The sequence below is a fragment of the Xiphophorus hellerii genome, chromosome 3, assembly GCF_003331165.1.
Source record: "Xiphophorus hellerii strain 12219 chromosome 3, Xiphophorus_hellerii-4.1, whole genome shotgun sequence".
NCBI classification, from domain to species: Eukaryota; Metazoa; Chordata; class Actinopteri; order Cyprinodontiformes; family Poeciliidae; genus Xiphophorus; species Xiphophorus hellerii.
The window spans coordinates 20,395,323-20,466,901 of NC_045674.1; the positions used below are offsets into that span (position 1 = coordinate 20,395,323).

The 71,579-nt window shown below is 39.6% G+C and overlaps 3 protein-coding genes across 10 annotated transcripts; 2 read left to right on the plus strand and 1 right to left on the minus strand.

The window, feature by feature from the left end:
• The first annotated feature begins 2,039 nt into the window (after positions 1-2,039).
• Positions 2,040-39,121, plus strand: phactr4b (phosphatase and actin regulator 4b). Of its 8 annotated transcripts, none has more exons than XM_032558305.1 (16): positions 2,041-2,179; positions 12,645-12,749; positions 12,986-13,030; positions 23,156-23,326; positions 23,520-23,600; positions 25,052-25,552; positions 29,150-29,485; positions 31,408-31,539; positions 33,384-33,912; positions 34,908-35,191; positions 35,390-35,588; positions 35,781-35,836; positions 36,144-36,205; positions 36,297-36,434; positions 36,567-36,643; positions 37,523-39,121. In XM_032558305.1, exons 3-16 carry the CDS (start codon positions 13,018-13,020, stop codon positions 37,536-37,538), a joined length of 2,595 nt encoding a protein of 864 aa, XP_032414196.1. In that variant the 5' UTR covers positions 2,041-2,179; positions 12,645-12,749; positions 12,986-13,017; the 3' UTR covers positions 37,539-39,121. The 8 variants fall into 8 exon arrangements, with proteins under 8 accessions (XP_032414193.1, XP_032414196.1, XP_032414200.1 ...); XM_032558306.1 differs by lacking the exon at positions 2,041-2,179 and adding an exon at positions 3,474-3,731; XM_032558308.1 differs by lacking the exon at positions 2,041-2,179 and adding an exon at positions 5,971-6,089.
• Positions 39,122-40,018: 897 nt separating this feature from the next.
• On the plus strand, positions 40,019-46,850 carry rcc1 (regulator of chromosome condensation 1). Its single transcript, XM_032558311.1, has 10 exons — positions 40,019-40,135; positions 40,975-41,071; positions 41,622-41,815; positions 41,921-42,100; positions 42,612-42,708; positions 42,816-42,938; positions 43,040-43,180; positions 43,356-43,475; positions 43,593-43,745; positions 46,120-46,850. Exons 2-10 carry the CDS (start codon positions 40,993-40,995, stop codon positions 46,293-46,295), a joined length of 1,263 nt encoding a protein of 420 aa, XP_032414202.1. The 5' UTR covers positions 40,019-40,135; positions 40,975-40,992; the 3' UTR covers positions 46,296-46,850.
• Positions 46,851-53,113: 6,263 nt separating this feature from the next.
• Positions 53,114-59,557, minus strand: oprd1b (opioid receptor, delta 1b). Its single transcript, XM_032559596.1, has 4 exons — positions 58,833-59,557; positions 56,820-57,175; positions 55,737-56,625; positions 53,114-55,517 (listed from the first exon to the last, which is right to left on the minus strand). Exons 1-3 carry the CDS (start codon positions 59,075-59,077, stop codon positions 56,096-56,098), a joined length of 1,131 nt encoding a protein of 376 aa, XP_032415487.1. The 5' UTR covers positions 59,078-59,557; the 3' UTR covers positions 53,114-55,517; positions 55,737-56,095.
• Between the last annotated feature and the right edge of the window lie 12,022 nt (positions 59,558-71,579).

A 71,579-nucleotide genomic window follows, 5' to 3' on the forward strand; every position in this document is an offset into this window, starting at 1 on the left:
CCAGTAGAGGGCGTTTGGCTACCATAGTCTCAGATTGAACAAATATTGTGAGCAAAATGCTGTTGGACTGATTTACAGCTGTGGTTAGCTAACAAAAGGTTGAAGGAATAACTTAGATTAACTCTTGGTTAAGACATGACAGCTTACATTAATATTTACAACCCCTGTCTGTATTACTCGAGACAAATTCATATTTTTGCATTGTAAGTTAACATTTATTGAGGCAGCAGGTGTGCCACAATCTCAAACTTTTTAATCTCAACTAGTTCTGACTTACAACGCAGATGCAGAGTAGTCATCCCTTAAAGATTTCCTGGAAGACTAACAGTAGTCAGCATCTTCCCTGTTGCATTGCCAAAAACAAGCGAAGGCTGTAAAAAGAGTTTTGCAAGCTGTCTTGTATAATTCAGGTTATCTGAAAGTCCACTAAACAGCAATCAAGATAACGGAGAGGCGAGATAAGCTCATGCTAAGTGCAGTGAAGAGTAAGAATGTTCTGCAGGTGGTTAGAGAACAGCCTCAGTCTGACTGCAAGAGAAATGTCAGGAGAAGAAAGAGTGTGAGGATGATGCAAACAAATGGAAACAAGAAAAGCTCACCATGACTTCATCAATAACAACTAACAGATCAAGGGAAGATCTTTATTATGCAATGTTTGAGAACCTAAAATGCAGGAATGTTGTACACATACAATAAAAAAAAATCTATAAAGGCTGATTGTAGATTAATCTTTTATTGCAGAAACATAACTTTACACTGAAAAGTGAATAAAAAGCCAGTTGAGCTAAACAGATTTACTGGGGAGGAAAAGGTCATGTTAAAACAGAATAGTTTTTAACAAATTCACTGGGTTGGATGCAATCCCCTTAAAATAAATAGGATTTTGTTAAAATAAATGGATTCATATTAAAGATATGATTATTTTTGTTTGATTGTTTGTTTTTGTCTTTTGTTGTCACAATTTTTAGACATTATTGTCCTGTGAAATATGATGACTTTATTTAAGTATTTTCCCATACCAGGTTTGTCAAGAAAACAAACAAAAAAAACAAGACTGACACTTTTTTTTTAGTAATGGATTAAACTGCAAAAAATGCTTAAACGCCAACATTGAGTCAAAGCTTTTGGATTGTCCTTGAGATTCCTCAGGATAGACATCATATAAAATGCACAACATATTATTTGTGATTGTGGGTTTTTTTTTTCTTTTTGTAGATAAAGTTTTTCTTTGACTCATGTTTGAAATATCTATCTATCTATCTATCTATCTATCTATCTATCACAAGGTTCATCTTCTAAAAACAATAAACTTGTCAATAACTTGTTATATGATTACATATCGATAAATAACTATCCATGACTATCATAAAAAGTACATTAAATTAAGAAATTAAATTCAAACAGGTTAATCTTAACTCCACACTTTTTCCTTCCACTCAATTTTACAGTAAAATGCTTGGCTACGCCTTTTGTTGCTTATCCTTCTAACAGATTGTCAATGGCGATGTGCAGGACCGTAATTAAGTATCCTGTCTGCCCTATGAGCCTGCAGATCATAACATTGATCACTTTGTGCGTGTGCGTGGCGGGTTTATATACGAGTTGTACTTTCCGAAATCACAGACGCAAATTAACTTTTTCAAGTATGTTCTAGTTTGTGGAAATGTGCATTCGTTATCTGCGCATCTGAGACTGAGGAGCTTTGAAGGATGGTTTCAAAAGCAGAAGCAGTCAAATAACGGAGTTCATTGTGGAAAACAGGAGAGGAGCTAGTAAACATTCTTTCTCCCCACGCGATGAGCTGGGTATAACGGTATGCTCCCCCAGCCCCTCGGCCCCGGCCTCCCCCCGGATCAATGCACTGCAATGCCTGGTGGGTACTGAAGTCCTCCCAGCACAAAGTGGGGGTCGCGTTTGCACTGCGGCCCGATCAGCTGCAGGTTCCACGGAAAACTACCAGTACCGAGATGCCCGAGCAGGGATGGTTTCCGGGAAGAGCCTGAAATGTTTGGACCGGGTGTTGGAAGAAGAGACGGGGGAACGGGAAGGGGTGGGGGGAGAAAGTGTGAGGTAAATGACCGAAGTGCTATTTTTAAATCGGCTGTAACTATTTTCAGAGAGGAGGAGAGAGGGGAACCTGGAGGGGGATGAATGAACCCTGGAGGAGCAAACATGCCGGGTGAGTTTGGTTTTCCTCCGCAGACAATGACCTCCCACAAGTTGCGATGCTCCAAGTTGGCCGATAGGCAGCAAGAGTAGGGTTCGCGTCTGCAATGCGATGCTTGCAGATCCTGGGTGCCAGAGAATACCGGTGCTTTCTGGCTTTCATTGTCACTGATGCGCAACAAAGGGATGCGTGTGTGTGATCTGCAGGATGTTGGCGGGTGTGTGTCGATAAATGCAGCCTCAGGGACTTTGTTTGTGGCACTCATCATTTTTAAAACGCACAGGCCTAGCATGTGAGCAGTGCAGGGAAAGAGGGCTCTGTTTCCGAGCTCTGGTTGTTGGTTGGATTGACATGCGTCGTGCAGACGCTGGTTTAAAAGGCGGCGTTTGTGAATAAGAGAATGCGTTAAACAAGTTGGTATCATGTTTTTGAGCAAACGCCCGCTTTTGTTTTAGTGTATTTTACCGGAAGTTGATGTATTCTTCGTACTGGCTGACTTCACCGCAGTGTTCAGTCGAGTCCAGTTTCAGCTTCGAGCTGTGCCTTTCTACCAGCCCTACGCTGCCTGTGTGCGCCTCTACGCAGCGTTTTACGGCCACGGAGACAATGGTGCATTCAAGTACACCTCGTTCACTAAGCTATTCATAGGAAAGTAACAACACTGTTCAACTTCTATAACTACAATATTTCACCACAGTGTAAGTGAGCACTTTAAGTTATATTGTTAAACATTTTTAAGTCATTTTAATGTTTTTTATGGTCTAAAATTGGACAAAAAACAAACGCTGTCTCATGTTTATTTATTGTTTTAATAGTGTCTTGAAATTAACCATACAGTACTATGGACAGCAACATCTCCAGTTAACACAAAGACAGATTGCTAACGAGCACTACATGTAAATCTAATTAAATTAGCATTTTGTTGAAAATGATTCATTTCAGTAATTCAGTTTGAGGAGCAAATCTTTTGAAGTCAGAGCATCAAAAGAACCTAAACAGTGTCACACAATGACCTTTTCCAGTGCCTGGAAAACGCAAAGACAACAGACATAGACTAAATTCACTCAAATAGATTCTACTGAGAATATAGCAAAAGTAAAGAAAAACTAAGTTTACGACAATAATACCATCTTACATATAAAGTACCTTCAAACTGTCACTCATAATATCCATTTATCATGAAGTGTTTCATAAGACTTTGATGACATTTGATTATTGAATTTATTTAATTGTTGGTAAAGATTGCCCAGTGTACGAGCTGTTCCTGAACGAACCACAGAGTTAAACCGCGCCCGTAAAACGCTGTGTAGAAGCGCCGCTAATTGGGGAAACTCATTATGACGAGGGAACACAACTCGACACAACACCTGCCTGTTTTACCTCTGAGCTGCATCTTCAGTCCACCGGCGCAGGATCACAGAGCATCCACACACACACACACACACACACACACACTCTCTCTCTCTCTCTCTCTCTTTCTCTCTCTCATACACACACACGGCTCCGGGAGTCACTGCCGCTGGATCTGATGCCTTTCACGCGTTACACCGAGTCCGTATCTCAGGTAATTTGCTGCGTGGCTCCGGAGATGGGAATGGGTCTATATGGAGATTGAAAAAGGGCCACAAAGGACATAGATTTCTGGGGTAAAGATTTTTCTAAAGAAAAAAATATGCATTTGTTTCTGTATCTAAATTACGCTTCTCTTACTGATATTGAAGTGTTCTTAAAGGGTTGCATCCTGTCAAAAAGCTCGTCGATGATGGACCAGAATTTCATACCTTTATCAAGGGCGTTAATAGAAATTGCTCAGAATCTCACCGTAAATTATTAGAATCACATCGCCAATTCACAAGCGATAAATTCCTCAGAGAAAGCAAAGCAACCGTGTCACTATTGGCACTTTTGCGTTTCTGTGCGTCCATTTCTGGGTGAAACAAGTAGTTCGGTGACATGTGAGACCTCTGTGATCCAGGTCTCCTGTGTAGCAGCAGCAGCAGCAGCAGCATGCATTTCCTCCTCTTTCCTCTACCTAAAGCCTAATAGCTCTCCAACTTAATTTGCTCTCCCAAGAAAAATAAAAAGCTGCCTTGTGATGCAGCTCTTCCCACTTCCCATTGAAAGTCCTCTCTTTAATGGGCCATTAAGAGCCAACCACGATGGTTAAGCTGTCAGCTGGGTTTGATTGATTCTGTCAGGCCGCAGATGAGGCTGATCGGTGCTGGAGATTCCTCCAGAAGCTCTCAGCTAAACGTCTCCAGTCCACCCCCACTCCTGCTCTCTTTCTTCAGAGAGCTGTCACTGGGCAGGGAACGGGAACGGACTGCAAAGTACAGTACGCACATAAATAGTTGGGTTTTATTGCACAATTTGCTCAGCAATGGGCACACGTGTTATGTTCAGCCTGTTGGATGCAGTCCGGCTGCAGAAGATGCCCCTGCCTAATAATGGTTTTAATGGCCAAGTCACAGCGAATCCTGGAAGCACAAACTGGAAAGTAAGAATGGAGGGGGAAAAAATGTGATTTATTTGCAACTTATCTGTGACATTTATTGTTATTTTGAAGTTGATATACACATTAACACCAAAACAAGAATAAATAGCATAAATAACGTTAATACAACTACAATAATCAATATGCTTGATTATTTTAGCAGTAGAGAGGCACTGATCAGACTCTTCCTCAGCAAATACTGATTGCAGGTTTTTTGAGTTTTGACATTTCTGATATAGTTTTCCCCAAAGGACTACAATGCAAAGGGGGAAAACGCTCCAGCATCATTCAAGAAACATACTTTTAAATTCAACTGAAAATGAAATAATTACAAAATGATTTCCATTTCTGCACCTGTCCCATGTGAGGCTCTTCAGGCCGTCCACTGTGGCTCTGATTAACTTTGCACAAAAATGGCACAGAAAGGAGCAGGGTTGGAAAATGCATGAGTGAGAAAAAGACTCAGTTTGGTTTTTTTGCATGTTTTTTAATATCTGCAAAATGTTCAAAATTTGAATCACATCAATGGCATAATGAAAAATATTTGCTATTCGACAGCAAACTACGTACTATATCTTTTCTCTTCTTTTATGGAAAGACCCGTTTAAGAAAAAGTTCATTTGTTGTGTTCTAAAACCTAAAAATCGAGATAAAATTAACCATAAAAGAAAGTAATCGTTGGTATGTACTAATTACACTTGAATTGTTTTGCGCCTGTAGGTAAATTAGCTAGAGGCAACGCAAAAGTGGTTGTTTGTATTGTAAAGCTTCCTGACCCTTGACCTAACCTGACCTTAGTGAGTTTTTATAATCTCAAGGGCAGCAATGTGTTTGTAGATGAAAAGTGGTTCAAATTCTTAGTTTACTGCAATTAATCAATAGAAAAATAAAAATTTGTTAGTATTTGACCCACTTATCAAGGATCAGAGCCGATTATTTGAAAACTGACCCATTGCCATCTACAGCTGATTGCTCGGCGCATCTTAAGCAGCAGGAGAGTCTGTTGTTTCATTTCTGTTTTAAATTTAAAAAGTTTGACTGTCACACATTTTCTCGAGTAAATGCCACAACTCGGTGGTACTTAAGTATTGCGGCAGTCTCACATAAACCCGGGCCCGGTTGAGATGCGTTTCTGCTTCGCCGCCCTGCAACACACCGGTCGGAGGGACACTGTGGAGGAAAAGTTTAGCAAAGGCGAGAAGCGTTTTGGGCTCCTTGTAAAAGTGGGCCACTAGTCCCTGTGGTGAGCGGCGCTTTTCTGGGGCAGGCTCTGTGGTGACGCTCGCCCAGCACGGATTGGGAACAGACGGCCTTGTCCGTCCATTTTGAAGCCAGGTGAGGAAACTGCTGCTGGATGTATTCATGCAGCTCTGACTTGATGCCGAGCGCTGTCCCGCCTTTAGGAGACCTTTTGCTCACCTTTCTCAGGTAACTTTGACTGTTGTTAAATTAGTTTTGCGTTACTTCTGAGAGGGATTTACATCAGGGAACACATGGAGGTCTTCAAGTGTGAACTTAATGCGTGTTTTCATCTGGCTTGGTGTTCAGTTATTTATTTATTTTTTTTTCTTTTGCCTGAGCCCTGGAGTTAGGAGCAAACTGCTATTTAAAGATGGCATATAACCTAGCCAGCTGCTGCCGTTTCCACTCCCCACATAATTGAATCAGAACTAGTAAGACTCACCAGTGAGGGTGTGTGCACTGCGCAGAAGATTACACAGTCCAAACCTCTGCGTGGTGTGAAGCGGCTACACTTTCACATACCTGGTTGCTGGAGAGGAAGGAAAAAAAGGCAGAATCCCTGCTCGGATCGTCTGCGCCGAAACGGTAGAGGATGTGAATGCATATAATGTAAGTTTTTAAAAGCGAGACCCTTCACTCTATTCTGCTGGAGTGTAGTCAATAATAGCATGGGTAGTGACTGATGATGTTTGGACAAGATTCTCTCTGTTAGAATAATTAAGCCTTAATTAGGAGCTGGTGTCATTAGCTGGCGATGTCTTCTTCGATCTGTTAGTCCTGGCCTAATAAAGGACTTGCTGTGAAGTTAAAAGTCCTTAAAATGAGTTTTGTAAGGCGAAACAGTTTGGATAGTCCCGTGACTTTGATATAGAAGTAACCTGCGTGATGGAGGGTAGTCTGACGGTTCGCCACTCAGAGGGGAAGTAAGCTATCAACATCCCTTTTTCCTTCTGTTTCTGACTGTGAGTGTGGCAGAAAGTGTAAGTGAATCGCTAATATTTAATTAGACTGTGACTGGCTTTTTTTTTTTTGTCTGTGTTCAGCCTTACATGCAGTGAGCTTGCAGTGATTTTGCTTATTTAATGTATCAAAGGAGAGCGAATTGTTCAGAAAACTTGCCTTATATTTGTAGTTCTATTCCCTCACTGTCTTTAATCCGCTTTTACTGTCAGACTCCAGGGATATTTTTTGTTCTTGCTGTGAAACATTCACCACTCTCCTCGATTATTTTGAGTCATCCAGCCAAGGCTGTGGCAGGCGATGGGCGGGAGTGTAAAAAGAAAAAAAAAAAGCAATTTTAGCCCACAAAAGCATCTGCTTGTTACCAGCTTCCTTTGTGGTAAAAAAGAATATCGGCTTTTCATCCTAATACCCAAATCATGCTATTGCATATCTGCATGGCATTTCAGTGGCATCGAAAAATCCATCCATCCTTCCGTAGATACAGCACAGTGTGTATGTGGTAATTGCTGCAGGATTGCAGATGGCGATTTTGATCTGACATGGAAAAGCGGCATTATCTCTGACTGCACTGTGCAGATGTGCTGATGAAGGTTCACTCAGCTCGGCATGCTGAGTGCTTGAAGCAGCGCCAACTCAGTGCAGCCTGGTCAGCTGTCACCTGACAATTAGTTGGACACTTTGGTCCCCAGGTAGTCAATTGCTAACCTGCACCAGTTACCGTAATGAAGCTTAACGAAGGTTTTATGAATTACAAAATTTCTTAATAGCCTATTTCATTGATTTAAAGTTTTTTCAATTACATATATCAGAAAAAAACATTTCCGACTGTACAGAGCATTTAGGAACACACTGCGGCGCCTTCACCCACATGTGGTTCCTTTTTTTTCTGAAGACAACATGAGAAAGTCATTGTGTAGAAACTAAAGAAAAACCTCAAATAACTGTTATTAGGGTAACACTTTTTTGAATTACAATTTATAAAGTGTGAGTGTTATGTCTGTTTAGCAGCTGACGTATGATAGCTACCAAAGCAGAGAACTCAACTGCTTAATAAGCAAAGAGTTTTTTTTTAATTTACAAAGAGAATGGTTTTAACAACTATTCTATAATTTTACTTGAGTCTATGTATTGAAATCAAAATAATGATTATTTCCCTTTTTAATGTAATAATCACAGTATTAATTTATTTAGCAGGAAAATCTGCTCTTTTTCTGTCTAACAAAAACAAATACAAAACCTTGTTAATCATCATGTTCAACAAGTTTCTGTAAATGGAGTGAAGCTATAATATTTTTAGTCCAGGCTACCATGAGAATCCTGTACCTGCCCATGTTTAGTTTGCTTATCCTTAATTAAAAGAAGACTCAAAACATAAAGTGAAACATCTGCCATGACGCATCAAAACACTAAACTCTACACACATCATCCCAATACAAACTATACTAAAGCGTGGCTTCATAGACTTGACAAACATTAACAAATGTTTTTAATTTAATTCATATATTTAGGAACACATAAAATGTTTCTCAGACTGACCGGGTTCATTTTTAAGTTTAAGAAAGTATGACGTGTCAGAGTTTGTGGTTTTGTGGCTTTTTGCTCTTGAGGTGAGATTTAAACAACCTTTAAATGTGGTAAAGACCAGATTGTTTAACTGTTAAATCCCCAGCATAAGTAGAGGTGGTCCCTTCACTTACAGTATGTTCTGACTGTATGTTTGAGCTCTACCTCAGCCTGTTTATTAGGTTTATTATAATTGTTTTATCAGTGCATGTGTTTTCAGGACGCAGGCCTATTTGATTGTTTGCAAGTTTGGCTTCTTCTTTTAATAAGGAAGTCTGCCTTTGACCCTGCCAGTAAGTTGACCTTAGAGGAATAGAGAATACTGAAATCCAGAGTTGTGATCTTGAGCTTTGGATTATCACAGACAGTCACATTCATTTGGCAGATGCAGGGGTCGTCTGTGGTGGGACGCGGAGCATTGATTGCTGTAATAGCTTTATCAAATGGCCTCATGTGCTATCAGGCTAGAAGCAGAGTCTAAGGGGACTTTTGTCTCATCTGTGCACTGAAAATAAAACTATCCCACAAGGCAACATGGCTGCAATTTGGTTAGACCAGTAATTTGCTCAAATGTAGGATAATATAGAGCACCATCAGACCCCCAGGAAGAAACTTTACAGTGAACGTCTGCTGCAATGTTGGCAGAGATTCTGAAGGAATTTCATATATTGACTTTGAGGTTTGGATCTGGATCTAATGCACAATATGCATAAATACTTGAGTATTTACTAGTATTTACTAATATACTACATACCGTTAAACCTAGTGTATATACAAGTATATTTGTGTATTATATGATACAAATGGTATGATTTATAAATACAATGCACATTTATTGGCACCCCTTGTGAAACATATTCATATTTTTGCTGTCTCAACAAAAACTTTTTAAAAAATGATTTCTAAATTTAATTTCAGTGCAGTTACCCAATATGAAAACTATGAATGGTCAATATATAAGCATGGTATATATAAATAATTATTTCGTTTCTAGTGGAACGATCCTTTAACATTTCTATAAAATACACATAATCAAACCTTTAGACATATTTTTTTTAAAAGTAGATTTATTTTGGAAGATTGAAGTAATCCATGACTTTATTTTCTTTCTGCTATGTGTGATACTTCACCTTTGTCCGTTTCTGAGAACATGTCAGTCAAATAAAGCAGATATCTGTTTGACCTTCACAAATAAATGTCGGGGTGTTAAAGCTACTCACCAAGGTTTGGCCCCTTTCTCTTAGCCACATGTGAAAATTGGATGGACCAGACAACATGCCGGATGGGTAAGGCTGATTTATTTATTTTTTTTCATAAGCCAGCAAATGGTTGCAAAAAGTTTAAGAGAACTGGAGCTGTAATAAATGGTTTACAGGTTAACCAAGTCATAGCACACAGTGAGCAGGAGGCAAAATAATCTCAATTTAATGTGAGATTTTGTGACTGCAGTGAAAATCACATCTTTACCAGAGGTGCCAATAATTGTGGAGGATACAGTATTTTCCATTCCACATCTCCTTTTATTAGACATGGGAACAAACAGCTGCTGTTCAACTGTTGCATCCAGTGTCCATCGATGCTGTTTACGCCGCCATGTTCTACGTACAACAAAGTGAATTTGACCCTTTTTTAACTCAGCTGAAATTGTTATATGAAATGACAGTTCTTGTCCTTTTCCGATGTTTTACCCCTGTTGCAGAATGCAGTCATGGTTTCTGTTTAAGCAATCGTTTCTGATCCAGTCATCCATCCATCGTCTATACGCGCTTATCCTTACAGGGCTGCGGGACAGCTGGTGCCTAGCTCTGGGCAAGAGGAGAGGTAGATCCTGGACGGGTCGCCAGTTGAATATTTTATGTGTTAATTTATTATTTAAGAAATCGCAAAAAGTGAATAAAGTAAGCGACTGTCAGAAATTTCTTACCCATTTCTCAGCCCAACTGTGTCTGTGGTTTTACAGTATTTGTATTGACTACTGGTTATAACAATCTACCTGACCAGATAAAACTTTTCATTATCCCTTATTGTCTCAAAATAAACAGTAAATATGAGTGATTGCAACAGCAAAGGTGAATTGTGATTTTCTGTGAAGAAATAAGGAAATCTGTACGAGTCATATTATTCTGAAAAAAGTCTATCGATTAGAGACGATGTGGAATTACAGCAGGGAGAAAGTAGATGATGGAGAGTAGTCTACCTGGTTATTTCAGTCTGTTTAACAAGGATGAGATCTTGACAGTCAGTCTGGCTCCATGTTGTCCACTCTGCAGCCTTTTTTCCCAAAGACAAATTTCATGCAAAGGGAGCACTTTTCAAAAGTCTCTTGGCAAACTTAAAGACGTAATGGAGTTATTTGTGGCCACCTTTCATCATTATTTCAAATAGCAGTAGAGGAAAATATGTTACTAGCATATTTTATTGGTGATTAGAGCACCTGGCGTTACCAAGTGGAAAGAAATCAGGCTCTAGGTGTATTCTCTAGAGATCGTGGACCTTTATCTTAACTCTGAGATTTCCAAATAGATTTAAACATTTTCAAATTCAAAATGTTCCAGGACAGAAAGAGATCGAAAGCTCAGAGACGTGAATCTCTGCTGTAATGCTTTCAGACGTCCTGAAACATGGTGACGCCAGCAATTTGCTCCTTCGCCAGTTAATGAAAAGTCTGCGAAGCAGGTCCAAATACACAAACAGACAAGGCCTATTGTTACCTGAAACAGTCAGAGAAGAACGGACTCATTGTGTAGTTTTTATTATTGTTTTCAATTAACAGTTTTAGTATGCCTCACAAATACATGGAATGAATCAACTTTTATTGTTTTCTACCTGCTTTTCCAGCTCAGAAATCCAAAATGTTCAGTTTGTCAACGTTTTCTGTTGTGGATAAGTGACACTCCATGTAAGAGTTGGTCTGAAGTTATAAAGTACCCACTTGGCCGCTAAAAGTGTTTAATGACTGAATAGTGTAATGTTCTCACTTGTGAATAGTGGAATTAAACCTAAAAACAGAAATCTGAGTGTGAGCCAGAAAACTGCTTTCTCACTGTCATTAGTGTGATGCAACAGAACAGGAGCAGCTTTCTGCGATGGACTATCTCCTATAATCTGTGTGAACTAAATGTTCCTGCAGACTGAGCTGCTGAGGATCGTTCACACGTTGTGAAATTTTGACATGTTGTTCCATTAAGCTGCTGCTACTATGTCTTTAACACACTTCTATACATTTTTGGGTCTGAAAGATAATACAGTGAAATGATGTGACTGTCGCAACACGCCAGCATGGTGTCAGGGAAGGTCTCCCTGCTAGAAAGTGTTTCCTAAATGCTAATTTTATTGTACATTCATTTATAATTTGCATATTTGTTCATATAGAACCTTTTAACTATATAAAAGGTTCTATATATTTTCAAAAATAGCAATCGTTTTCAGATGCTTTATTGTTGTATAGTCCTATCTGTCCAGACATTGTCGATACACACGTATTCTTAGTGAAATGAAAAACATTGAAACCAAATCTCCAGTTAGTTTTATGAAGTTAGTTTTGTAGAGAAAACAATCAAATTAAATTGTTGTAAGAAACTAGATAAAATCCCAATGCGGCATGCAACTCCTCATAATGCTTACAAGTCTTTACGTTTCCTCAAACATGTAGACATTTTTGGCAAAAAGATTTATTAATTTATGTCATGTTATAAGCATTCTGAATGAGTATTCTTCTTTTGTATCCCAAAGTAGATTATTATTGAGATATACTTCTAATTACCATAGAAAGCCTTAAATTCAAAAGGTCTTTGATAGTAATCCTACCAAACAATTCCAAAATTACAATATTTAATACTATCTTGTTAAATTTTGAGTTTTGTCCCTGGAACTATAATCACTTCAGGGTTTAAAGAAAGATGAAATTACATGCACCCACGAAATAACTTCACAGTAACAAGCTTGATACAGATTATGGACACCTTATGCAATTACAAATGGAAAAACACGTCTAGCAAAAACAAAACTTTACAAATTTACACTCTAAATATGTGATCACATTGTTCTGTGCTTTTTGTTTTTTGTTCAATATCCAGAAAGCTTTTTGTGTGATTTATTCATTCATTTGTTTACCTTTAGGGTTAGGATTTGCCTTTGCAGGGACAATTTCCTTTAGATCCTTACTTGGCTATATTTTGATGTCTTGACTAACTTTGATCTTTTCTTTCCTTGCAGATGAGTTAGGATGGGTGGAGCTGTCATCATTATCATGTGGGAAAAATGAAAAAAATGCAACGACTCTGCCTTACTTCCCCAGCAGCGCCCATGACATTCTACATTGTATGTCCTAACTTGTTTTTACTAACAAAAACTCTTCGATGAACATATATAAAGTTAAATTTGAGACCACTGTCGTATATTTATTTTCATATACATAATGTGTTAGGGAAAAATGGCATTGAATGCACAGATATTTTAATCCAAGATAATAAATCGGGGTTGCTGAAAATGTAACTGACTGGAAGCCTCAGCTCACGTCTGAAGTTGTTGCTGATTTTCCAACATTTGTTTTTCAGGAACCGGTGATTGGCGTGCCTCATCCGCTGTAATGGAAAATCGCGGTGAGTATCAACTGGCTGCTTGTGGTCGGTTAAGTGCAGTGGTGATGCTGTGGAGGAAAAAAAAAGCTGTGGATCCACAGTGCTTACGGGTTTGCCGAACTTTTCCAAGAGCCACTCGGAATCAGAGGGACACTTCCTCATGACATCAGAGCCAGAATGACGATTGGTTTCTCCTTTATCAGGATATGTCTTTAGGCGCTGGAAATATTTTGGAATAAAATAATTTTTTCATGTGTCTGTTTTAGGCACTTTGCTATTCAAATGGTTTTCGCTGATTCTTCCTTTTCTGGTAACTGTAGCAGCATTGCAGGGAAAGGAAGTGCTTAGCCTGATTATTTGCAGTGGTTGCTTTTAATTCACACCTTGGTTCCTTTTCGCTAAAAATAACTCACCCAAAAAGGTTTAACATTGCCAAGTGTGCCTGTGTCCTGTAATGAGCGGCGGTTTTCAGTCAGGGCATCCTGTGGTTACATTTCACAATAAAAGTGTTTGTGTTAAATGCAGTGAACCATTTTAGTTTGATAGTAGGGGAAGTAAAGTTGCCTGGAGTCTCACTTAAATGAGTTTTCCTTTTGTATATTTAGAGTTATACATTTAAATGTTTAAATGAACTGTCATGAAAAGTTTTCTTGATGAAGCGGTTTGGCTTCAATTCAGTTCTTGTTCTTTAAATTTCTTTCTGTGATCCTCGGCTTCATGAATATCACAATGTGTTCTGAGCTGCCTGTTTCTTTATTAAATTGGATATATTATAAGATTGAAGTTCTATGAAATGACATATTTCACTTTGTAACGTGCTGCATTTCACAAGGAAATGGTTTTCTGAATTTTAAGTGCTCTAAGTTACTGTTCAGAGATCCCTCTTTGTGCACCAAATTACAGGCTTTAGTTTTTTTGTGCATCTGAAGGTATTACAATATAGATTAATCTTTCATAATATGACCACAGTGAAGTGAATAACGCTGATTATCTCTTCATCGCCCTAGATGTAAGTGGGTGGAATATGTTTTACAGCAGGTACCTATTTGGTTCTAAAATGTGTAAGAAGCCAAAAAGTCAGTACCTATCCTAAGTGATCTAAGCATGAACTGGAGACAAGCGCCATTGATGCAGATGAGGGGTGAAAACCGGCGATGTGGGCGAATCTTACAGATGAGCTACAGAAGCTGAAATTGCTGAAGAACCTGGCTGTTGCAGCATTATGAAAGACTGTGCTCAGATCTGATGAATTATGTTTTTTTCTTACATCATAGATGGCCATGTGCTTGTGCTTTACCATCTTGGAAAATACACGGCATTAGGATTTTGGGAAGGAAGGAAGCAGACAAAGGCAGTGTGATGTTAGAAGTCTTTCTCGTGGGAAGCCTTCGATCCTTCTGTCCACCTGAATGTTACTTTGACATGTAACACCCACCTAAGCATCGTTGCAGACCGTATACATCATTTTAACAAAACTTTATTTTCAGACAGCTGTTGCCGTCTTAAAGTAGGATAATTCACAGCAAAGCTAAAATTTTACTAGTTTAAAGACGGTTACTAGTTTACAGTAATGAGTCTCAGGTGTTAATTTAGCCTCCAAATTCTCCAGTTCTCAGTCCAATTCAGCATCTTTCAACAAGTTGTTCCATGAATGCCCCACCTTACAGCTTACAGGATCTAAATAATCTGCTGCTAGCATCTTGATGCCAGACACCGCATTACAGGGATCATGTGGTTAAGGACTGCTTTGCTGCACAAGTAGGACCAACAAGTGATCATGATGTTACGCCTTGTTTTGACTCCCTTTCGTGTCGTTATGACAAACTAAATCTTTTCAAGCTGTGTTTTTGCAGAAGAGGCCAGTGATGAACTGATGAAGCAGTTCTATTCTTTTTCTGACCCGTCACTAGCTCTGATGGTGACGGTTTGGTGACTGCGTGCTCCTACGTCCATCACTTCCTCGCCTTTGTGAAAATGCCTGGCCCAGTCTGTTATCCAGGTCAGGCCAACACCGGGTTCTGGGCTCATTCGGATTGGCTCAGTTCTCCCTGGATGCTGGCCCGGTGTGGAGGGTGTATGTGGGGCACAGGGAGAAAGGAGAGGGGCGCTGCTGAACACATTAGCTCTCAGCTTGAGAAGAAAACCTCAGGTCTGTTCAGGCAGAATGACACAGCTCGGTGAACTGGACCCATCTGAGAGGCAGCTGGATGAGATTTTCTGAAGTCAGGCGGACCTCAAAACGAATCAAAGCCCTGATTCAGAAAGTCCAGCTCCTGCTCCTCATTTTATCTGGTTCATGTTTTCTTCCTCCTTCCTTTTTATTTATTTTTTTTTTGCGTTTGCCCCAAGCCAGAATTCTTTTCTTGGCAAATGTGCTTCAGTCATGTTAATTCCCTCAGGCCTGTTAGAAATGTGCTAAGACTTGGAGAATTGTATAAAATAGTGTCTGGAGGCAGGAGGAGTGCTGGACAGCATAATAAAGTCACTCTACAAGTTCTGAACAAAAGCAATAATCAGATTCATAAGCATTCATACCCCTGAATTTTTCTTTGCATTTTGTCACATCTAAACCACAAACTTAAATGTGTTTTTATTGGTTTTGGAAAGAAAATGATTTGTGGTTTTAATTTTTTGAACAAATAGAAATTTGATAGTTTGATGTGTATTTTTTTTAAATACACATTTTGTTTTCAACCTGACTGAGTCATCATTTTGTATAACCACCTCCTGTTGTAATTACAGATGCAAGTCTTTATGGTTGTTTCTATCAGCTTTGCACATTTAGATTTTTTTTTCTTTATTTTTTTTTTACCATTCTTCTTTCCAAAGTAATTTACCCTGCGTCAGATGGGTGGAGCAGCATTTTTTAGGACATTACCACAGATTATCATCTAGATTTTGTCTGGACTTTTCGCCAGATCATTCTAACAACACATATTATTTGACATAAATGTTTTCATTGCAGCTCCAGCTGCATGTTAGAACCATTTTGCTGATTAAAAGTAACCTTCAACTTGGTTTTCTTACAGTATTGCCCTGTGAGTAGCTACTTTCATATTCTCCTCAGTTTCCTGACATTTTGCGTGTAGTCCAAATTATTCATTTTGGTCTCAATTAGTACCTTCTTCACATGTTTTCTGCATCTCCTGTATGACTTGTTGCAATCTACCAACAATCTCTCTCTAATGACTTTCTTTCAACCGTGACTTTCCTCTTGTCACTCTTCCATAAAGGTCAGATTTGTGGCGTGCCGATAGTGTAGTTGTCCTGCGAGTAGATTGTCCCACCTGAGCTGTGGTTCTTTGCAGCTCCTCCTGAGTTTTCATTGGCTTCTTGGCTGCTTCTCTGTTTGTTCTTCTCCCTTCCAGGTTTGTTTGTTAGAGAGCTACTAGTAAATCCTATAGTTAACCAGTTGCACCATTCCTCCATTTTTTATGAGCGATTGAGCGGCGCTCTGTGATATGTTCAAAGCTTCTGATGTTATTTTGTAACCCAACGAAGCTTTAAACTTCTTCAGAGCTCTTTTCCCTTGGATCCCTGCTCTGCTCCCTGGTCCTCCTGATGCTGTTTGTTCATTAATGTTCTTGAATGAACCTCGGAGGCCTTCACAGAACAGCTACATTGATGCTTTTGGTTTGAAATGTACAGTGGTGGCCTTATTTAGTCTTATTTAGGCGTATCTAAGTAATGCCTGCCACATTTTGCTGATTTTTACTTGCAAATTACCTGACTTCCATTCTTTACCTTCAATAAACAGCAATTGTGTTTTTTGTTGCTCTATCATATAAAATAGCTGTAAAATGCAACAGTGCTCGTTGTTATTTCACGATAGAAAAAACCCAGAAATATGGATATTTTGGTAAGACACTGTTTAGATGCCTATTGTATGTAAATGCAGATTAGTTGCTTTTTAGGGTGTCTTCAAGTAAGTAGAAAAAAAACATTGAGCCTCAACTATTTCATTCAAATAGATTGTGATCTAAGCTTTGTGGTTTAACTCAAGTATTTCTATGTTGGCTCTGAAGTTTTTGTTTTTCATGTGTCTTCTGGTTCATTCAAACTTCTTTATTGTATATCTGCAACAGAATCGAAACAATGCACCGTGTACTACCGCGGTACACACGCCAAATTAAAAACACAACCTGTCTTTCTCCCAGGAATGGCAGGCATCCTTCAGTGATTGCTGATCTATGCTGTGAGCCAAGCAGGGAGGGTCCTTGAGTGTGGGGGAGAGGGAGTCCAGCTCCTAGAGGGAGGGAAAGTCTTAAGGAGTTTGGAAGAAGGAAGGACGGGGGAAAGGACCGAAGTGAAAGACATAGAGTAAAAGTGGGTGAAAGAGACTGTGCTGTTTTTGAAGGAGCAGGAAGGCAGGTGCAGCGGCTGATCTGTCTAGAGTGGTGGCCTCGGTGCTGGGTGCAGAACAGGTAGAGGCCCCTCGGGGGCTGGATCATGGGACAAAGCCTTCGTGTGGAGATCCCAACTCAGGACCCACAGCAGCAGAACTCTGGCGGTGAGTTTCTGATGTTACTCTGGCTCTCTTTGTCAAAGTACAGGATTTACTCCCCCTCCTACACACACATGCAGAGTTTAAATCTGTTCCCTTATTTGATGGTGCTTTCAAAGACTTTAAACATCTTGGAGAGAAGGGGGTTGAATATTGTGTAATCAACTTTGCATAGCCTGCTCTCTTTCTCTCTCTCTCTCTCTCTCTTTCTCTTTCTGTTCCTATCCTTCACTTTCACCACCACAAGGAATGCTAGCTCATGGGATCATGTGCATGAATCTCAGCTGTGTTTTTACACACTCATGCACGTGCTGGCCATTTATCTTCCTGTTAGAGGGCACAGGAAATTGTTTGCACTGTGAATTTCAAACAGATTCTTTTTCTCTTGTATCATTTTGAATTCAACGCACTTTTCACCTCCTGTCTTATCAAGAGTCCAGTTTGTTTTTCTACTTCTTTCTACTCTGGCATTCCATAAAGCATTAAAACCTGTTGATCCAAAACAGGATTCTGGACCTATTTAAATCCCAGTGTTTTGAAAACTGTAAACTACTTTACTGCTGAGCCTTTTGCTCGTATGTTTAACCCTGGTCTACAGACTAATGTCATTCTTAACAGGTGGAAAGCTGGCCTGATTCGACACTGGTTCTGCAAAATTGAATAATTATGTCTCTCAAAATTTCTCCTGCTTCTGTGATGTTCAGTATTAATGAATTCACCTATTTGAGGACGTTTTGTTGCAAAACTTAACTCTAAATTATTTGCGGATTTTTCCGTAGAGCATGCCTAAAGTACTGAATATAAATTGCACTTGGAAGCTGAAATAAATAGACCAGCGTTTGGAAAGCTCCTAATCCATGAACGCCATTTATTTTCCTTGGCACAGTTTCTACTGTGTTTGAGATAATGAAATGGGTAGTTGTAAGCATTTTTAGATGGGGGGGTTCAAAAGTGTTTGCTGATTTCAGCTAATTGTGGGAGGTTGTGAACCGTAACCCTCGTGACTACTGGGGTATTTCAGCGTTTCCAGAATGCTAAATCCAAGCAATACCTGGTTGGCTCAAGGTTTTCAGGGGTCATACACAGAGATGATTTCTGTAGCGCTACAATAGCAGCCCTGAGAGTTTACATGAAGTTATTAACACTTAGGACAGGAAGTAATATTTTTTGCTGTAAAACTAACAGGTGACATGAGTTTGAGTGATGACGCTTTGGGTTGGTTTAAATGTTAGTTTTCATATAGGTAGGAGTCTGAAAATGTCTAAAATAATTTTTTCTGAACTTAGTACAACTGCGTTTTCTTATTATGTACCTTTATCTCGCTAATCTTAAGATTAATCTTAAACTGGACTATGTATCTGTATTTAGTTTATTTTAATCTTAACAGTAAACTTTTAGATTGTAACTTGAAATACTTCTTTGGGTTAAATTAAGGCAAAGTTGGTAAGATAAAATGTTTGTTTTACCAACTGTATTGTGCATATAACTAATATACTGTTCTCTTGTTTGTGTCTTGCTGTTAAGTCGTGAATTAATTTCCACAAGAATCAGTCACCGTGATTACAACCACTGTGCTCAATTGAGAAGATTAAATTTGATAATCTGCCCTGCCAAGGATAAGAGTTCTCGTAAGGTTCGGGGTATTTCCCAACTAGAGGACTCTCTGAGTGGATGTGGGTGTCTTATGCAAGCTTTTCATACAGACTCGGTAAAAAACAGGCTCCTTCAGCCGCGCGGTCAGCTGTCCAGGGTAATGCGGCCTTTCGAGAAGATGCTTGACAGAGCATTAGGATGGCATGTCAGAGGAACCGCCCACACATGCTTGGACTCCCACATGTTTTCTGACCAGTCTGCCTCATCTCGTCAGAGCCTCTGAATATAGAACCGACTATATTATCATTCATTAAAGTAAACTTTATTTATGTTTCTCTCCTCTTTTTTCTTGGCTTCACCAGACTTACTGGTAGCTTTCTTCTGCAATCTCTCGCTTGGACTGTGTTGAGTTTAAGGGAAGAGGCTGTCTTTGTTCTCGGGCAGGAAATGGCACTCCACCCTGATTGTGTGACTGCGTTTCCAGTACCCCCCGCCACCACCACCACCAATCACGCCTGTACTTTTTCTCTCTTTGTAGCACTTTTTATCCCGTCTACTACCATTTCCAAACTCACAGGAACAGACAGCTGCAGTTCCTACAAGACTCTGAATCACTTCTCACTGCAACAGAAACAAGTTGAAGTTTGTTTTTTTCTGCGAAGGAATCATTTTGTGTTGGTCCAAAGGATAATTTTAGTTTTGCGGCGTTGGATTGACACATTTCAACGAGCATTGTCAGAGATCTTGTTTTCAAACGGAAGCCTGCTGGATGGGCTGAAGCCTCCACAATCGTCATCTGCGCCGCGTGTGCGCAGGCCCGGCACAGTCAGAGCTCTCATCCTGCTCCACTGGCTCAGCTGAGCCTCTGTATCAGAGGCGTTTTCTGACAGAACAGTCTGCTCTGTGTGAGAAACACCATCCAAGCTGGATCACAGAGAAGCCGTCCTTAGCAATGCTTAAGTTGGACGTTATGGCAGCTGCTCTGAATCCTCGCATTCTTGTCTCGCCGAGATAAGCGGATTTCCCTGGAACCTGGATCTTCTCTGCTTTAATTTTTCCACGGGAACATGCTCATCTGGATTCTCCTTCTTTTAGATTTGATTTCTGAGACACACACAGGAGGGCTGGACATCTTGGATTTCTGAATGTTGCCCGCTTCCCCATGGCATGTTGCTTCAGGTCCCGTCACCGTGGAAGCTGGACTCTTAACAGCCCCCTTCCAGGTATCTTAGGATCCGGTTTTAGAAAGGCTGCACTGATTTCTGGATTTCTACAAGTTCTGAGCTACAGATTCTCATTCTGACCAATTCCGTACGTTCTGCTGGCTGATGCTTCCAAAGGACGGAAATAGTGGGACTATGCCGTTATTGAATCTAAAAAATCATAATAAAAAAATCTAATTTTGCCTGATGACCACTGATCAGATAAAAGAAAAACAAAATGGCTGTTAATCTGTGTTTAGGTTATGTGGACTCTCTTGAAGGAGTTTGTGCATGCATGGGTGTCTTATGTGTTTTTCTGTGATGAACAAGGAATCTGTCAGGGAAAATGTTCTACACCATTTGCTATTTTATTACACTTTCAGAAATATAGAACAAACGTTGACTAAGTTTACTAGTAAAATTGAAGTACTTATTGTGTGGAATATGCATTTTTGTCTTCCGCTTTTTATAGAGTAATTCAAATGTAACAAGCTGGTATTAGGTGGTTAATCAATCCACTGTTTGCTCAGGGGAAATGTATTAGCTTTCATTGCAGCCAGCTGGCCAGCAGAGGCCAGCTACAGGTCCTCTATAGGGACAGGAAACTCTTGGCACTCCTGCCACTTTGTCTGGCACCTCGTTAAAAGGGCCTTAAACTACTTTAATGATTTGGAGAAACATTTCTGAGACAAGAGCTTTTTAAAAGCTGGTTATATCTTCGTAACGGTAACCTTTACTTTAAGCACTGATGAAAAGTGCTGAAGGAGTCGATCCCTTGACTCTAAAATGGGACTCGGTCCTGTGTCAGCAGTTGTTCATCATATCACCGTGTTTCTGAGGATGATACTAAAACTCTGAATGAGGGCTGGGAGATATTCCTAGACAACCCTGACCCACTGTGTTTGAAATCTAGATTTGCTTGTCAGAAAAGATTAATGTTGTTATTCCGCTTCTGTGGTTTTTAGTCATTTACTAAATAACTTGCATTAGTATTTTGCGAAAGCGTATTGTTGTGGGAATCAGACTGCAAGGCGCTTCCGACGCCAAGGCATCCTGTGTGTGCATCTCGCTGGGAGTTTTAAGCTCGACTCTCTTCTCTTTCCAGTGGTAAATATTTTGTCTGCTGAATGCGGCAGCTGCAGCTTTCTTCACAAACCTGATGTTCGAAGCTCTCTCTGAGCTCAGCACTCTGTCAATGGAGCTGCCAGTCATGCATCCCAGAATATTTAGCCATTACTGCAGAATGCCATTTGATGGAGTGCTCCCAGCCTCATTGACATCCCATAGTAATCAGCGGTTCCTTAAAACAGCTCTTGTTTCCTTAATGCTAGCTGTATCATGTGTGCTTTGACTGGCAGTGTTTTCCTGCTGCCTATGGCCGCTTCCAGCATGCTTCTGCACTGAGACAGCGAATGTTGAAGGGCTGATAAAGCACGAGGCTCCATCTAGCTAAGGAATGTGAGCACTTGACGGTGAAAAAGGCTGTCTAAAAGCCAACGCCAGAGCCCTCCTGTTAACGGTAGCTCTGTGGAGGAGTCCTCGATCTCTCAGCATCACCCTGCCAAAGCACACTCAGTGCCCGAGAAGTAACAGCGAAACATAATACCAGCCTTGATGAGGCAGCTTGATTTTTACAAAGGCACTGGAGCTTGGTTCAGATAGGAAACCAGAAACATGACATCCAGCAGTTAGAGGAGGTTTGATCAGTCGTCTGCGGTAAAGCTTTGAGCTGCTGCTAGCGACGTTAACCAACTCTGATTTCTCATATTTAGGATACAAGAAGAACCATACTGAAAATAATCTAGATTTATTTCTCATTTAATATATGAATAAAGGCATCTTCACCCTGCTGTGTGTGAGAGAGCAGTCAATGTGAAACCGGGTTTTTATAATTTAAAAAAAACACAGCATTGCAGCATTGAAGGTTTGAACTTAACTTTTAGTTTTTGATGTTGTTGGTTATCATGGCTACCATTCCAGCTGCTGTCAATGTATGGGGACTGATCTAATAGTATTTATAAGAAGATTTTGTAAGAATTATTTACAAAATAAATAAGAACTGTGAGGTAGTGGGCAGCAGTGAATCAGTAGCTGGTAGCTCATTTTGCTTTTTTACAGCAAGGAATCGCACCAACCCCAGTTAATGGTGTTTCAGTTTCACGTTCAGAAACCAGTGGAATATTCTGATTTGTATGCTAATGACTAGTTTTAATTATGGACATTTTGATAACCACTAAGTGATGAAGGCCATCACTGTATCTCTGGGATTTCTAAGAGGCTGCCAACATTTTTAAAACCAACATGTTTCAGGACAAACAGCTGCTGGAAGATAGAAACGATAAAACAGAGCAACTTTGCTGTACTCCGCTCACCCTTCCAGTTGTCTACTAGACACCTCGCTTTCTATGAGCCTGGTTGAACCACAGACATACGATGCAGAAAATACAGTTTCTTGTTAAGTAGCTTCTTATCCCTCTGCTTCCTCTGACTTCATTTTTAAGAAACTTACCGGTATTGAAAATCAGTGGAACGGATTGTGGCCTGCAGCAAAATAGCTTCGAGAAGGGTGCGTGTGTGTGTGTGAAAATTCTACTTTGAGTCTTTGACTCTCCACACTGAAGACTCCTTGAATTTGTCTCTATCCTTTGTGATGCGTTTATTGATTGGAAATAAACTGGATTTCTGAGTTTCCGACCGCCAAGTCTATTTTTCAGCAGACTCCGGTCACTTGGATTTTTCTGCGCATCTCTTCTTGTTGATGAAGCTCTTTCTCTGATATTGCAGCTCTCTTGTTCTGTGTTGCGGTGTGTCTTAAAATGTAACACTTTTCCCATTTCTTGCTTTCAGATGACGAAACGGAGCAGCACCACAGCACAATGGTGGGAGAGGGGGGCAGCACAGGGGACACTACCCCTCCCCCAAAGCGTAAAGGCAAGTTTTCTACCATTGGCAAGATCTTCAAACCCTGGAAGTGGCGGAAGAAGAAAAGCAGCGAAAAGTTCAAAGAAACATCCGAAGGTTTGTGTCACTTATTTTGTTTGGACTCCGAGTGGTCTCCACCCGACCTTTTCTTACTGATCATATCGCTTACAACCCAATAAGTGTGTGCGTTTCTCCCTTAATGCTAGCATGTTCTTCAGTTTTCCTGAAGTTTTTCCGCAAAAACATCAGGAGATGAAAACTTGCTTTGAATTGTGTCTGTTGATGGCAGAACTGGAGAGAAAGATGTCGACTAGACGTACCCGACAGGAGCTCATAGAGCAGGGCCTGCTGAAGGAAGTCCCAGATAATGGTAAGAAGTCCTCTGTGATTCATTTGATCTCTTTGAACAGCAGTATCTGTCTCTGACAGAAGCTGCCCTGAGGATATCACATCGACACAGACACTGTGGTTAGGTCACCCGTACATTGTGGCAGAAACGGCATCCATCAAGTAACTGAAATGCATTTTAGGACAAGGAAATTTACTCTCTGTTTGTCATAGTAATGTAATATAAGTTTAAAATTACATGCCACTCTCCAGAGCTCTGGAAAAGTGGAACGGATTGTGGCCTGCAGCAAAATAGCTTCGAGAAGGGTGTGTGTGTGTGCGGGTGCGTGTGTGTAAGCTTTCTGCCAGCCCCGCCAGCTCAGAAGCCCATTTATTAAACCTACAGCTGCTTCTGCATCACAACAAATACTGAATATCTCTTTAGTGGCTGTTTTTTTCCCCCACACTCTTACTTGCTACTCTCAAATAACTACAGATCAGAAGCATAAAATATGTATGTGGGGTCCCCTATGTAGTTATTAGGAACACTACAAATGTGTAAAATCTTCCAAATAAATTCAGGATTTATTTTAGATTAATTTTTTTAAAGAAAAAGCACAATCTTTTATTTGAGGACATTTACTCATTTACAAATTTGAACAAGAATAAGTGGCTGTCATTTCCCCACTTTTCTATAGCAGTGACACATTTTTAGCTAACTAGGTAGCCATGTTGTTTGACACAATACCTGTACTGAGCTATTTATTTGACATGGAGACATGATAACTTTTCCTAACTTGTTGCCATCAGTTAGGCAACTAAAACTGCTAACTAAATTAGCAGTTTACCCTAAAAGTGATGCGCAGTTCTCCTCTAAGATGCAACCCGTCTCTGTTCTTTGCTACTAAGAGCAAAATCCAAACAGCTAACCTTGTCTTTAGTGAGGAAAACATTTCAGGTGACTTCCCTTCTTCAAGATGAAACGACTCACCGTATTTAGTCCACAAGGTAAAGATGAGGTTTTAGCATATGGTTAAATAATATTTACCTAGCTGCCATATAGAATGAGCAGGATGGTAACTGCAGGAAACAGTTGCATCATGGTGTCACCAAGTTTCCATAACAACTATGAAATGCTCTCTAGTGCCAATCAGCTGTTTGCAAACATGCCAGATTAAAAAAAAGCCTTTTCCGTCCTACTATCAGAAAAATGCAAACAGTTGGAGTTTGCTAAATGTTACCAGGAGTTTAATTTATAACAGCGTAGTTTGGTCAGAGCTGGACAAAACAGTCACATAGAAAAAAAGACGATGCTGGTGGGGAAACTTGGTGCATTGCTGCCTAAAATGATAGTTATCTAAATCATTGAGACTTGGACAGCTGTGAAGATCATTGTTCATCTTTTCTCCATGTTACATACTGTCTTTGGTTTGGAAGGTCAGTTCCTATTTTTAACCTGTTCCTTGTCTTGTGTTTCACGACCAACCTTTTCAGATGGAGAGGCGCAAAATGTGAAACAGTCCTACGTTAAAAACGGCCACACACTTCCAGTCAGTGGGGGAGGAGGAGTCATCAGCAGTGGGAGGAGCCCAGGTAACCAGGTCAAACTCCCTGGAGAGTCAGACTTTAGGATGCACCCTGGGAGGCTCGCCCAGCCGGAGGACCACAGGGGCCGCTCTCCCTCAGACAGAGACCGCCGCGGAGCTTTGTGCTCCAGGGGCACCGGACTGCATGAGGAGGTGTGGAGAAGCGGGGGTGTGGGGGCACATGTGCATGGGGAGGGTGAATGGAAATCCAACTTGGCCTGGCAGGGACAGAGCCACGCTCAGAAGGATGAAGGCAGGCGCGGGGGCAGACTTCACCCCAACGATGGGCAGAGAAGGCCGGGGCTGCAGAAGGCCCCATCAGAGGACGGCAGGAGGCGGCCGGCAGAAGCAGAGTGGAAGCCGACGCTTCCTCGACATGCCTCTGCAGAGGAGGGAAGGACCCGCAGAGGTAAGGCTCCTCCGACTCTGAAGATCTGCAGTCAGAACATGAGCTGTTGTTGTGAAAGTCAAAGATAATGCTCACATTTCCCCACCTGACCTTGCTGATATGTTGTTGAAGGCGTTTCTTCAGTTCTGTATCTTTTCCCTCCATCTTGCTGTCACTCCTCGGCGCACAATGCGGTCCTCCCAGATATAGACAGCCTCCTGTCGGCTCCCAGGAGGCTTGCTCCAGCTATGCTTCTTATTCAGGAACATGAGAGAACAGATCGTCCTCCCTTCTCTTCTCCTCATTAATCTGTCATGATCACTACAGCCATTGTTGCTCCTAAATGCTCACGCTGTTAGCTCTCCAAAAAGACAAAACCAACTGATTCCTCCCAAAAACAGACATGGAATATAATAGTAGTTGTTCTTCTTTTGTTGAGGGACAACAATCAGTAACCATTGTCATTTTGTTACTGATTGAGCATTGCTTTTGGAACTGGACTTTGGCTGGGCCATTCTAACACACGAATAGGCTTTGCTCTAAATTATTGCACTTTAGCTTTGGCTGTATGTTTAGGATGAAGGTCATGCTGGAAGCTAAACTTCTACCCTAGTCTCAAGTAATTGAAGCCTCTAAATGGTTTTCTTCTGGGATTGCCTTGTTTTTATCTCCACTTGCCATCAGTTTTGACAAGCTTCCCTTAAGAAAAGAAAAGATGGTGTGTTGACCAGAGCAATGTCCACTACTTGTTTGCTGTGACCCTTATTTGTTTCAAACTGTAAACTCGATGTATTATTAGCCTTTCCCAATGGTCATATTTGTGGAGTTAAAAACTGGTGGCTGTCCATTTGAGGGACTGAACCTCTGTGGATCTTTCTACCTGGAGGACGTCCAAGTCTTGGATGGATTAAGTAGCGCTTTGCAAAAATTGTCAGACCTTGGGTTATTTTTTGATATCCTAACTCTCCTCTCGGCTGCGTTCCTTGGTCTTCGCGATGCTTTTTGTTCAATAATGTTCTTTAAGAAACTTCTGAGCCTTTCACCAAACAGCTGTATTTATACTGAGATTAAATTACACACAGGTCGACTCCATTCACTAATTAGGTTACTTGTCAAAGCAGGTGACTGCACCAGATTCTATTTAGGAGTATCCGATTAAACGAGGCTGAATGCAGAGGAATGTGAGTTTTTTCAGATTATTATTTGTACTATATAAACCGTACGGCTTTGTGCTGGTCCGTCACATAAAGTCTTAGTAAAAGATGTCGATGTTTGCCTTTGTAACAAGGCAAAATGTAAAAATGTTCAAGAAGTGAAAAGTCTTTTGCATGACGCTGTGTAGGACTGATACATGTGGTGTCTCTGGGACATAAGAAGGAATTGTTAATGATAAACAGATGAAAAAAATTAGAAATAATGTGAAGAATTACAGATAAAGGTGTCGAAATTAAATCTGTTGGATGTGAAAGATTTTTGCACACCTTCATGTGCCTCTTCCAGCCTGTTCTTAAATCTCACCTTGTATTTTCCTTTTCTGTCTCTCTCTCTCTCCGACGACCCTTTCTCTCCCTCTCCTACTCTCTTTCTATCTTTATCACATATCCTGCTTTCTGTCCTCGTTTTCTCTCTCTCTCTCTGCCTCCACTGTACTTCTTTTCTACTTCCTGCTTTCCTCTGCATGATTTCCTCTTTGGCTCGGTGACGTCGCGTTGATAGAAGTTCGTCTGTTCATAAACAGCTTTGTACTTTGGAGCTGCGACTTTGAGGAACGGTGTGGGAGCAGCAGTAGCAGCAGAGGGGTGGTCAGAGGGAGGTGGGCTTTTTTTGGCCGTAATTGCAGCTGCCCACACTGTTTACCTTCACAGCTGATCCCAGATAATGCCGTTCTCAAACAAGAGCTGCCACAGACAGTGCTTCGAGTGGTGCAGCGGCAGAGAGTTGCTCACTCAGTCTCTTAGCTGAAGCATTCAGAGCTTTGCAGCAAGGTCTTTTATAATCTTCTGCTTTTAATACATTTCCTGCCAGTGGCTCATATAATGGTTCATTTCTGCCCAGGGATGAATTATTGACATAGTAATTGCAACTAGGAAATAATCTTTTTTTAGTTCATTTCACGCCAGTATTATGCCACAAGCTTAACGTAACCTAAGTACTATGTTATACAATATAAGAAAAAAAATACAAGCTATACACTTGAATTGAATTTAGCTACTTTTAACATTTCCAGAGAAAAGGTTCTAACAGCAATCAAGTGAAACCTCATTTCACCATTTAGCTTTCTGAGATGATTTGGACATTGAAAAGGAACTGCATTATATCACATGTACCCTTTGGAGGCATCATAACAAAATAATAATAAAGCCTCATCCCAAATGTTTACCCTGATTATTATCCTCCATTTTATTTTGAATTGAATATAATTATCAAAAAGAGGAGTATGGCTTCCAACAGAGTATAACGAAACCTATAAACTAATTGGGATGAGGGTTTTTTGTTTTAGTAAGATAACTGTTAGCATGTAACAGTGTCGCCTCTTTTCTCTTTTTAAAAACTTAAGAAGACATTTTGCAACCACAGAAGGTGCCCCCTGCTGGACAGATGAAGAAGTGCTGGGAGTCAGTGGAGTTCTTACTGCTTGATCAATTTTGTTTGTTTTGGGGGGTTTTTAATCTACGGTAGTAATAACTTGACTGAACTCAGCAACGTTAGTGCTAAAATGTACTGTACAAAAATATTGTTGGAAAGTTCACATGTAGCAGGAAGGCACCATTCATTGCATAATATTACAATCATAGAAAGAAATGTAAAGAGACACATTATTTAAAAGTTGAAATCAATGTTCAGTTGAAAATGAAAATCTGTTTTAAAATGTATCGTGAATCATAAAAAAGACAAGGTTGGAAGATCTAACTAAAGATTTAATAATGAATGGTCCTTGCACCAGGCTTCACTCAAGATGAGAAATACGGTCACATTTAACAACTCATGACCTGCCCTATGATATTCTATGCACAACTGTGAAACAGCCTTTAGTTTAAATGACTGAGAAGCTCAGAAGCCGATGTTAGCTTTAGCACTATTTGCACCTTTTGGGCTGTTCCTGCAGTAATGTTTCTTTTTTTGACTGTCACACAATTCTTGTTAATTTTCACTATAGATGCTGCCACACAAACAATTTACAAGTAGTGGATGCTTCTTCAAACCACAGTCCACACTGGCATCTCGAGAACTTTTTCCTTTCTTCTAAATAAGAGCCTCAAAAACATCAAAAATGTGTCGAGATAAAATCATTCAATTCAAAGAATATTGGCTTACATTTGCCTCACCAGTGTAAGCAGAGTGAGATGAGAAGTAGCATGGGGTTTTGATATTAAAAAAGAAATAATCATGCGTAGCTGGCTACTATATACTAAATCAAAAGAAGAAAATCTTGAATTATATTAAAAGGTAAACTTCTGGATAGGTGTGGTTACATATCATCATGAAGTTGGATAATATCAGAGGTCCGCTTATAACTCAGGACCAGTTTGTTTGATATTCTTAAACTCAGTTGCAGTGTTGTAGTTTTTCCACTCGATTTAGCCTTATTAAATAAAGCTTCTCTGGTATTCTCTGTAGAGTCAGACAGCCATTTTGTACCTGAAGTGGAGGCGCTGCAGGACACTCTTCGTGAACCTCTGCCGCCTAAGCAGTCGGTCATGCCTCCGAAGTGGCTGATGAGTTCCACCCCTGAGCCTGGAAACGAGGGCCCACCTCGGACCCCGTCCAACCACTCCGCGACCCTTTACTCCTCTCCCTCCGCTGGAACTTCCAAACCCGTTCGATCCGTGTCTTCTGCGGGAACCAGCACGCATCAGCCTACACCTTCCACCCTGATGCCCTCCTCTCAGGGCACTAAGCAGCCTCCTCTGCCTCCACCCAAGCCTGTAAACAGGAACAACGCAGCCATGCTGGGTAAGTGCTGCAAAATAAGCAGATCTTAGTCACAGAAATGCACAGACTTCTTAATGAGTACTCACTTTGCAAGCAGTTTTCTACAGGAAATGACAGCGGAGAGTTTTGGCCTTGAGAAATTCCACTCACTCACATTCAGACATTGCACTAATGATGTTATTTGAACAGCTTGAGAAGCTTTTCCCCAGCTAGTTATTTATCATGCCTGGACTCCTTCAGTGTCAACATTTTATGCATTTTACACTGCGAAGATAACAGAGGCTCTAGTGGCTGTGCTTCAGTACAGACAGTGTAGTTGTTGTTTACAGTGAGGTTTTCCTCTCATCTGGGATCTTGTTTTTATTCCCTCTAGGCTAAGACTCTCCATTATGATTCGCTCTTGTCTTAACAGCACATCTGTTGATATTGTAGTGTCGTAATAAATGAGTACTTCATGTTCTTGAAGTCAGCAAAACAAGCCATCCATGTTGGTAATGAAGTGCATGGTTTGCTTTAAAGAGACAGTCGGGTTTGGACCGTTCTCTGTAGACCTATGAGACACAACATGTCTTGCTCATCAAAAAGCAGGAGAAGTGCTTCCTTATTTTCCCTTCCAGTCAAAAGGAGTCATGAATTATGCCAAAATCATCACTGACATAATCAAGCAAATGTAATAAAACTGAAAGATAATCTGATGAAATACTAAACACATATTTCAAATTGTGATTTTAGTCATTAGACAATAAAAAACCTACCTAAACCATGTGGAAAACGTATTTTTACCCGCTAAATTTAAAAACTGGTTGTGTCACCCCCTGTTGGCAAAAACTGCTGACAAAACAATAACTGATAGTAAGCCTTTTAAATCATTTTGGAGGAATTTTGGTCGACTTTTTTTTGTTGTAACAATTCAATAAAATTGGAAAATCTTTGGAGCATTCATCTGAAGGTCATGCAGCGTCTTTATCTGATTTAAGCAAAGACTTTATAAAACCTCCCTTTTTTTATTTAGCTATTCAGAGGTCTGCTTTGAGCTTAAGGTCACAAGCTTATAGAAGAAATTTGTCCTTCAGGATTTTCTATTTCTATTTAACATCAGTTATGTGAAGCCATCCAGTTCCCAAAGCACTAAAACTGCGTATTGGACTCTATATATATATGATGTTATTTTTCTGAAATGATATATAAGTTTGACACCTTCCACTTTAGTCTTATCAGTCAACAAAATATCGTTCTAAAATTCTTGGGAATCATCAAGATATTTGGGGCTTTTGTTGTCAAACATGAGATAGACTGTTATGTTTGTTTTATTCAAAGTTGGGGGTTTTATGCCCTGAGCCCTTCCATGGTTACCATTTTTGCCCAGTCTTTTTCTTATTGTCGTCTCGTGACCCCTGACCTTATCTGAGCCCGAGCTTTAGATGTTGTTTTGGTTTCTTTTTTGCCTCCTGTGTGAGTTGTTGATGTGAACTTGGAGTAATTTAGAAAAACGTTCACGATGCTCCTGGGATGGTTCATCACTGATCAATGTTTTCTCCATTAGTGGATAATGTCTTTCAGTAGATTGTAAGTGTACTTGTAACCCCAGAAGGGCAGTTTTTGAAAAATATTGTAATTTAGAAACTGATTTTTGTCTTTGCTTTTCCATTGTATATTCCTAATATACCTTTTTCAGATGATCTGAAATGTCTACATGTGATTTAAAAAGCACAAAAAATGAAGAGAGGCTAATCATTTTTTGCCTTTACGATTTTTAAAAGTGTAAAACTAAAGCACAGTAACCTACAGTTTGGCTGCACATGTTTAATTAACGACCTTTAAGGATTCCCATCTGCTGCGTCACAGCAATATAACTCCCTAACGAAGCGCTTCGACAGCCCCGCCACGTAGCTTCATTTATGTAACAAACACTCGCTGAAAGGCCTCCGTCTCCTCCCTATTAGTATCCGCCCTGCAGGGGGGAGAAAACGCTCAGCTTCCTCTCTACTGGTCCTGCTGGAAGCGAGAATGCGACTACGATGTCTACCTGTCTCTGCCCGTCTACCTGTGCCGGCGGGCCGGAGGCCTGCGCTCAGGTAAAGAGGAGACGCTTCTGTCACCAGGACGCCGCCAGTCCAGAGTCTTCCTTCTTCATCGTGTCACGTCCCCTCTTTGCTGCCAACATGTTTTTTCTGCTGCTCTGCCTTTTAACCTCTTGATTGCCATTGAATTCCTTTCTTTGGATGCACTAAATAAGAGTCGCATGCTTACGATAAGTCGATACTGAGCCCTGCTTTGTGTTTAAATGAGGGAGCTTCTGTGTGAGTGCGGTTGACCTGTTTTCAGAGGCTATACGTGTGAATGAGGACAAGCCTTCAGCAGGTTTCAGCTGTTGACTGCACCGCATCAAATGTTTTTGCATAATATAATATCATGTGTTATAATCCACCCATGTTATACACAGAGGAAATGGAAAAAATTATGGAGGGATGGGAATGTAGAGTGGAGACAATGTAATGGACTTCAGGTAGAGGAGAAGATGTTTTCCACTACAGCACAGTCAACTGCATGTTGTAACTTTGTCTCCTCTGTTCTTTCACTTTGACTCCATACAACAACTATGCTTTCCCAGCTGTTCTGAAGAGTTTCGAGAGCTTTACAGTGCCACGCAAAGTTGTTTTTTGTAACATTAAAACCACAAAATTCAATGCATTTTAGAGAGATTTTATGTGGTAGACACATAAAACAATTGACATTTGAGATGTGGAAGAAAACGGATAGCTGGTTTTCAGTTTTTTTATTTTTTTACAAATAAACATCAGATAGGTGTGGCCTTTGTACACATGTTCTCCTAAGTAACTCCTCTAAATAAAGCAGCCTTTAAAATCACCTAATGAGTAAATTTAGTTGTTTTGGGTTTGATTTAATCTCAAAGTCCAGCCTTTCTGTACAGGCCTCGGGGGATTGCTAGAGAACATTGGTGAGCCAATAGCATACAGACTGAGAAACACAGCAGGACAGATCAGAGAAAAAACTGTGAAGTTAAAATCAAGGTTAGTTTATAAAAAAATATCCAAAGCTTTGAAAATCTTGAGGTTTCAAAAATGGAAAAGTGCAAAACCTTTCAAGAAATAGCCTTCAAACTAAAGTGAGCAACACTCCACATGAACCTGAACACGCAATCGCCAGGATGACATGATAGTGATGCCAGACTGTGTGGCTGCACACCGAAACTGCTTAGACCTGATTCCAAGATGTATGGAGCCAAATAAAAGAAATCCTGGTCTGTTAGAGGCAACAAAAGACTTCAAACTGAAGTTTAGATCAAACCACATTCATGTTAGAATGATCCGGATTTCAAAACCACACAGCATTTTCTTCTGTTTCACAATTTTATGCTACTTTAAGTTGGTCTGTCACATAAAATGGAAAGAATACATTCAAGTTTGTGGCTGTGGTGTGACAAAATGTGAAGAACTTCAAGGACAATACATACTTTTGCAAGGCACTGTAGCAACCACATAGCTGTGCATGCAAACAGCTGAAGCTTTGTGTTTAAGAGCCTCTGTTGCACAGTATGAGGCAAATTATATGAGCTTTGATGGATTGTTTAAGGTCTGGCTGCAAAGAGCATGTATGCATCTCGTTTGTCTCTCTGGCCTGGGGCACATGCTGCACTCTGCTCTACCCAGGCAGCGTGTGCATCTCTGGCACACACTGCATATGTGCTCTGATGCTCAGTCACACATGTAATAAAAGTGCTTGTTCTTGTGCATAAAATGACTGCATATGTGTGACTGACATTTGTGCACACATGTCACGGGGCAAACTGCACTGAAAAAGGAAAACTTGCTAGCAGCTCGCCATTATGCATATTCCCCCAGTTGTCTCTCTATGTTTGAACAGTTCGATTATTAGTTTTGTTTTTTGTCACTTGCAGGCGACTTCAATCAAGCCACAGGGGGTGCGAGTCTTCATCCGGCTAAGCCCTCCCCTCCAATGCCTCCCAAGAGGACAACCCCGGTCACTAAGCGCAACACGGAGGACTCTACTCCGAGCCATCCCGTCATTCCGTCCCCGCACTCTGTGGAGGACCACGGCATCCTCCCCGTGGGCTTCCAGCTGCCCCCTCCTCCTCCTTCCCCACCCCTGCCGACCCACATACCGCCCTCTCCGCCCCGCCAGCACATGCACACCCACCACCTCCACCATCAGCACTCCTATCCGCACCCACTTCCCCAACCCATACCGATGCTGTTTGACCCACCGAGCCCAACCGTGGAGTCGCCCCAGCGCCCCGCCCCCGTCCCGCTGCACATCATGATCCAGCGAGCGCTGTCCAGTCCTGGCCCGGCGCAGCCTCATCCAGACGGGGCGCAGCGGGCACATGCGCTACTTTTCGAAACCCCTCCTGAGTATCAAGCGGATCGCGGCCGACCTCTCCCTGTCAGCATTCAGCCTCTAAAGCTGTGAGTTTTTCAGCACTTTACATGACATATCCTCATGTCTCGTGCTACACTGGAAGTGCACAGTTCAGCAATTCGCAATGTTCGAAATATTAAAATTGAAACAGACTGTTTTGGAGACAGAATGTGGTATGTTGTTTAGCAGCAGCATCAATTAGCAAACATCTGGTGGGACTACTAGTCTGCTGAGCTCATCATGCAAACTACTTCTCTGCTAAGAGCAGCTAACAGCATAATGAGAAGCATTGTTGTGACGTCCTGCTGAAGGCAAAGTGTCAGAAGGAGTAGGAGCTTCTTAAAGAGACAGGCACAATTTCATTCCGTCAACTTACAAAGTAAAATTTCTTCTAAGTTATTTGATATATTGAGCATTTTTAAAACAACTGAAGCTAACATAGTTACTTGATTATGCTACAAAATATATATGCCTGGAAAAAGCATAATTCCTCCCCTTTAAGAACTGTAAAATAGGTCTTAGCAGTGACAGTAGGCTGGAAAACAGATACTAACCCCGTTGTCGCTACGTGCTAATGGTTAGCCAGTTGCAGTATTCTCCCAGTGCATTCAAACTATTTATATCTTGTCTGTCAGGATGTTACTGTTCCTTCTGGATAACAAAAATGCTGTCATAAAAATTATTTAAAAGTGTGTAGTGTTTCTTTAATCTTTATTTATGAATGTTGCTAACCTGACCATCAGTCTTTATTAGTCCACTCCACCAACAACAACAAACTACTTCCTTTCTTACTTCAAAATAAGTCTCAGACATAGACTCATGCCTTCATATTTTACACAGACTAAAGAGCGCGTCACAGTTCAGACTTCAGTTTAATGACAAATATCGGTACGCTTTAAAATCATGATATTTGTTTCTCTGCTCATGTCACAACTAGAGTTGCACTGATCAAAATTTTGATGTAGAAAAGTTATTAGAAGTTATTAAAGACAAGTTCAGCATTTGTGTAATTATCCACTCAGAAATGTTTCCTTCCTGTCAGATCTGAAGATGACTACTCAGAGGAAGAAGAAGAAGAAGAAGATGATGAGGAAGAGGAGGAGTACGACGGTGAAATCCCCCAGCCGGAGCTGGAGCCACGGAGTCGCCGCTGCCTGGTCGGGGATGCTGGTGTTTGTGTCCTTCCTGGGGAAAACAGTAGTGAGGAGGAGGAGGAAGATGAGGAAGACGACGAGCGAGGACAGCATGACAGGGAGGACAGTGATTCAGATGATCAGGTGGCCCATAAAGAGGAAGATTCTGATGAAGAGGATGAGCCCCCACTCAGTAAGCTCAGTTTCTATCGATAGAAAAATAATTTAAGTGATTATTTTACAAAGTTCCTGCGCAGTTCGGAGAAATTTGAAATTGGATTTTGAACCCCGTCTGTTTTTTTCTTCTTTTTTTTTTTGCTATGTGAAGCTATGCAGTAGTCTGATACTCCATCACAGCCTTTGTCTCTTTTTCTCCATTTCTTTCATGCAGGTGCCCTGGCCAGCAGGGTCAAGAGGAAGGACACTCTGGCTCTGAAGCTGAGCAGCCGTCCCTGCGCCCCGGACAGGGACAGGTTCACACAGGAGAGAAGCGGCAGAGAGGACCAGCCTCCGGGTCAGACGGGCCTGACCTGGCAGAGCAGGGAGCAGTGGGAGGCCATTCGTACACAGATTGGCACTGCACTCACACGGTAAATTCACTGTCATCGTTTTTTGTTGTTGTTTTTTGTGACTTAAACAGACAATGTCAGATCTGATTTTCTAAAAAAAAAAAGATATGGAAATAGATTCTTAGATCATTGCCCTACTTATTTCCTGACTAAAAAGTGGATAAAACACTGTGAAAATACTGATTTCTTTTTGTTTGTTTTTTATGTATTCAGGCGGCTCAGCCAGAGACCGACTGCTGAGGAGCTTGAGCAAAGGAATATCCTTCAGCGTCAGTATCAACCGTCTCTCCCTTTCACTTTAAATTAGCAGCAGTAACTATGTTAGTATTTACTCATCTCTCAGTGCTGTGATGGTTTTACCTCTGAATTATTTGTTTCAGTGAAGCCAAATTGTACCGCATGTTCCAGCGTATTCAACAAAGCTGTCTCCTGTATAGATGTTTTGCTTTCAAAAGGTTTCTCAATTCAGTTGAGAGATCTAATTTTGGAAACTTCTTTCTTCTCTGTCTTTCCTGCACATCAAGCAAAGCTTTCACATTCAAGTCTAAAATAAGCTCTGTCCCTGTTCTTTTTTAGCCAAAAATCAAGCTGATAGGCAAGCGGAGGTCAGGGAGATCAAACGGCGTCTGACCAGAAAGGTGAACAAGCACGTCAACAACAAACACCCAGGTGTCATATTTTGCTTTTGATGGGTATGGATCAGTAACAAAAATCATTATTCTGTCGTAGCTGAGTCAAAGGCCCACAGTCGCAGAGCTGCAGGCGAGAAAGATCCTGCGTTTCCACGAGTATGTGGAAGTCACAGAGGCCCAGGACTACGACAGGAGGGCGGACAAGCCATGGACCAAGCTGACTCCTGCAGACAAGGTATTGCTTATTACAAAGCTAAAACAGAGATTGCTTTATGTGACACCTAATTGATCATGTTCATGAAACTATGTGTGACATTCAATATTTTTCTTCTAAAGTTTGCTGTTTTAACATTACCTGTTTTTGTAGGCCGCCATTCGAAAGGAGCTCAACGACTATAAAAGCACTGAAATGGAAGTTCATGAAGAGAGTAGAATTTACACAAGGTACAATTATGGGTTAAATATTACCTTTATAACACTGGTGTTTCTCAGTAAATCTGAATACCATAGGATATATGATTGATTGATTGCATAGAGTGATGCACAATTATGCTACAACCAGGGAGAGTTTTTTGTGCACTACATATATCACCATATATGGCTAAAAAGTTTAATTTGATCTAATTTGACCGTCTTTAACATATTGCTCTTTCCTCTACATTGCGTCTGCAAGCTGGACTTTCTTTCAACAATTACTTTTCTCTTATCTTTCCTCCATGAAAACCAGACTTGTGGGGTTCAGAAATGTTAGTTATCTTGTTAACAGATTCTCCTACCTGAGCGGTGGATCTCTTCAGCTCCTCCAGAGTTACTATAGTCCTCTTGGCTGCTTCTCAGATTAATGCTCTCCTTGTCAGTCTGTCAATTTAAGTTGACATCGGTGTCTTGGCATACTCCTTTTGGTGATGTGATAGATGTGATGTGAGATATCAACAGCTTAGGATGTAACTCTGCTTAAAACTACTCCACAACTTTCTTCCTGACTTTTGCCAATTTATTCAGGAATATTTGAGTAACTGGAGCTGAAGACAGATGCATTCCACAGTATTATTTTTTTTTATTTGTAAACAATGTAGAAAAGTTAATTTTCCTCCTACATCAAAATCATAATCTATATTGCGTCTATCAAAAAATCTCAACAAATACCTAGAAGTTTGTGGTTAATGTGACAAAAGAGTAAATTTTAAGGGGTGTAAATATTTAGTGATTATTTAGACTTAGTAATAAAATCATTCTAATTTACTTCTCAAGCAATATGCGCCATCAGTAAAAACATATATTAGGGTGATGAATTTATTTAAACTGGATCTCTGTTTTGTGTAGGTTTCATCGGCCTTAGCGTCCACGCTCGCGGATAGTGAAGCACTTAGGATTTCTGTGAACAGAGGCGGCTCCGTGCGCAGATGGCCCCTTTTTTCCCACCATATCCAGACTTTGCTGTACTGTGTAATCAGGGAAGAGCCTGGAAGTGACTCACAACAAGAATGCCCGCCGCTTGCCTTCCATCACCCTCTCACCACATCGCTTTCTGCCTGACCCGAGGCGGTGGCAGGCAAGGTCCAGATGCAGTATTTCTCCTAGATGACGTGGGGCTGAGGGGAGTGTGAGAGACCCAACGTGCCAACGAGGGAGTGAGGCGGCAGAGAAGCTACACCACAGCCAGCGCTTACTCTCACTCTGCTGCCTGCGTGTGGCACCCTTCAGAGACTTGGATCTAGTTAAAACCTTTAACGCGGCCTCATTCTGTGTTGCCTTTTTCTTCTCTTTGTTGTATATGGAAACACTAACTCATCTTGTTAATGTAATAGCTTACAATAAAAACAGTAATAACAATGAGGACCTGTCATACTTCACACGGTAATAATAGATAACAGAGACTGAAGCACCAGAATGTGAAGATTTGGACATTTTCCGCTTTAGGACTTGGCATCTCTGGGATTTTGTGTTTTCTATTAGTTATGTACAGACTGCTGTTGTTATATCTTAGAATGCAAGTGGGGAAAGATGTTATGATAAAATACTCTGTAATGCACAAGACATTTTATTTTGTAATTGTAATCACATGAGTAGTGAGAGCTTATATTTGAGCTGGGGTTTTTTTTTACTATTATTTGGCTTTGCCTGTATTTGTGGTTGTGATGTAAGGTGGCCAATTTAGCGTCAATCTAGCTGCAGGAAAAAAAAAACAGTGCAGGTCAGGGAGGCCATCTACGTGTTCATGCGTGCCAACATAAGCAATGCCTGAAGGACTAAAGGAAACTGATTTTTGCAATCCTCTGCATGAGCCAACCGGACGTCCAGTGCCATTGGATCTGGACGATCTCTCTTCATTTATACTTTTTTTTATGACTGTTTGTACTTCCCTTTAACGATTGAGCAAGCAATGCATTCTGTAGCCGTTTTAAATAAGGTCATTCTCATAGTGTGTGTAATAAGAGTTTAAATATAAGTTGCTGTGAGCGTAGATCAGGGATTTATACAACAACAACAAAAAAGTCTGAAAATGAATAACCGGTTAACAGGGAGTCAATTTTGGTTGGAGAATTTTGAAGCTGCAGGTGTGTTTTGATGTACTTTTGTCTGGCCAATAGCTTACAGGGTTCTCTATGCTGTGTACAGGTTCATATAGGTTTAACTGATGCTTCTGTATATCTTGTCTTCCTTTTATTTGGAAATAAATTTTAAATATAAAGGTATTATAGGTTGCTATTTTTTTAAGTACAAAACATTAGTTTGTGATTAAATGCTACAAGAATGGGAACATGAAATACTTTCTTTTCCTGTAAAAAACAACAAAACAATGATAAGTTCAGTTTTAATTGGATGTTGAATTATATGAGCCGATGAGTTTTCTTTTTAACTGTAAATAGTCACATCTGGATCTGAATAAATAATGCTATTATTCTCTGAGCCTCATCTGAAGTGAACCTGTGCCTGGCTCTTTATTTTTTTTTTCCTACTCAATATGACTGTCTAACAGCGCCCCCTGCAGTCGAGGGGTTTTGTAAGGATGTGCAAAAAGCCTTAAAAGAAAGTGATCTTTTATTAGATATAAACCCACTAATGTCATCTTAAATGTGAGTAAATTTATTTAGGTGTGGAAATATTGCATTACGAAATAATTACCTACTGTCACCTTTGTTTCACTCCACCCTCCTAGATTGTTTGTCTGCCATTAAATAAATTCACTTCCATTAACATCATTCGATATGCTGCTGCAGTGGCAAAATAAGTCTTTTTACACATCCTTACTATTCTATTGTATGTGTGGTTGGCATTGTATTTTAATGGGTTGTTATTTTGTTTATTTTCAAAGAAAATTGAGAAAAGATTACAAATTAGGTTTTAATCACTTTAAGGTTATGGATGGATCATTTTAAAGCTCTGGGGAGTTTGTCATAATTAGTATTCTTAATATTATTTTTATATGACTTGAATTAGCATATTGCAATGTCCAGAGCAGGCAAAGCAACATCCACACTTTTCTTTATTAATGTAATCATCTCTGTGAAATTGTTTCTGAGTAGTAGGGCACTTTTCGTGCTTACTTATCTTCACTTGGCTACGACTGTGCCCACTGCTTGTTTAATTCGTGGGGACGACTCACTATCTGGAGATGTTAAGTCGTGCCTACGAATTAAACACGTCGTTCCCACGACTTCTTTTTTTTTGTATGTCACCAGACATGTGGTGATCAAAACTGAAAATAAAAAATATAAATAGACAAGCAGCGGTTTCGTGTCACTGTAATTACTTGCGTATGAAACTCGGTATTTGTGCGACAGTTCAATTCGTCACTGTCTCTTTAAGAAAACGTGCTCTCTCTCTCAAGGTTCCAAAGAACGTGACGTCTTACGTACATCTCGCGTGTGGAAACCGGGAACAGGCTGTGAACGTTCACCTCTGCCCAAAGTACAAACTGTTGCAAGTTTTAAGGTTAGTAAAATATTTACCCAATTCTTGTGATGCTGTAGCTAACAACAGACAAATAAAGCAGTCGTTACTAATGTGCGCATTTGTGAGTTACCACAGTTTGTAACGGTTGTTCATTCATTACCAAGTGTCACGCTAACGGTTAGCTAGCTTGCGTTGGCTTCTGAATACTCAGCCCAGCTTCATATTTATTTTGAAGCAAATGTCTCACTTTTATATAGAAGCATTAACGACTGCTTTATTTGTTACTTTAACGGGTGGAATCTCTATATACACGTCGTGTATATTTATTGTTCGGGGATACATTTATGTAAGGCTAACTATAGCACACATGTGGAAGGTGTTGGGTCACGCAACTGAATTTAAACTGTTTGCTAAATGGCGACATAGACTGGCAAATGGTCATAAATGCACGTCATTTTGTGCGGATGTAATGAAGCCCAGGAGAGAGTTGCACTACAGTGGTTCACCATGCATGCTCACGTTGAATGTTGCTTTTCGTCTGGTAGCAGAGGTGGAGAAAGTACAGCTGTTTCCAGTGTAAAACGATCCCCTCACAGCTGCTAAGCCCCATCAGCCACCGGTCAATGAAATAAAGACTGCTTGTACTGTTGTCAGTCAGCAGGTCATGTCCTGCCACACGTCTCATTAAGTCATAAACTTTTGAGCATTATAGGTGATTAAAGCCATTATATTGCTGTTGTTCAGACCAACCACACTTCTGTCTCACGCAACCTTGCTTTTAAGAGATTTTTTTTATTAAACGAATTTTTTTTTTTTGCCTGAAACTAAAATGAAAGTCCTGTCTAATGCTGTTTTCACTGTACCACTGTTTTCTGTAGCGTGAATGCATTGCAGCCATGTCTGCCAAAAAGGCAAACAACAAGAGGAAGACTGCAGCCAGTGGTGAAGATGTGGAACAGGCCAAGAAAATGAAAGGTAAATCATAAACTTCAGAACTATGCTGGTTTCCTGTGAGTTCTTAGAAAAGGTGGGAAATGACCACGAGACTACATTCAAGCATGCGTTGTATTCTGCATTTCCCGCAAAATTTTTAAGGGTTATAACATACAAAATGTCACAAGGCCACCAAGACTGAAACTAGGCGCTTCTGGCATTTTTTATACATTATCACATGCTGGATTGGACTCTCTGACACAACCTGTCACTGTAAAATTTCTGAGTCAAAAGCGTTATTTTTTTTTTCATTACTTCAAGAAAAACATCCTTTTCAACCACACAAAATGTATTTTCTTTTGTTACTCTGAAAACTTCTTTTTGTTCGTTTGAGTTATTTGCAAAACAATTAAAAATGTGTACTACTACTACTAACAACTGGGTGTTGATCATTGTATTTACTCAAGTTTCGTTTCTCTTAAGCAGCATCTTCTAACAAAGCTATCCAGTCTCGTGACGTCTGAGTCCATTTTCTGTAAGGAAATTAATAATGATTTATAATTCAGTTCATGTCTTTGTATTTGTGTGTTAGTTGTGGTTTCACACAGGAGTCACTGTAAAGAGGTGGGCCAGGTTCTGGTTTTGGGCCAAGGTGATGTTGGACAGCTGGGCTTAGGTGAGAACATCACTGAGAGGAGGAAGCCAGCCCTGGTGTCTCTACCAGAGAAGATGGTGCAGGTGGTGGCCGGAGGCATGCACACAGTGTGTCTGGGTGAAACTGGTCATGTGAGTCAACTTTTGTCTCCTCCTTAATTCCTCCTTCTGTAAAAGGAGGAATTAAAAAGTCTGAATTTCTCAAGTGATGATCTTTATTTTTTGGGCTGTTTTTAGGTCTACACGTTTGGCTGTAACGATGAGGGAGCTCTGGGTCGGCACACGTCAGAGGAAGGGTCCGAAACGGTTCCTGGGAAGGTGATGCTGAATGAGAAGGTGGTCCAGGTGTCTGCAGGGGACAGCCACACTGCTGCGCTCACAGAGGATGGATCGGTGTACATCTGCGGCTCATTCAGGGTTAATCTTTTAGTTTTTTTTCTGCTTAGATCAACTTCTCATATGTTTGGAAATATTTGTGTGTTGCAAACTTCCTCCTTGTATGATGTCACAAGTCAAAATATATCGCAGTGGAAAAGTAAACAAGATTTGTGTGATAGACAGCAGCGTTAGATAAAAACAATGGGAGTTTTCATTTTCTGCTTGTTTGATCTTTTTGAAAATGTAATAAAGATAAAGTGCTGATATTTGATCATTGGTAACCAATGCATTGCTTAAAAAAGCTTAATCAACTTACTTGGTTATATTTGACATAAATCATTTTAAGTATCTCTGTGTTGCTGAATTTTTTTTAAATTTTAATGTCAACATTTTTTTAACCTATGCTTTAGCCTTTAATTTTTTTTGTCCGCTCTCGTTTGTGGCCCATCTTTTAGGTTGTATGTTTTGCTTCCGCTCCTCTATTTTTTCCTCCTGCTATGTTTTTTGAAAAGTGCCTAACTTGTGTCTGTTTGATCTGTTTTATTTCCAGGACAACAATGGTGTTATTGGTCTTCTGGAGCCCATGAAAACATGTCCCGTTCCTGTGAAAATTCCCCTTACAGAACCTGTTGTGAAAATTGCCTCAGGTATGAAATACTTTGCTTCATTGTCAAGTTGTTTCATGCTTTCTCTGTGTTAGCCAGCAGGGGTTTTTTGGGTTTTTTTTTTTAATCAGCTGTGTGTGCATTAATAGGTAACGATCATATAGTGTTGCTGACGCTGGATGGAAACCTTTTCACGTTGGGCACAGCGGAGCAGGGGCAGCTGGGGAGAGTACCAGAACATTTTTCAAACAGAGGAGGCAGGAAAGGCCTTGGTGGGTAACTTCATGTCCTCCACTTGTTAAAAAAATCATCAAAGGCAAAATCTTGGTATGTCTTTCATTTGTTTTTTGTGAACTGTGTCTCGGCCTTTTAGAACGACTGCTGGTCCCGCAGATGGTGAAACTTAATAGGAAAGTTCGCTTCACGGACGCCTTCTGTGGAGCGTATTTTACCTTTGCTGTTTCTAAAGAAGGATACGTTTATGGATTTGGTCTCTCAAACTACCATCAGCTGGGTAAGAGTGGCTGTTGGCTCGATATTTGGAGAGATTATCAATCTATTAATGCTGGCCTCATTTCTTTCCATTCATCTGTCTGCACCGCTTGTTGAGTTAATTCAGTTTGGCAGTAAAAGGTGTCGGAACACGTCTCCATAATAAATGCGTATGTTTTTCTACACAATCTGTCCAGGCACTCAAAACACCTCGATGTGTTTTGCCCCAGTAAAACTAACGTGCTTCAGGAACTCCACCACTGCCTGGGTGGATTTCTCTGGAGGACAACATCACACACTCTGCCTCGATGCTGAAGGTTGGCAGACCACACATGACTGTCTATGAATACCATTAATATGTAGAGACAGTATTAATGTTAAATAAAATAGAAACGGGAGGCAAACCAGATCTTTTTTGCCCTTTGTGCTTTAAGGGCAGGTTTATAGTCTGGGCAGAGCCGAGTACGGCCGCCTCGGTCTTGGTGAAGGAGCTGAAGAGAAGAGTGAGCCGACTCCTGTGGAGGGCATAGAGCCGGCGAAAGGAGTGTCATGTGGAGCTTCTGTCAGCTACGCAGTTACCAGAGAAGGTGAGAAACAAACTGGATTTGGTTTTTGAGTTTCACATGAGTATATGGTTTAAAGTTTTCTGAATCAAATTTATCTTAACAAATACAGCTTCAATTTTTTCCTTGATGTCTGATCTAATATGAACAAAGATTGGCCGTAGCAGAAGGAGGTTCAGCATGTAGAATAAACATGAAGAAATTGTTTAGGATCCAACAGAAAATGAAAGCAATATAAATAAGATTATCTCAATCAAGTCTAGGCCTGTCACGATAGCAAATTTTGCTGAGCGATTAATTGTCTCAAAAAATTATTGCGATAAACGATAATATTGTCTGAAGATCTTTTTACACTGATTTATTGAAATGACGTAATAATGCATGTGATTTCCTGCCAAAGATAGATGCACTTTATTTTCAAAAGAACACTAAACACTTGAGCTGATAAACAAAATAAACAAAACAACCAAAAACAAAATGGATTCTCAGTCTCCATTAACAAAAAATGTACTTGATAAAAACTAAACAACATAAAGCCAAAGTGGAAATAAATACTGCATTCAACCAAAAGAGTGCAGATTATGAAGCCTGTATATTATGTTGCCCTTCAGTAATAATTAGATTTAAATAGAGAAGATGGGCACATCGACTACCTGATGCAATAGTTCACACTGCATGATTTTTTGCTCCTATTTTTCCCCTTACAACAATCTTAGAACGTTGGTCTTTCTAAGATTGTGTGGTGTGTTGGGGTAGATCCTCGTTGCTCCGATCCAAATCAGGGGTTTTTCCCGACTGGGAGCTTTAACTCCACCTGTTGAATGTGACAGGTAGCCAATCAGAAAGCCCGGATTCTCCTCCGTGTTTTCTGAGGGGAAATTACCTCGGGGAATCCCAAACAGCTGACACAGCAACCAGAAGTCCAGCCGACTTGGAAACAACATTAATGTTTATTCAACATGCAAAGAATATAGAAATGACAAGAGGAGGAGTTGGAGCGAAATTGCTACCGCAGTTGATAAACCCGGTAACTTTTCAGCTGTTCTTCGTTAACGTGACGTAAATAGGTTATAATGATTTTCATTCAGTCAGGACTTTAGCTGACACTAGCCACATGCATTGCAGGTAGATTGTAGTAAAGCATTGATTAATTCCTGGTTTTAAAATTAGTTCACTGGACTTGTAGCCATTATTTTGTGCCCATTGTTGGACACCACACGGCAGGAACGAACCCGATCGAACCGTTATACCTAGGATTTCTGTCGGCTAATGTGTCGTCTGTCAGGTTTTAAAAATGGGCCGACAATCGGCCGACAGCTCTAAGATCGTAGTGTGCGCTGGGCTTTACACTAAGGAAATGAGGAAGGGAGGGTCAGTGGAGAGCACCGGAGTTGAGCCTTTTTTCATTCTGTGTCATCAACAGAAAGAGAAAAAGGCCGGAAGACACGATAATGCCGATAATTGAAATGACGTCGATAGTTTTAATTTATCGTACGATTAATCGATTTATCGTTTATCGCGACAGGCCTAATCAAGTCACAACTATAATCTAATTTTATATGTACACAGAGTGCACATATTTACATATTTACACTCCGAAAATAGTCAGTTTTCAGTTTTGATGCATTTAAAAGGACATTCCAGCATTTCTGGTCACCAGCTGTTGTAGCCATTCTAAATAATGATAGGCAGATATGGGCCTACAGTTTAATTATGTCATTTTTTTTGTATTTATGACGAAAACAAAACTGGCAAGTAAAGCTATTTTAAAAATCAGTCATAGACAGTTCACAGAAGCAACTCTTCCAGGTTTGTTGCCAGCTTCTAGTTGCTGTCAGACTTTGAAAACAAAATGATTGTGTTGTTATGACATTACTCATAAACAGCTGCAGTGTGTTTGTGCTTCATGTCTCTTACCTTGATATTTCTTTGTGTTTGTGAACTTTATATTTTTGTTTAATCTATCATTTTGCTCTGCTTTAGTCCTTGACGCTGTGTTAAATAATTGTAGAAGTTTTGAATTTTTTAAAAGTTACTAAAACGTCTCTGTGGAAGTCATTTTCCAGGCTGTTCAACTTTCTTTGTTCAAATAAACCAGTGGATCTTCTGCAGTGCTGCTTTGTTTTCCTGAGACGAGAGTAAACAATTGAGAGTGAAACAACATCAATGTTTTTCTGAAGTTATGAATTGTAAAATCATCTAACATATAAATGTAATGACCTAAATGGCCAAAATTCCTTGTTTAACACTTAAATTTCGGTCAAATGCAGTTTTGTTGCACTTTTAAAAATTAATGAGCCGATTTTATTATTCTGTGCTCGACTACAAGTTCAAATTTTCTAGTTGAGTTCTCACCTCTCGTTTTGTTCTCCCCCCCTCCAACACACACTCACTTTAGGATCTGTGTATGCCTGGGGCATGGGAACCAACCTGCAGCTCGGCACGGGAGAGGAGGAAGACGAGTGGAGCCCAGTGAAGATGACAGGGAAGCAACTGGAAAATCGTGAAGTTCTTCTGGCCTCCAGTGGAGGGCAGCACACTGCCCTCCTGGTTAAAGATAAACAGGAGAGCTGATGTGCCTCTGACACCAGGATGGGGATAGTTTTGGTAATTATTGCTGTGGGGGGCCATGTGCAGGATGCTCAGATTGAATATTGAGAATTTTTTCGGCTGTCCGTGCTGAAGGAGAGCAACGTCCAGGATGCAGAGGAGGTGAGGCCTGGCCTTTTAGCAGAACTGCTTTGTTCTTAATGTGGATGAAATGTTCATACGACTTACATGGTAGATCATGTAAAATGAGAGACTATTTTTTTAAATGCTTTTGTTTTTTTTGTTCCTTTTGAATTTTTCATTTAGTCATTTTGTATGACTGAAAGTATTTAGTGCATTGATGAAAGCAACTGTTTGAGAAGGAAGTGAGAAGCTGTTTGACATTTCTAAAGGCTAGTCTTTTAAAGGATTTTCTTTAAGCAATAATCCGGTTTAGACGGGACATTCATATTCTACGTGTTCAAGATGTTTAACTACTGTTTGTTTTATTCAGTGCACAAACACACAATTGTTGTGACTGTTTGAAAATGTAATAACATTCTGGGTCCTGCAAAAAATAAAGGTGATTATTTTTTAAGATCTGTTTTTGATTTGCAGCAAGTTATTTTTTCATTAAGCCAGTCTGTAAATTACACATACCAGTACTTCATATTTTAAAGTTGTGGCTTCAAGTTTTAGGACTTTAATAAATCGCTTTTAGCCTTGAAGAGATTCTTTTTTTTATGTTGTAAGCAAATTTACAAAATTCCACTTTAAATAGAAAGCGGAGCTCCTCGACCACACTTACCAAAAACTCAGTCTGAATTTTATGAAAAAGCAAGCAAAATCACCAAAACTGCAAATGGATGAATTGGTTGGTACTTCTTCTGTCCTGTGGATCTGGTTGCATTTCAGTGTGAGGGCAGCTTTACCAATGTGCTTTGGGGAGAAACCACACGAGGTATCATAGAAGTTATAGAAAGAAAATGGAAAATGTTTGGAGAGCACAACAGTCAGAGAAATGAGAAAATTAGAATAGATGTCCACAGCACTCAAGAGCCATAACAGCAAATGTAACCCAGACTTTCCCAGCTACTGATTTGAGTTTACTGGTTTAACCAAAGCGAAAGGGCGAGTCATCGGACTATAGAGAGTCTGATGACTGTAGTTTGTCATCTCCACTGATGTGGCTTGGGAGAAGAAAACTCAGGATCGAGGGGAGGTTCGAACTCGAGAGACGAGAGATCCATCTGTCACTCCATCCCTTAAAGTTGCATTGGGGAAAAGAAAAGTGCATGAAGAGCGAGAGATCAAATTGACATCGTTAGAGCTGTGGAAAGAGTTGAAGGATTGAAATGGATAACACTGACAATAATCTGCTTGATATCACATTGAGACTTACTGTGTTTTTTGCTCTGAATGCTTTGAGGACTGAAGTGGGTTTAATGAGTCTTATTAAAGGTTAATTGGAACACAAGTGGGATAAAGAGTGACAGAGAAAGAGGATGACAACAGTGAGTGGGAGGAAGAGGAGCAGGGATAAGTGGGGAACAATAATAAAAAATGTTATGAATGGATGAACTAGTCAAGTTATTCTGCAGCACATTGGAAATTTTGCTTGAAAGGCAGAGTGATCACAGAACATTTCTGAATTTTCTATCATAACCACGCTGATTAAAAATATATGTAGCCTTATTCAGGCAGGTCAACACCACTCTCTAATCTTTTAGTTGAGATTCAACTAAAAGATTTAAAGCGCTAAAAACAGCTGACAGTGCACCAGTTTAGCAATCAGGCAAATGACACACAGGATACCACCGATAACATACAGAGGAACAGCTACAGAAATATGGAAGTAAAAATGATTGGAGATCCCGGAACATAATCGATCATCCCTGGAGAGTTATGTAGTGTGCCCTTTCCTGATCCGACAGAGGGAACTGCTGGGTCTTAAAAATTAATTGTAAATAGAATATTTAGATCCTTTATTTTTTATTAACAACCCCTTTTCTCTAAACTTTCCACATGCACTTCAATTTTCCGTTAGAACACGCCTACATCACTGCTTGCCAGGGCCATTACTGTCAGCTGGACACTGTCCTGTTGAGCCTCTAAAGAGAAATATGTAAATTGTGTTCCCTTAATGCTCAGGAGTTTGCATCTCATTCACTTTATGCCAATCATGAATGCAAATAGCCACATTCCAGACAAACGCTGTCATGAATTTAAATGAACAGAGAGGATGTAAATGATGCCACGTTCATCTGTGTGTAATTTGTGAAGCTGAGATGCATGTGTCCTCATTGGTCTCATCTTCCTCTCATCTGAACAAATGGACTGAGGATTCTCTGTTGGACTAGAGTCATTGTGGCAAAAGGCTGATCAGAGACTGTTGACATGTTAATGTAGAGTTTATAAGCACTTAGCTGATCTAAGTGCATCACTTGTTTTGTTGCACGTTCTCTGATTTGGAAAAAATGTCAGACATTATAAGAGGTCAGATTGCATTAAAGATCTTAATGTTTGCACAGTCTGAGTTTGAACAAGATTGTATTGATTTCTGATGCTTCGCTTCCTTGCATAACATGCTGTAATTTCCTCTTTATATGGATTGTTTAAAGACCTTAGCAACTCTTAAAACACATCTCGCATGTTTTCTGCAAATATTTTTACTGCAGGATTTTCTTTTTGGAATGCAATTCTAGTTAATTAACTTTCTGTTTGAATGGCAGAACATTTTATTTTATTTTATTTTTTTTTCGGAGCTGAAAGTAAAAGCCTTTTTTAAAAACACAGGTTTTGACCGATTTAAACTGTGAAGGTTAACAGGTGTCAAGGTTGAATGATTTCATAAGCTTTTAAAATGCAGAAACATTCAGTGACAGACAATGGTGTAGAAAAAAGAAAGACTCAAAATTTCCCAGCACAAAGACAGACATTTGTGCTGAATGGAAGCAATGGAATCCTGTGATTAGTTCCTTTCATTCACACACACACCGAAAGTGGATTTGTCATCACGAGTGTGGGCTCTAATCTTCTTCTTGTTAAGCTAATCGCAGGAGAGACCAAGACGTCTACGGCGCCTGCACTGCTGCTTCTTCGCTCCTAATAACAGATAAAGCCACATTAATCACAGCAGCTAGCTGATCCATTACAGGATGTGACTCCAGGCTGCAGGTGTGGAGCGTCCTCTTCACGGGCAGCCTGTGCATTCACGATGTGTTCAATAAAATAGTGCAATATTGCACCTGTTCCCATCACTTAGCAGTTCTTTGTGTGTAACTTGGCAGCTCTTGAATTGCCCGGCTGGTTTCTTAATTAACATGCCATTAAGAATTAGATTGAATGCAGTGTCTTAAGAAGGTTTCAATTAAGAAACCCAGGATTATTTCATAGAATAAATCATTTGGAAAATGTATTTGGTATTGAGAGGCCTGGATAGAGTTTTCTTACACCAGAATGACAAGCCTTCATGTATATTATTGGATTTAATGGATTTGGAACATAAAAACAAAGTGACACACGATTGTAAAGTGAAAGGGAAAGAGTGAATGGTTTTCTATGAGTGAAAAGCTAAAATGTGAGGCATGCGTTTTTAATCCTGCCCACTTACTCTGATACCCCTACATGAAATACAGTGTAACCAGTTTCCTTCAAAATTCCCCTAATAATTAGAAAAAGAGGCAGAGATGAAAAGCAGGTATCTCTATCTATTCAATTACACCTGGATTGTTTCAGGTACTGTAAGTCTCCACCAGCCTTGCACATCTAGAGATATATATTTTTCTGCCAATTGTTCCTTGGAAAATAGCTCAAGATCAGTCAGATTGACTGGAGAACATTTCCTCACATCAAATTTTGCCACAAAGTCGCATTTGGATTTGACTGGGCCATTCTATATGCTCTGATCTCAAGTCTTTACTAGATATCGACAGTTTTTATGTATTGTTCCTTTTAATGCCTTTGCTGAAGAAAAGCTTCTTACTGGTATTTATTTAGGGGTATGAGAGCACAGGGGGCTCAATGCAAATTTTACTCCAAGACAATTTGTCACTGTTTTGGAGTTCATAAATGTATAATTTTTGTTCCACTTTATAACTTTGCTCTACTTTTTGTCAGCCTATCACAGCTGTCTTCCTGTTTGAGGTTGTAAAGCGACAACATGTGAAAAGCTATAATAGCACGAATACGTTTGCAAAGCTATATATACATTCTGTGTGATATTTAAGCCACGCAGGAGAGAAATGGTTGACAGAAACCAACAGTTTGACACAAACCCTGCTGCTCCTAAACCACTTGTTGAGCCACTCCTCGTTTTTCTATCACTGCTGTGATGAAATGACCGATGCGGGTGTGAGTGAGTGTTTATGTTTGTACCAGCAAACATTTCACCCACGCATCTTTTTTTCCATCAACCACGTAGGCTGGACTACTCTTGACAGTGCATTGTTTTCCGGCTTTTACTTTGCAGGTGGGAATACAACGCCTGATCCGTGGGCTCATTTGTTAGCCGAGGGCACTTTACAGAACACCGTTTTTTAAATTGTTTATACAGTCACGCTTCCTGTCTGACAAACAAATAGCTGCCTGTCAGTACATTGAAGCAACAAATGCCACTGCTTTTACTCATGCATTAGTCAGCATCTAATGTACTAAACGACATAAATACTCTAATGTTATCGTTGTGCCGCGTAAATTGTCTTTTTCTAAGAAAACGTGTGAGCAGATGCGCCTGAAAACAAACAGGGGTCATTAGCAAATAAATATCTCTTTTGCTGTCAAACTGCGGGTCTTCCATTGCCTGCAGACTGCTTCTGTAATTACTGGTGATTTGCCTGATAGATTGGGTCGTTCATCCCATGGGTTGAAGGTTCTTCTGGAGGCCACGGTTGTGGAGCCGCAGCTGTGAACAAAGGACGTGGTGTGACTCATCCCTATGATGGACCTCTGTGTCTATCTCATATTGATTGGGTGACAATTAGCTTCAGAGGTCCTTGACGGGCATGTTGGAATAAAAACCATTTCTTTTTATCCAACTGCTGAGCGACAGCCTGAGTTATGGTTCGGTAAAAAAGATTTGCCAGGGGGAGACTCTGGGAGAAAATGGAAATTACCAGCAGCTGAAGTGGTGGGTGGTCATAAATGTAGAGGCACTATTTGTTTTTTTCATATACACTCGTTTGTGAAATAGATCCATTTCCTATCATTTTTGATTGAATGATTTAGAAAAGTGCTCAAATTAAGAAGAAGGAATAATGTAACACATGCAGACAGTTCAATGCATCAGAACATCATCAGAGAGTTAATTTTATTCATTTCAAAGCAGAAACTCAATGCTATTTTTAACAATGGTACAGTACATTTTTTTATACTTTCAATTAGGACTTTCTGTACATTCTTATTTTTCGTTTTTATATTTCTCGCCTTTGTCTGAATTTGCATGCTCCCATCAGCCGTCACTTTACTGCTGGTACACCAGACAGTAAAAGTTATCTCTATTCTAGTCTTCTCTATTTCTACATTAAAATCTATTTTATCTTACATAATATTGTAATTTTTAGACAAACCCAAATTAAAATTTTCATTAGACACAGGCATCAAAATAACTCTGTGCATAACTTTGCCCGTTTGAATCACTGAACTAAGTTAGGTTTTCAGTGATATTCTCATCTGCTCCAATAAAGCTGTAATTGCCACATAATTTTGTCTGAGTGCCAGTCTCTGTTGATGTAATCAGAGATCATTGGGCTTTAGTCCAGAACCAGAAACGGAATAAACATCTTGTCAAATCTACCCACCATTTTCTATTTTTAAAAATATCCCTGTTTAGAGACAGGCATTTAAGTTTTAAAGTTTTAACCGATTTTCACACTTTCTCATCTACTCAATGATCCACCTCAAGGTCCTAATAAAGCTGTCACCCACCGGTGTGAGGAATAACAAAGTGTATTCTGCTGGGAGTGAATCACAACAACAGTTAAAGGGTTGAGTTGCAACTCTTGTTTTGTCAGCAAAATAAAATATATGGGTCAGGCTTCGCTTCCTTACGAATCTCTCATTTCCAAGCAGCCTGTTTCGACTGCTAGCAGATGGCATGCATATTCAACATCCAGTCTCGGCTCTCCTGCAATGAAAATTGATGCTTCACAGCTTTTTGTTTTTCAGCTTTTCAGTCAACATTTCAAGCGAGGCTCGATAATCGGATCCGTCATTTTGCAAGCATCTGCTGCAGAGAGCACCAAGCCCACATCAGTGTATCAAATAATCATTATGTCTCTTCTGGCACATATTAAGTTCTGTGTGAGGTAGCACTTACTCAGCAGTTATAATCAGTGTTACATGAATTGCTCAGTTTCAATATGCCACTGTGTCTGCTGTGGTTTGCAAACCTGCATCTGTTACATCTTCGAAACAATGATGAATGATTCCATTAAAATCCCTCTGTTATTATTTTATCTTTATGTGAGAAAATGGTTATGCTGTTTGTTTGTTTTTTTTGTCAATTTCCAGTTAGTCTGTAATGTTCAAATTTAAGCTGGGAAGAAAATCAAAAAGATCTGATTAAAGTTGTTTCTTAATCTCATATCTGAGTCAGAAACACTAATAGTTTTATATCTAATTGCTTTACCTCACTAAAGACCAAAATTTAACTTATCAGCCAACATGTAGAACAGAAATCAATGTTCACTCTTAACAAAACCCCCTCACTGTGAAGCATGGTGGTGGCAGCATTATGGGAAAGTATGTGGGGAAGATTTTCTTCAATAGGGACAGAGTTAAAAGGATACAAGACATCCTGAAATAGTTAATCATGTTTTTCTTTTGGAGTTCAAACATCAAACACAGTCTTATGCAACACAGTCTTATGCAGTCATGTTTTATTTATTCACTTACATTTGCACAGACTTTAAATATTAGCTTCAACTGTGACCAGGTGCCACAAGTCGGCTGTATACTAACTCAAATAATGATCAACAACTTATTCTACCAATTACACAAGAAGCTCACACATCTCACACTTCTGTTAACAGCATACAAGACATAAATGTCACGGAAAAGGAAGTGCAGAATTTAGCTACTGTCAATCAGTACTTCAAAATAAAACACACCAGAAAGAAACTACAGCAGTTTTCTCAGCAACGATAAAAGCAGTAAATATAACATTTGTATAATCTAGCATGTGTGTGAACATCTGCAGAATTTTTAAAAACTAAAAATAGTTTTCTTCTTTAGAAGAATTTGTCATTTTAGAAACAAAATAAATCAGGGAAAAAAAGTAGTAACATCTTCACCGTTCTTACTGATGAAGGTCCATTGAATGACTGTGCTAAATGTATACATTTAGAACAACAACTAACTTTTTTTTTTTTGCGTTTGTTAGAACAATGCCTTTTGGCAATAGATCTTATGTTGTTAAAAGACAACAGCACACATTTCTTTCACCTTAAATGGTTCCACAGACTCAAAGATTCTTGGTCATACAGAAGGTTGTTGATCAGAAACTACCTTCAGATTTTGGGACTAGAAAGGCGTACCTCCACACCTGACCTCTGACACCTGACCAGCTTTTGTTCTTCCTACCAAAATTACCAACCTCTGCTGCGCAACCCACAAATACATTTTCCTCACAAATGTAGTGACTTTTAAAAGAAAATAAATAGTATAAGTATGACAGTACAAGATCTATTTCCAAGAAGTGTTGCAACAGAGAAATACGTAGTCAACCAACCAAGAAAAGTGTTGCTTTTTGTGCTAAGTTTAAATGCTCTCCTATCAATTCTGGGCAAAAAAAAGAAAAAAGTCAAAGTGCAACAGAATATATATATTTTTAACTACAGAATCAATATTTACAGTGTTAGTAATTACACAACTCTTTGTTCACCCAACTCTAGCTCATTTGTGCAGAAACATAATCAAACAAAACCACAAAATGAATAATAACACTTTAAATATTGGCCAATAGAAATCCCTATCTCTACAGTACATTTCATACAGCGTGCAATGTTAAATGTGGCAGCCACTCAAGTATGTCTTCTCTCGTCATCATTGGCACTAAACTACCCTCCGCCCCAGTACACCTTAAAAAATGCAAGTCGCTCATCTTTATACTACATTATATTCAGCTGAGCAGAGATGAAAGGTGATTGCTACTCATTCATGAAGGCAGTGCTTCTGTGTGATAGAGTTAAATACATCCAGTAATGCAAAAAAAATATCTCATATCAACATTCACTTGTAGAATAGCATGAAATCAAAGATGTGTCGTGACAATACAGCTACTGGTCGGGAGCTCAGAACCTTTTCAGTGTTTGTCGCCCTAACGTAGCCTGGGTTTGCGTTAAGAATGCACAATAAATCAGCACCTGCATCGGTATCAGCCAAAGTTAGTCATTTTTTAACTTATCGCTATTATAAGAAAAACTGGGCCAAAATAAATGACTGGTTGTTTTTACAGTATCTAAAGTGCAGAGAAATATATACAATATAAATAATATTGGAAAATACAACAGTATTAATATTGGATATCAACATCGACCCAAATTTTAATATTGCTGCATCCCTGGACTGTATAAAAGTGTTAGGTAAAACTAAACCATTGAAATATAAATAAAAACAAAGAAAGAAATGAATAAATAAATAATAAATAAATATCCAATGTTTTACATTTTAGTAGGAAAATTTAGTAGAAAACCTGAAAGAAATGTTCTAGTTTCTTTTCTGTTTTTTTATTCAAACTTTTTTCATAAAAATTTTTTTGCTTTGAATGGAGAACCTAATAAATACAAACTGCGATTATAACAGTTCATAGTTTCAACAATCTGCTGCTTTTACTACTACTACTTTGCAGCTTTTGACAAAACATTTTCTTATGCCAACTACTAAATTCAGGATGTTTTTGAGTTAATAAAAAGAGCGTATGTGGCGCTGATGCTGTCAAATTGATGACTTTGAAGTCCTTCATCTTTTTTACAAGCTGCTACAATTTTTAGGATTATAATGTAATTTTTAGACATCCTTTATTGGATCATGTATGACATTTAACTTCAAAACTGTACGTTTTTTAGCCACGATCATTAGTATCTTCAACAAAATCTTCTCTGCTGTTCTAACAGGAAGGTGTTATCCAGACTGTTATCAAAGGCAGATGAGCTTCATCAATTACAGCATGTAATCTGTGGGAGAGTGACGATTACACTGATTCGTCTGACCATACACCATCACTGGCCTCAAACTGACCTTAAAAATACTCTTTAAAACAACTCACACCTGGGGCGTGCTGTGGTGGCGCAGCGGGTTAGCACGCCCCACGTTTGGAGGCCTTAGTCCTCGACGCGGACGTCGCGGGTTCGACTCCCGGTCCCGACGACCTTTGCCGCATGTCTTCCCCCCTCTCCTCACCCTCCTTCCTGTCTGCCTACTGTGGAAAAAAATAAAAAATACGAGCCACTAGCGCCGCAAAAACTCTTCGGAGAAAACAACTCACACCTGAATCTTCTCTGTAAAATGTGGAGCTCCCAACTATTAAAGCTGAAAATGATTATTTTAGTCAAATAAAGCAGGGCCAATTACTTATTGTTTTTTTAAATCTAGAAATATGATCTTGTGTGAATTAAATATGTTTTTTATGCAAAGCGCAGGGGAACATATCTAGATTTCTTATCGGCAGGCACTCGTATATTTTAAATAAAATGCTTTAATAATATTTTAAATAAGGGGTCACAACATGGACCCCATCCATGGTTCATTCAAAGGTCAAGACCTCAGACTCCTGTGGTGGAGAACTGTGTGTCATCAGTCTGCAGTCCATCCTGACCCGTTTCTCCCTCTGACTGATCCGTGCTCTGTCAGCCAGGCGCTCTTTGCACCCCTGCAGGCACGCAAACAGACACGGGCTCCCTAGCGCTGTTGCGCGCTCTGGAGAAGCTGCTCTGCTCCGAGCGGGAGCGGTACGGCAGACAGAAGTCATTGAAGCACCGCTTGAAGTTTTCATCCAGAAAGGCGTACAGCATGGGGTTCAGGCTGCTGTTGGCGTAGCCCAAGGCGATGCACAGATGCCAGCTGGCTACCACCAGGAGGTTCTTGTGGTTGATCTCCACCATGGTCTTGACGATGATGAAGATGTGGATGGGGGTCCAGCAGATGATGAAAGCCGCCACGACCACCAGAACCATGCGCGTGATCCGCCGCAAGTTCCTGTCCTTCTCCTTGGAGCCGGACAGCAGCCGGACGTTCTTCAGCCGCAGGATCATCAGGCCGTAGCAGATGGTGATGACGAGGACTGGCACCACAAAGGCGAAGATAAACACGCAGATTTTCATCACAGTGTCCCAGTACCACTCCGGCTTGGGAAATCTGAGCGTGCAGGCGGTGTTTCCTGAGGAGTTAAGCAATTAGTTTTAATAGGAGGTCAAGCATAGAAGCTAATTTGAATTAATAACCGAGCTGAAATAACCCTTCCTGCTGTGATCACTGCCTGAAGTCAACACTTACAGCTCAAACGGTAAAGAAAATTTCCAATAAAGCAGCCTTTGTAAATAATGTCGCTGATTTCTTTCTATATTAACCCACCTTTATCCGTCACCTTGGTAACCGCCATGATCATCACTGGCACTCCGACGGCCGAGGACAGGATCCAGATGCAGACGTTGATGAGCTTGGCTTTAGCAGGCGTCCGGAAGTCCAAGGCTTTCACAGGATGGCAAACAGCGATGTAGCGGTCCACGCTCATCATAGTGAGGGTGAAGATGCTGGTGAACATGTTGTAGTAGTCGATAGCAATGACCGCCTTGCACAGCAGCTCCCCGAAGGGCCACGTGCTCATCAGGTACTTGGCACTTTGGAAGGGGAGGGTGCTGGTGGCCAGAGCGTCGGCCAGAGCCAGGTTGAAGATGTAAATGTTGGTGGCAGTCTTCATCTTGGTGTACCTGGTTGAGTTGGAAGATAAGCAGAGAATTATATCAGACCCTTACTCACAGTGGAAGTGAATAGGCCTCAGCTGGCAAACATGGAGGCTTCATTGGTGGCTTTGAACACAAAATGTTCAAAGCCGGATCACAGTTAATGCAGTGATTCATTTTGCTGACAAACCAATCCAGAAGCAAAGATAAACAGTGTCTAATAAAATAAGATTTCTAGCTAAAGTACACTAAATCCCCAGAAGCTTTTGTACAGTTTAAGAATGAGCCTATAATCCTGAAATGAGTTGATAAAACCTGAATAATCCAACAGAGGAACATCTTGGTGTCAGATTTTCTTTCTTAAACTTGTGTGTTTCAGTGCTTCTGCCAAATGAACAAATGTTTACATATCAGTTTCTATAAAACATGACAGTAGATGGTTACTAATTAGATTATGTGCCTGGATGTTGTGTTACAGCCTCAGAAGATGAGAGAGGAAAACATCATTGCATCTGACTGAAAGCAATGTTAGTGGTATTCACACAGAGTCCTGACTAGATTGCAACATTTAGTCTTTGGAGGGAGCTAAAATGACAAGCTTCAAATCCAGTGTCAAGACCAAAATATTCAGTATCCTCAATATCAGCCAATATTTCTGTTCTCTAGTTCAAAGCCACTTTTAAAAATTTCATCGCTGCAGCTTTGTTGAATACTTTGTAGATATATTTACCACTTCAATCATCTCAGCAGAATTGCTGATATGATTGAAGTTTCGCCTTGGTTCAGATCTTCTTATAAGAAGATCTATGTTTATTTCTTCCTTATGTCTAGTGATTTGTTAATTAGATTTGGTTTGCAGTTCCCCTGTTTGTGTATTCTTCCTCGTTCCTTGCTATCACTCTCTCTCCTCAGTCTACCTTCTGTTCTCTACCTTCACACCTGCAACCCATTTCTAATCAGCCATCTGTTCAGTAATCAAGCTCCCCAGTATATATACAATTTGTTCTCAGTCACTCTGGTTCTCTCTGCTGGCTTTTGTTCTTGGGTTTTTTGCTCTACTCTGGCTCCCTGCGTTCCTGTGATTATTTTATTTTATTATAAAATAATCACATTTTTAAACAAAATTAAGAACATATATATATATATATATATATATATAGTGATTCTGGGTTGCTATGTTTATATATATATATATATATATATGTTCTTAATTTTCTTTATAAACTTCAGTTATACTTACCATTTCTGCCTTGCTGCATTTGGGTCCTAAATCAACACTAACTCCTCATGGCAGTGCCAATACTAGTTACAGGGATTTCACTAGTTTGCAAAAAAGAATTGCTATTCTTTTTGGGCAGCTATTAAACTTTTTTTGATTAGATGTCTACTGCAGTGCAGTAGTGAAAAGGTAGAAAACATCAAATATTTACATAAATTGTTTGTCACAACCTCACATTGAAACTGGGAAAACTAAATCACACAGAATGAAAATGGATTTTTTCCAATCTTCATAAAATCCATTATATTGGTAAATGCAAGTAGTTATTTTTGCACCATTTCTAATCATCCACCATCTTTTTTTCTATAAATAAATGTGTGAAAATTATATCAATCAATCCAACAACAATCAAACCAGCGTTTACATTTCCCCGCCATTTATTAAACGGTGGCGTGTGTGTCTTACCGGATCACTCCGTACATAACAAGCACATTTCCCAGCAGTCCCACCACGCAGACGAGAGAATAGAGAGCCGTGATGCAGACTGCGATGATGAGACCTGAGGTGTCTCTGGCTGCGACCCCGCTGGTTTCGTTGCTTTTAGACGGTTCAGTCAGCAGATCCTCTAAGAATGTGGCATTTAAATAAGGAGTTGCAGACCCAGAGTAGACCTCCTGAAAGTCCTCTGAAGGAACGGTAGGGAACTCCATCACAATTTGGATGAGAGTTTAAACGCGCTGACAAGTTGAGCTTTTTTTTGTTCTCCTCTCCACGGCAGGTGTTCAGGAGCGCTCCAGAAAACAGATCAGGTGTACGGCGCGCAGAGGATGTTGGACGTGTGTCTCTCCTGCCCGCTCGCTCAGTGCGTCTGTGCGCGCTCCCATTGGCAGAGCGCGTCGGTGAGCGGAGAGGAGAGGAGAGGAGAGATTTAGGGCTTATTTTTGTTTTATTAAAGCTTGCTTTTCAGATTTTTGAAAATAAAACAACATACAAAAATCTTTATTTCCTTTTGTAGTTTTATTTTGTTCATATCACCTTCACACAGCAAATGTCATCTCAATGCACTTTGCAAAGCAAACTGATCCGATTTATGCCCAAAAGCATAGAATCAAATAAATTCAATTATTCGTATATATTTAAATTCAATTACACACATTCCCATTCAATCAGGTCAACCACAATTCAATGTATAATATGAATGGACCTTACTAAGCTCCGCCCACAACGACCTAGAAAATCCCACGTGGCCGCAAGTCTCACAAACAAAGCCTCGCGTGTGTTGTTTCTATATAAATATGGCGTCTTCCACTTCGACTGATTCTCTGCAGTGTATTTCTGACCCGATTAGTGCGTCATTTCTACCGGATTTTCACAATATATCAGCTACTACAATGGACAGAGGACCTAAGAAGTTTATGTCATCTTTTTTGGATGAGATCAAGGTGTTTGAGCAACAAGATGCCTCCAACATTGTGCACGTCACAGCAAAATGCTTTCGTTCCATGAGGAAAACGGCAGATCCACACACCCTCTACATCAATATAGCTGTGGACAAGATCACTGATGCCTATTGTTCTTGCAAGGCTGGGTAAGTCGGGCATTCATCGTTTTGTAGGCTACTTTTGAAATCAGTGTGTGATTCCTGTGGTTTGTTGGCAAATGTTTAGAGTGTGCCTAGGCCTGATGCACTGTACTTGGTGCTAGCGTGGCTAACACGAGTAACAGTTTAGTCCAAAGCCTTTTCTGCTAAAATAAAATCTTTAGTGTATGTCAGATACAGTACACATTGCATATTGATCTGTTTAGCTAACGTAAAACTGTGTAGCAGACAGGCTTCAAGGTGTAGAAGTTGTATCAGTTCTGCCATTAATCTGTACTTAGCTAAAGGGAAGCTAAGTGTGTTTGTGAGACGGCTACCACATAGAATGGGCATGAGCCAATGTAAAGCGGCCCCTCTGGTAAGGTCCATTGGTGGAAAGTTGTATATGCAAGGGAGTTCAGCACATTGTGTAAAGTTATTCCCATTCTGACCAAATATGGTGCAATAGTGGAGAGAAACAAGTCCCTTCTAACAGAAAGAAACCTCCAACAGAACTGCTGTGACTGAGAGCTAGAAGAAAATCCCACACAGCAATACTCACTCAGCAGTACCTTCATTAGGAGGGAGAAACACAGAACACAACGAGTTACGGGCAGCAATTTATTGGCTTCGTTTAGGAGAGATGTACAGTTAAAGGCTCCGAGAATTACTGGGATTTAAAAACAGCTACATGTACTTAGTCAACCTTCATCACACTGAACGCAGAATCTATTGTCCATGTTCGTCTTACACTTAAGAAGCCATGCTTAAGATTTCAATTAAAGTTACTCTGTGGGTTTTCATCACACTTCATGTCAATTTAACTAATAAACTAAGAATTTGTTGCAATTCACTAACAAATTGCAACAAATATTTTAATATTGATGCTCTGAAAATCTACAAGATTTCCTGAATTAACAATAAGATCCATTCAAATCTATTTGATGAATTTGCTCATGTTTGACTTCTATTGTCTGCAACAGTTCACTATTTATTTTCTTATTAGAGCTTCTTATCCCATATTCCACAAACCAGGTTGCCAAAACCAGCAACCGCTGAGAAAATGTCTCTGTGGTGAAGCCTAACAGCCTGATCAAACATGTCTGCACCGAGGCGAACAGATCAGAGCTCTGGCTGCTTCCAATATTTACGTGCCTTTCATGGTCTGTAGCTCGTGTTAATGGGGCTTCATTAGAGGATGGGCTGTTCTCACCAGTCAGTGCCTTGAAATTACCTCACTAAAGGAGAAGATGCCGGGACTGATTAAATATTTAAGGTTTGAGGTCGTAGGAATGATCAGACAATTACATACATTTTCAAGGCAGTACTGAGAAATTATCATGGTCCTGCTTCATCAAATTGTCATTGAATTGTACTAATATAGATGCATTAGTTTGATATTTCTGCTTTTGATCCGAGATTAACAGAGTTAAATAAATCAAATATTTTACATTTTATGAATTCATCTGGGAAATATATTTCAATCAATCTGTATGAATTGATGGAAACCTGAAGTGTTCATTTCCATGTGTCTAAATACTTACCTACCAGAAACTAAGTGGCTAAGCATATCCCTCTTTTGTATTTTTGCCCATCGTATCCGAAACCTTCACGACTCGGTCTCTGGATGTGATCATGGTTGCCTGCTGAGAGCTGAGCTCTGATGTGAGCAGTGTTTATAGAAATCTGTCAGACAATTTCAGGCTCAGACTGCTTCTCTTGTCTCCTGTCTCTGTGTCTTTCAGTTGCATTTATATAAAATGACCTTTACCAATCTCTGCTTTTACAGAGCCACCATCAGCTCAGCGCAGAACAGTGATAGCAGGAAGATTAGGGCCAGCATGATGCCCTCACATTTCTAACATAGACGGTTTATGTCAATTTAGAAAAAAGGGCATGGAGGCAACTGTGATGGAGACAATTTATACTGACCGAAGACCTGTTTCAGTAGAGTACAGAAAGTTTCCTTTATCAATTTTTATAAAGTTTACAGCCTAGAAGAGCTATAGTTGATATACAGTCATATTCAATGAATTTGAAAATTGTGAAAAAGTTAATTAAAATCTGTAATTTAATTCACTAAGTGAATTAACATGTTTATAGAGATTAATTACACACAGACTGATGTTTTCTAGACTTTATTTCTTTTAATGATCATCAAAATAAATAAAGTCTAGAAAACATCAGAATATCTGCTTACAGCCAATGAAAGCATAACATTTGAGATTTGAAAATTATATCTTACCAATAAAAGTATTTTTTAAATGCAGAATTGTGGACTGTATGACCCAATGTTGTCATATTGCAACATTTCTACAGCTTGTTTTCAAACATAAAAAATGTACAGTTGTTAATGTTTTTTTTATTATTATTATTATTTATTTTATATGCAGACTTTAGCATTTTAACCCTATCGCAGAGTCTTGAAATGCTACTGGACAGAAAATGTTCGTGCTAGTTTCTCCCACAGAGTAACTAAAATGTATTTTCAATTGTATTGGCTGATTATTACAGTGTCTAGAATATGGGTACATTTGTCATTTTTGTGCAACATTTGTACGCAATGCAATATAATTTTATGTTATATTTCATAGAATCTTACACATAAAAAAAGCAAAAAAACATCTGAAAACATCATAGGGTTAATTTGTCAAATAATCCTCAACAGAAAGCATATAAAATGCACTGAATATGACTGTACGTTAACATACAACAATGCAAATCATGATTAACAAGCAAAAATAATCATTAAAAAAATCAGACTGAAACTCATAAATCAAATCAATCGAACCCAAACGGATCCAGATTTCACCTGATTAGCAAACAGACTCTGCATCTTTAACCACACACCAATATCTGATGAAGCTGTCAAGAAGTTTAAAACAAGGTTGGGTTACATAAAGTAATCACATGTTTTAGGTTGTTTGCCCTTTCTTTAGTTTTTCTTCTGCTTTAGGAGTGAACAGATGAACAAAGAAAAACATCCAAGTTGGCAAAGGAAACAAACTTGCTTTGCTGTTAAGTTAATATTAAGTGTTTCTAAAACTTTGGTAAAAAGATAAAACATTATTTTATTTTTGTTGTGTTACCTCATCAGGTTTTCTGCTGGGGGCCATGCCGCCAGCTTTTCTATACCTCAGACAGATTATAATCATCCTCTATTCATGTCTGTCATGCTCTTAATTGCCACCCTCTGGTAAATGACCTTTATAAATCAGCGACGATAAGAAGAAAAAGGTGGTAAGCGACAGCAGAGCCTTTCTCTCTGCACCAACCACAGACTGCGAATAGATGATGCAAGAAAAATCAAGCTGTGGTTGTTGCACAGCAGGAGGGATATTTCATTTGCACCATAAACCAAGCTATTTAATTTTATTTTATTAATGTTTGGTATTAAAATAAGGACTCTACTCCACCCAGAAATATGCAGTAAACTTCTCTTAGCTGCTATTAATAGTGTTAGGCTGAGCTAGCTCCAGGCCTGACGGTTAATAGTCATGTCCTTCTGCTTGCAGTCGTCTTGCTCCTACACTTTGGCTTTAATGTAATTTGACACTGTTGACATTTTGTCGAGCTGTTGACAGTCTGACAAGATTTCTATTAACATGCACGTCTTAAAGAGGATTCATTTCAAGCTGTTGTTTTTCACAGCTACATCTGTCTCGCCGGCAGATTAAGCAAGTTTTAATGACTTGAACTGAGACTCAAAACAAAAGAAAGACGTGACATGAACTGACGGAGGGAACCTGGAGATTAGAAAAATTAAAAATGAGCAATATGCTACAGAAAAAAGTAATAACTTCCCTTTATTTTTTTAAAATAAAGACAAGTTTGATTACTACTCAAATAATAGAAGCATGCTAATATAAAGTAAGTAACACTAACAGACTGCATTGTGTCACTATTTTGCCACCGACTCAGCAAAGCTGCATTATGTAAAATGCAACAGAGGAAGCAGGTCAACATATAATTATATAATTATAATCAGCACAACTTTCTCACCAGGAACTATGTTGTGATGCTGGATTCTTTTTTTTTTTTTTTTTTTTTTTAGCTGAGAAGCAAATATCTTCTCACCAAATCCTTAAAACAAAACCATCAGCTTTGTGCTGCTTGTTCGGCTAATTTTTGACAAATTTACATCAAGAATATGAAAGTGTTCAGATAACTGGAATAGTAAATGGTGTGAAGGTATATTTACTAGAACTACTAGGACAGCATTTTGAAAACAATTTAATTGAAATCCCGAACCGCTCATTCCCTTCCCTTTGTCTTGGCTTGTCACATTTTTAATCTTAAATCATCATATAAATACATTTTGTGAAATACAAAATGTATCAGGAGAGATCATATCACTCAGAAAGCATAGTGTTATGTACACCATGTCTTTACTGAGATGAAATATGTAAAAACAATTGGTTTTTACATATTTTACATATTCAGTCCATCAGCGCCCCCAAGCAGTCAGATTAGTATTAGTTCAGTTAATCAGATAAAAGACCTTGCTGTCCTCCTGTTGGAGCCACTCCAGGCACTCACTGTATTTGGATAAATAAATCATCATTAGTGCAGACGCAGCAGCTGAACTGAGAAGCGAGAGATTAAAGCGGACTATTATTGCGTCATTAAAGCAACATTTTAATAACAGTCGCATCAGTTTGTAAGCAGTGGTGGAAATATGTTGCTCTTACCTCAGAGGTGTTCAGTGTGATCAAAAAGTGTATGGCAGCCTGATTCAGCAGAAGATGAAATCAGATTTGATGCAGTATGAAGTGCAGAGACGGGGAATACTGAGACATTAATTCATAAATGTCACCTTTCTTTGCATACTCAATAATACAACCGGGGTTTAAGTATTTTATAAGAAAACAAATTAACCATGAAACAAGAGAGAAGAAAAACGAATCCTACTGTTGCGACAAAATCTACACTCTAAGTGTTAAAGTCTGGACTCTGGTGGCCAATCGGTGTGTGCAAACAATGTCCTGTGCTTCATTTAATTCTGATTATTCTGGCCACAGTTATCCTTTAATTAGACTGAGGTTAAAGGACACATCTTGGATTGTTGTTTAAGGAATGTGAAGAGAATAAATGTCAAGAGTATAAAGTGTTAGGTTTGGAATTTTGTCTGAATCTCTGTGATTATGTCAAAATTTTCTTATGAATGATCTTATGTTGCCTTTTTTAGAAATTTAGAAATTTTCTGACAAAGTCAGAAAACCCAATCAATTCTTTTGGAATTTGCTGTTGTGAATAATTTGCTAGTTGCTGCAAATATTTGTCTTTTGACTTTTTTTTAGAGATGCTCGTAGTAGACAGGCGTATCTAAAGTGGGGAACCATCAAGGTCCAACAGGTCATTCAGAAACTATGTGAACAAATCAACACCTTTCAGTCTTTGAATGACCTATTGGACAGGAATAACACCAAGCAGAGAGACATGGAGACATTTAGCAGAGGTAGCTGGTGCTGTTAGGAGAGGCTGGGTACAGAGAGCCACACAGAGGCACACAGCTATGCACACATAGTCATACCAGAGGGAAATTTAGAGAGACCAATTAAACTAACAGCCTTGTTTTTTGGAAGAACCTGCAAATCTAATGATTTGTACCCAGAACCTTCTTGCTGCAATGCAGCAGTGCTACTGACTGTACAACCAAGGAGTCTGCGTCTTCTTTCTCCTCTCAACTTCACGTGAGGTATTAGACTCAAAACCACATTTTGTCTTTGAACTCCTGAGTGACTGATGAAGTTTTGATAGCAGTCAGCCTTACACGTTTTCAGTGGTTAAACTTGCAATCCTTAAATAATGTAGTGCTAAAATGATGTCATCATTCTGAGAAATGTACATCATCTTCTTGCTTCTGTAAATATGCATTAAATAACACGGTGAATTTTGATGGTAGATCTCTATGAGATGGATTTATTTTTGTATAATAATTTTGCATAGTGTATCAAACACTGCATACTGTATCAAAGCAGAAGGGATAAATCATAAAGACTTTTCACATTTTTGTTGTTACAAGGAGTGATCAATTTTTTGTTTGTTTTTACCAAAAGCATAATTTTGCGCCCCCTCTTTGAAATATAGTGGAGCAGCTACTCCACTTGCACCACGGCCAGACTGCCTGTGGCAGAAAGGTCAACACTGGAAAATGTTCCCCGAACATTAGTTGCTCAGAAATCTAATTTTTGCTGTAATCTCGACGAGCTGGGATATGAATTTCTCACAGCAGTTGTCAAAATTCACAGTGGATATTTAAAGAGGGATCCTCTTTTGTTCAAATTAGTTAAGCATATAAAAATCTGTGCAGAAAATTATGAATTCTACATTTTTTTGTCAATCTCACAAACATTGACGACCTGCTAACAGTAGTGAGAGGAGTCAAAATAAGACAGCTCACACACTGTGCTGGAGCGAGACTACTTCCTTAACTCTTTATCTCATTGCGCTTATCAATGTTTGCATGCAAAATGTTTTTCCACCTGATCTGTTGCTGCAGATGTGATGAAACAGGTATTTATTTTAGAGAACAATCTGCTCCGCAAAAAGGGAGCTCTGAAAAATAAAAAACCTGGAATGTTATGACAGAGGGGTGAGCGCTCGCTGTGATGACAGAACCTTTACAATCCTCTACATCTGTCTGCCTGCAGAGTTCTGAGACCTACAGTGGGAATGTGAAACAATGAGAAATGGGTCCTACATTAAAAGACAAAAACAGACATCTGAAGTCGTGTTTTTTAAATTTATTTTTCTCCTCTCCCCTTAGAGAAAATCACTCATCATTACCCGCATCAGTCATCAACCCAATGAAAACCTTGGGAAGGATTACGCTGCCTCTCTGAACCATGTCCCTCATGGCAGGAGACGCTGGCACTTTTAAGTCTGCATGTTGCTAGGTTGTTGCGTAATGAAGATCGGCATTCAATTTTTAGTGAAGAAACAAGATAGACAGATTAGATTCGTACAGTTGTTTCAGTCCTAACATGAGCATATTCCTCAGTAGATTGAGTTATTAGCTCAAAGAAACTATTGTATTATTTATGTTTTTATTATTGTGAGCGAATAAGTTTTATGTCAACGTCAGACTTTTTCAGGCTGTCAAAATGAGTTGTACCACTCTATGTGAGCTTTATTTCCTAGAATAAGAAGTAATAAAATAAGGGAACACATGTTGCATTGTCTACTCTTATGCTGCCTCTGTTATTTCAGAAACCTTTGTGTATGAAAGAGAGAAGAAACAAAAGAATGTGTTTACTGACAGTGCTGTAAGTCACTTGTGCGTCTGTCAGAGCTAAGGCCCATTGGAGAGCTGAGCATCTGTTAGCTGTCATGTTGCATTGCCTTGAAGTGTCCACAGTTTTCAGCCCAGTACTCCTGCTGCTGTCTTCAGCTCTGAAGACGTTAACACGGCTTTTGTTATTCCATTTGGCGTCAGTAGGCTCTCCCTGCAGAAACGGCTGGTTGGTTGCATTTGGAGGTCAGCGACCGCAGTACTCTGATCATTTACCACAGTCACGTAGAAAACTGCGAATAACAATTACTATGTAGGTGCTAAGTTGGAGCTACACTTTGATGTTCTAGAAATGAACGTCACCACAATCAGCAAAGCTTTCTGCGAGGTTTGTTTTCATGTTTCCTCAACAGACATGCATGTTAAGGTAATTTTTTCACTCCAAGTTGGTCTTGGGGGTGAGTGTGCATGGATATGTGAAAAAGACATGGAGCTAAATGGAAAGATGATCCGACCACAGAGTATCTCACATTTCTTCAATAGTCTATGCATCAGGGCATCCTACCTGCCCCCCGCAGGACAGGATGGAGATGACAAAGTGAGAAAATGCTTTGTTAAACTCAGCTTGACATTCAACCAAAATGTTCCAGGGGAGAGTCGTCCGTTTGGCCCTTCACTACCTCTCTGCCCATCGGCAGCCAGAATGGCTGAAAAACTGACAAAATGTAAAAAGCCTAAAAACAAAACACTGAAAATTCTGCATTGTACAAATTACATTTCATGTATGAGCATTTTCCCCTGCAGCACTTTATCTGAATTAAGATTGTACTTATAAAGAAAACTTGTTCTTGCTTTACTCCATAGAATCACTCAAAAAAAGACTAAAAACCTGCTTCATGGCAGAATACAATTCTTTCACTTTATTTAAACGAAAACATTAAACAAAGACGATTTCTTCTGCTGTTAACATTTACTTTTACAGTCACATTTATCTTTTATGTTTCCCATAATATCCATTTGCAAATGGATATTTTACAATTTAGTACACAGACTCCTTGTTATAACAAGCCAACTGCTAGGATACCCAGTCATGACATCCATGGTTTGACAACTCTATGCCAAAACTATAGAAGGTTTTTATGTGAATTAATATAAGTAAAACACCTGGAGGTGAAGTGCAAAGCTTCACTTCCACTGGTCTAATTATCTGTTTGATTTAAAGCTGAAGGAATAGTTCAGATATATTAACAAGCAGCTTTCACTACAACTCTGGTTTATGCTTTCACAGCGTTGCCCTTATTAATGCAACAACATTATTCCTGATTTGACATGCTGCTCAGCCATCAACAACCAGTTGCTGCTACTTGCTGTGGCAGAACTGCATATTTTTAATTTACAGTTATGTATTATTTTTTTAATTAAAAAGATATGTCTATTCTTTTGGGTTATTTTGTTAGTGAGTCTCATGATTGTGTTGGGGAAACGATTGAGCTTTCTTCACCTCAGCAGGACTGTTTTGATTCTGATTGGCTCAGAGACAACATCGATGTTTAACTGAACAATCAGAAATATCACGCTGTAAGGCTTTTGCAAGTTGGTTGTTAAATGATTCCTGAGCTCTACAGTAATTATTTAGTAGATACTGGACTGCTATTGTTTGTGTCGTCGGTTTAATTGCATTTATTAGCTTCTTTGCCTCTGAAGAAGCTGAGTAACAGAAACCACTGGGATATGATACAGTGACTCTCTGACATTTAAGTTTTAGCTTCTTTTGAAAAATATATTGAATAATTAGTTTCTATAAGTACCGTTAAAGGAATAAATGAAGGATACTGTCAGATGTTATTCCTTTAAAGGATATTCACTGCAGGTGTTTTTGGAATCCCAGTAACGCTTGTCAAAACCAGTGAGTGTTTTCCATCTCTTTACTTTGACTTAATATATCACTCCTTGAGAAAACTGTGCAATCTTCGCAGAGGAAGCTCCGCTGGCATGATAGCTGTGACTGGCTGCTCTTCGCTCTCTCTAGCTGCTAAATGGAAATCTCAGAGGACGTTATTTTCCACCATGTTTGTTTTTTAAGCTCTTCCTCAGCAGTGTTCGGCGATAACAGCCAGCGGTTCCGTTTGTTGTCAGAGCTTCATCTGACAATTAGTTATGCAACAGTGATTTCTGTGGGTCTAGGACTTGATTAGTTCCCTGATTTGCGTCTGGTGGGGGCAAATGGCTCAGATAAGACAAGAGGCAGTGACTGCCAAATGAAAAACGCTGCTCCTGCTACAGACATTTAGTCTGCTGGTGAATCTCCACAAATCTTCACAGCCTTCAGAACCAAAGCAGAAGTACTTTAATATATTTAAATCCTTGTATGTGTTTGAAGAGCAATGATGTCATTAATGATGACTGAATGAAGGGAACAAACAAAGCAGGGGGGAGGCAGAGACAGCCTCCATACTGCAATGACTGATGTTTACGCTTTTCTTCTCGAAGCAGCTCTTCCTTTGAAGGAACTGAGTCATTCTACTTGGGTTGTTCTGCGTGGCAGAACTTCGGTCTTGACCCAAACAAAGAAAATTCAAAGAGAAACTAGAGAAACTCCACTTCCTGTGGAAATGCAGTATGAATGCTGTAAGTTGAAGCAGTGGGTAAATTGTCTTTGTGGACCCCATGCCTAGTTGATCAAAATCTATGGCACAGCGTATAACAAATATATATATATATATATATATATATATATATATATATATATATATATATATATATATATTTAGATTTAGTTGTTTTTTATTATTATTTTCATTTGCAGCAAGAAAAACAACAGCTATGTGTTATTCCAAAAAACAATGGAGAAAAAAAATATGCTGGTTTTATTTTATTTTTTTTCAAAATCAAGTCATTTTAAGACCTGTTTTTTTTTTTTAAACAGGTCACACACTGATGTGGGAGGGATTCCTATTCCTTATCCAGCATTTCTCATAAGCCAGTCAGTATGGTTGTTATCTTGTCACTCTGAAGATTTTACACCTTTTTAATTGGCGTATGCAGAACTAATACAACAACCACCATTGATGCAAAACTCTGTCTGTTAACCACTTTATTTGGCTGAAAGCTTGTCACATTCAAATTTTATGTGAAAAAATATTTTCATAAATAAACATAATAAAATGTTACAAAGAACAGACCTTGGAGAAACAAGAGGTCACAAATCTATTCTTCGGGACAAAACCTGCAGAAGAGTTATTGAACTCGTCGAAGCTGAATGGTTGAAATCTCAACGTGGGAGGAATGTTTATTTAAAAATGCACAAAAAAGACCACGAGTAATAAAAGGCATGACGAAAATTGAGAGCAGCACAGTGAGAGTACAAGGATGTTACTAATTTTTTGTAAAGGTGTGAAGGTTTAAAGGAGGTAGAAACAGATTTCACTTGAAGGATAATGAACTGCTGTTCATTATCCTTCAATGAGCAGCAGGATAATGCTGTTCAAACTTGGTATCACTTTCTATATAAAACTATCTTGCTGCAAAACAAATTTACATTCATTCCAAGTGAGATTAAATGAAAACAGTACGTTTTCCTGCTGTGGTGGAAACAAAAAAAGTTATTTAAGTTAAAAACAAACAAACAAATCTAAAAGACTTCTCTAAATTTTGCTGTACTTGTGGTTGAGACGCAATGCATAAGGCAGGGCAGCATCATGGCAACAATCCAGATAATTAAAACTCTTTTGTGCCTCATATATTCTGTCAAAGTCCCAGAAACCGAGAACACGGAAAACATTTGTTTGAAAATTTATACACAAGTGTGATTGACTACATTAAGACCCTCCCTCTGGCCCTGATTGGATGTTTTTGACTGTGAGCAGGGAGCGGTGCATTTCTGAACCACATGGAGAAGACAGAGGAGCTCGATATTTTCACAGATGATCAACTTCATACTGTAGATAATCTCTGTCAGTATAAAGTAGCAGTTTTAACTAATACTATATATATATGTATATATAGGCCTATATATATATATATACATATATATATATGTGTGTGTGTACTATAACAGCACAAGACGTGGTGCAGAAACAAAATCAAAACATGCTCTCTCAGCGGTTTCATTATTTTAATTACCCATTGCTTTTTATCATTTCACAATCCCTATCTTTTGTAGTGTTACTGCATGATTTTCTTCAGGGTCACTGTAGACCTGCACTGATTCAAAGTGAAGGTGGAAGCGCTGGGTGTCAGGCAGGTGTGAAATGAGACGGAAGAGAGTCCGGAGCCGAGCAGGCCTGGCTGCTCGTAAACACTCTGATATTTGCATGCACATGTACAGAGGCAGACAAAGGCTTGCATAAAATGTCAAAACCCTATCATTACCTCAACCAGCAGTTAAAGAATGCTATCT

Bases quoted from the DNA above. Each gene is read 5' to 3' on its own strand.
- phactr4b (XM_032558302.1), top strand. From the start codon at position 2,152: ATGAACCCTGGAGGAGCAAACATGCCGG. The intron at 23,327-23,519 runs GTTTGTGTCACT...TGTTGATGGCAG, and splicing joins GTTCAAAGAAACATCCGAAG to AACTGGAGAGAAAGATGTCG. The intron at 36,435-36,566 runs GTATTGCTTATT...CTGTTTTTGTAG, and splicing joins AGCTGACTCCTGCAGACAAG to GCCGCCATTCGAAAGGAGCT.
- rcc1 (XM_032558311.1), top strand. From the start codon at position 40,993: ATGTCTGCCAAAAAGGCAAACAACAAGAGGAAGACTGCAGCCAGTGGT. The intron at 42,709-42,815 runs GTATGAAATACT...GTGCATTAATAG, and splicing joins TGTTGTGAAAATTGCCTCAG to GTAACGATCATATAGTGTTG. The intron at 43,746-46,119 runs GTGAGAAACAAA...CACTCACTTTAG, and splicing joins CTACGCAGTTACCAGAGAAG to GATCTGTGTATGCCTGGGGC.
- oprd1b (XM_032559596.1), bottom strand. From the start codon at position 59,077: ATGGAGTTCCCTACCGTTCCTTCAGAGGACTTTCAGGAGGTCTACTCT. The intron at 57,176-58,832 runs GTAAGACACACA...CAACTCAACCAG, and splicing joins GTTATGTACGGAGTGATCCG to GTACACCAAGATGAAGACTG. The intron at 56,626-56,819 runs GTGGGTTAATAT...TTAACTCCTCAG, and splicing joins TACCAAGGTGACGGATAAAG to GAAACACCGCCTGCACGCTC.